General features: G+C 44.5%; 1 long non-coding RNA gene across 1 annotated transcript; it reads left to right on the top strand.

Annotated features, from left to right (window-relative positions):
• The first annotated feature begins 32,827 nt into the window (after nt 1-32,827).
• Nucleotides 32,828-64,665, top strand: LOC117800997. The gene is made up of 3 exons (XR_004623275.1): nt 32,828-32,952; nt 41,072-41,158; nt 64,193-64,665. It is a non-coding gene; the product is annotated as an uncharacterized LOC117800997 (long non-coding RNA).
• The last annotated feature ends 7,424 nt before the right edge of the window (nt 64,666-72,089 follow it).

Below are 72,089 nucleotides of genomic sequence, written 5' to 3'. Positions count from 1 at the left end.
AAAGCAATACAAGCACACCTCAAGAAACAAGAAAAATTTCAAACATCCTCACCTTACACCTAAAAGAGCTAGAAAAAGAACAAATGAAGTCTAAAGCCAGCCGAAGGAAGGAAATAATAAAGACTAGAGCAGAAATAAATTATATAGAAACTTAAAAAAAAAGATCAGTGAAACAAGCAGCTTTTTCTTTAAAAATTTTTAATAAAATTCATTAACCAATAGAAGAGTTATCAAAAAGAAAAGAGAAGGACCCAAATAAATAAAATCACAAATGAGGGAGGAGAAATAACCACCAACACCACAGAAATGCAAACGATTATAAGAGAACATTATGAAAAACTATATGCCAACAACTTGGAAAACCTAAAAGAAACAGAAAAATTCCTAGAAACATAAAATAGCAAAACCAAAAAAGAAAGAAATCGAAAACTTGAACAGATAACCAGCAAAAAAATTAAATCAGTAATCAAAAATTTCCCAACAAAGTCCAGGACCAGACAGCTTCCCAGGGGAATTCTAAGACATTTAAAGAAGAGTTGATATCCATTCTTCTTAAACTATTCCAAAAAAAAACAGAAGAGGAAGGAAAACTTCCAAATTCATTCTATGAGGCCAGCATTACCCTGATACTAAAACCAGATAAAGACCACACTATAAAAAGAGAGAGAGAGAGAACTATAGGCCTATATCCCTAATTAACACAGATCAAACTTCTCAGTAAAAAACTAGCAAGGTGAATCCAACGATACATCAAATAAATCATTCACCACGATCCAGTGGGAGTTATTCCTGGGTTGCAAAGATGGTTCACTATTAACAAAATCAACGTGACACACCACATTATTAAAAGGAAGGATAAGAACCACATGATCATTTCAATAGATGCAGAGTACAGCAACCATTCATGATGAAAACCGTCAAAGAGTAAGTTGAGAGGGAACCTCCCTCCACATAATAACGACCATAGATGAAAAACTCAGAACATCATCCTTAATGGGGAAAAACGGAACTTTTCCTCTACGGTCTGGAACCAGACAGGGATGTCCACTCCACCACTCTCATTCAACACAGTACTGAAAGTGCCAGCCACAGCAGTCAGACAACAAAAAGAAACAAAAGGCATCCGGATCAGCTGGGAAGATGTCAAACTTTCACTATTTGATGATGACATGATATTCTGTACAGAAAACCTGAAAACCTCCATCAAAAAACTGTAAAACTGATAAACTCAGTAAAATCACAGGATGGAAAAATCAACTTGCAGGAATCTGTCGCATTTCTATGCAACAAGGATGAGGCAGCAGAAATAGAAATTAAGGAATCAATCTTATTTATAGTGGCACTAAAAACAATAAGATACCTAGGATGAAGCCTAACAAAAGAGGTGAATGAGCTATACTGTAAATACTATAAAACATTGATGAAAGAAATTGAAGAGAGCACAAACAAAATGGAAAGACATTTCATGCTCATGGATTGGAAGAACAAATATTGTTGAAAAGGCTATAGTACTCAAAGCAGTCTACACATTTCATGCAATCCCCATCAACATAGCAATAGCACTTTTCACGGAGCTAGAACAAATAATCCTAAAAAACTGAAAATAGCCAAAGCAGTGTTAGAAAAGAAAATCAAAGCTGGAGACATCACAATTCCAGACTTCAAGTTATAACACAGAGCTCTAGTGATCAAAAGAATATGGTACAGGCAGACACACACACACACACACACACACACACAAAGACACACAGGTCAATAGAACAGAATAGAAAACCAAGATATGAACCCACAACTCTATGGTCAATTAATCTTCAACAAAGCAGGAAAGAATATCTGATGGGGAAAAGACAGTTTCTTCAACAAATGGTGTTGGTCAGCTACATGCAGCTACAAATGTAGCTGGTCAGCTACATGCAGAATGAAACTGGACCACTTTCTTACATCATACAGAAAAATAAACTCAAAATGGATGAAAGACCTAAATCTGAGACCTGAAACCATAAAAATCCTAGAGGAGAAGACAAACAGTAACCTCTCTGATATTGGCCGTAGGAACTTCTTTCTAGATATGTCTCCTGAGGCAAGGGAAACAGAAGCAAAAATAAACCACTAGGACTTCATCAAAATAAAAAGCTTCTGCACAGAAAGCAAACGACAACAAAACTAAAAGGCAACCTGCAGAACGGAAGAAGATATTTGTAAATGACATATCTGATAAAGGGTTAGTATCAAAATACATGAAGAACTTATACAACGCAACACCCAAAACACAAACTACCCAATTGAAAAATGGACAGAAGACACGAATGGACATTTTCTCTAAGAAGACATCCAGATGGCCAACAGACACATGAAAAGATGCGCATCACTCATCATCAGGGAAATAGAAATCAAAACCACAATGATACCCCCTCACACCTGTCAGGATGGCTAAAATTAACAACAGAGGAAACAACAGATGTTGGGGAGGATGTGGAGAAAAAGGAACCCTCTTACACTGTTGGTGGGAATGCAAGGTGGTTGTAGCCACTCTGGAAAACAGTATGGAGACTCCTCAAAAAGTTAAAAATAGAGCTACCCTATGACTCAGCAACTGCACAACTAGGTATTTGCACAAAAAGTACAAAAATGCTAATTCAAAGGGATACATGCACATGAAGTTTACAACAGTATTACCTACAATAGCTAAACTATGGAAACACTACACGTGTCTATCGACTGATGAATGGATAAAGATGGGGTGTATATGTATATATATACACTGGAATATTACTCAGCCATCAAAGGGAATGAAACATTGTCATTTACAACAACATAGAGGAAGCTAGAAAGAATTATGCTAACTGAAATCAGTCAGAAGAAGACAAACCATATGATTTCACTCATATGTGCAATTTAAGAAAAAAAACCAAATGACTAAAGGAAAAGAGAACTTAAACTAATATTACACTATATGCTAACTATACTGGAACTAAAAATAACACTTAAAAAACAATCCGTAGTATTCATGAAAATGGATGTGAAGACAGAGATAAAAACAGAAAGACCAATTGAATATCTGTTTAAAATCCCTCTTTGCATAAGCTTGGCGTAGGAATGCCAGGTCTATTCCTACCCCACCAGAAGTCGGTGGTTTTATTCTCTGGAGAAGTCTCTGAGCTGCAGGATACCAGGCACATACCCTATCCCAAACCCTAACCCTGGCCCTAACCCTACCCTGAACCTAGATCTGATGAGAGGGGGAGGAAGAAGTAGAAAAGGTGGATATATACAATGGAATACTCCTCAGCACAAAAAGGAAAGACATCTTTCAATTTGCAGCAGCCTGAACGGAACTAGAGGGTACAGTGTTAAGCGAAATAGTCAGAGAAAGAGAAATACCACATGATTTCATTCATATGTGGAATTTAAGACACAAAACAAACCAGTGAAGGGGGCAAAATGAGAGAGGCAAACCAAGAAACACACTATAGAGAACAAACTAATAAACACCAGAGGGGAGGGGGAGGGGGTGGGGAATGGGGGAAACAGGTGATGTGGATGAAGGGCAGGCACCTGTCGGTGATGAGCACAGGTGATGCATGGAAGTGTTGAATCACTATATTGGACACCTGAAACTAATATTACACTGCATGTTCACTAACTGGAATGAAAACAAACCTTTAAAAAGAAGAAATGCTAGTATTCATGAGAACGGGTGTGCACATCAAGATAAAAACAGAAAGGACAATTAAATATTCACATGAAGAGTATTTAGAGTCACAAATCCCCTCCTTGATCGCCGTAGTAGACGGCTGCCTCGTCTATTCTCACCCAGCGGTAGTCTGGGGTTTTATTGTCTACGGAGGTCTCTGAATTGTTGGACGCCAAGCACATAACCTAACCCAAAACCTAACTCTATCACTTAAAACTAACCGTCTGGAGAGGACTGTACCCAGGATGCCAGGCATATCCACTCACCCAACTCTGACTGTAACACAGACCCGAACCCTAACCCTAAACCCTAAGACTAACCCTAAACTTAACCCAAGCCTAACACTAGACCTAACATTAACCATAAACCGAACACTAACCTCTAACCCATAACACCTAACCCTCTCCCTAACCCTACCCCCACCCTAATCTGTAACCCTAACCCTAACACTAACCCTAACCAGTAACCCTAACCCTACCAGATGTGTCCTAATCCAGGTTACCTGTCCCCCTCCCTCTCCTCTCTCTGCCAAGACCATTGAAAAGCTCCTGCTCTGCCTTCAGGTGGAATATTCTACAAGGAAGGAGCCATTACGATGGTGTTTTGTACCCCAAGAGCCCACTCCTCTTACCCCTTCTCCCCCTACCCCTTCTCCCCAGCATCTGCCTGTTCCAGGTCCCCGGGGTCTCCACTGCATGTCTGCATTTTGTAGCTTATCTTGGACTGGGGCCCTCCTGGTCTGTGGAGTTTCCACCCAACCACTTTATGGCCAACACGTTGGAGGGAAGCCATTCCTAACATCTCTTTATGACACGGCAGCTTTAAACTGGTGACCTTGGGCTCCATTTCGGTCCTGCTTCCTGACAGCATTTGGCGCTTTTCCAGCAATAAGGCTCCCAGGTGTGTCTTACAGAGAGTACTCCAGTCAGCCCTCCCAGTCCTGTCCTGGGGAGGGAGTCCCAATCCCTCCATTCTGCATTCTGGGGGAATGTCCTCGTTCGTGGAGGTGAAGGATTGGATTTAGCCAATCCTGCTCCCTGATCCAGCCTCTCCTGACACCTTCCCTGGTCCAAGCCCTTGGCTTCCCTGGCCCATGCGCCCTCTGTGTGTGTACCCCACTCCATGTCGGCACATTCGGGGCTGCCGTGGCCCTCTGGGCCATACGGTCTGGCCCTAGCCCCCTGCACCGTCTCCAGTGTGAAGGGGGCCAGCCCTGGAAAATCACCCTGAGGCAGAGGGTGCAAACTGGTGATGTGAAAAATGACAGAAATGTCATTGGCCGGGAGGCAGGAAGCGCTGAAAGGGGAGCTCTCCTGCGTTCAGCGGGCTCATCCTCTAGAACCAGCAGGGGAAAGGGAGGTAATTATTTCCACCAGGAAGGTCACTTTTCACACAGGAATTTATCTTCTGCCTTTAAGAAAAGACGGGAAGAGAGGCACCTGGGTGGCTCAGTCGGTGAAGCATCTGACTCTTGATCTCAGCTCAGGTCTTGATCTCAGGGTCATGGGTTCAAGCCCCACATTGGTCTCCACGCTGCAGGCTGACAGGGCCTGCATCTGGCCTTGCTCTCCGTTTGAGTCCTGGTTTCTCCACAGGACCAGGTCCCCCGGGTGTCCCTTGCTGGAGGACACTCCCGCCAGCCAGCCCGGGGCCTCCTCAGTGGGGAGTCAGGAAGCAGGAGCTCTGTCTTCAGGGGGCATATTCTCCTTTGGGCAACTTCGGGTTTATGATTAGGCATATGCCTTGTCCCGGAGTCTACGCTGCTGGTCTGGCTGCTCAGGACCCTTGAATTGTCGGAGAACCCAGCAAGCCTGAGCCCCTGGGTAGGGATGTGCACCCGCGTGCGCAGTGTGGGCCTTTTCCGCAGGCCTTGGGTGTCCGCGCTTCAGACCTCCCATGTCACAGCCCCACCTAGCCACCTGGATACTGTCCCCCCGACAACATTATCTGATAGTGGGGAAAAGTCTGCCCCTGTTTTGAAGTGCTGGCGATGGGGCCCAGGCGCACTCGAGGAACCGGGCTCCCCGGTGTCTCTCATTCTCCGTGGCTTGGTCCTTCCTAGCGAAGCTTCAGAGTTTCCTCGATACCTGTCTTCGGGAGGAACGGGAGACTTCATGTTGCGCAGATGCCTGGTTCCCGCCGTAGCCCAGCATAGCGCCACTGCCTCCCCCCTGCACCGGGTCCTGGCCCGGCACCAGCTTGTAGGCTACCCCCCCCTGTTCCAAGGACCTGGGCGGGATGGGCATGCGCAGCTTGCTTTCCCACACCCGGGCGGGGGGAGCGGCAGGTGCAGCGGCCTCTCTACAACCGGGTCTCCCAGATGTCTCTTATTTAAAGGAAACCCCGTCTAGCCCCGCCTTGCCCCACCTTTGCAAGACTTTGGAGTCCCCCCCTAATCTATCTTGAGGGGCAATAGGCACCGTTGATTAGGTTAGGGCTTAGAATCATTCCGACTCTGTGGTTTCCCCCAGAAACCCACACTAGTGCCCTGGACGCTGAGGTCTCATGAACTGTTCCAGATCCCAGGCAACCCCAAGGCGCCTCTGCAATCTGCACCCCTTCAACAAGCTTTGGGCAGCCAGGGCGCTCCACAGCCTAACCACCTGGCCGTTCTCCTGGGGGGACAGGACCCCTGAAACGTGGTCCGATACTGTGGCTGCTGGGGACCCAGGCCTCTCTGGGAACCAGGCTCCCAGGAGTCTCTCATTCCATGTCTCCCAGGTCCCTCCAGCAAGGCTTCCAAGTTCCCAGGATATATGGCTTCAGAGTCATTAGAGCCTCTGTGCAGGGCTGAGCTTGGGCACTGGCGGTGTCCTCAGAAGGTGACCTTCCTCCAGCCTGCATACTGGAGGCTCCTGGAAGCTGCTCAGGAGACCCTGAGCCTAAGCCTCCCAGCTCAGCTGCACCCAGAAACTGTGACACCACAAATGTTTCTTGTTTTCAGCTGCTGAGTATTGGGGTCATTTTATTTTAAGGGTTTTATTTACTTACTTAGAGAGAGGGGGGAGCACAGAGGGAGAGCACAGAAGGAAAGGAAGAGGGAGAAGCAGACTCCCTGCTGAGCAGGGAGCCCGATCTGGGACTCGATCCCAGGACCCTGAGATCATGACCTGAGCCCAAGGCACCTGTCAATCCCTATATCACCTACCTGCTGATTCACCAGGTGGATATTCAACGTGCCAGAGAGACATTTCTCTGTAATATTCGTCGTGGGCACCCCCCCAAAAAAAATGAGGCTCCCAAAGAGTTCTTGGGATAGCTCTTTGGGGATAAATTTCTTTGATTTGCAGATTCCATGCCACTCTTCCAGCAGGCCACGACCACATCAGCTGGACTCAGCAGGAAGGGAGCCCACAGCAGAGCCAACCCTGCCCACCAGCAATCTAGACGGGTCAACAGTCCCAAATCCCCTCTTGGGCCCACTTGTCAGTTCACGCCGCCAGCCGTGCTCAGTAACGCTCCAGTCCGGTCCATCCGACCAGCTCCTCTTTGACCCTTGGAGAAGGGCCGACATCTCCTCCTGGGAGGCAGACGTGCCTTCTACAAACACATGGCTGTTGAAGAGTATGCGGAGCTCACGTACCCAGCTCTGTTAGCTTTCAAGATCCAGTGTTGGGAAGGGAATAACTGACTTCCACGTCCAGCAGGCCCTGGATTCTTGCTCCGCCAGAAGTCCCTAATTAAATTAATTAGATAGCAAAACGTCTTTTGAATCAATAAAGTAAATTCAGATGGTTTCCTGATTCTCCATGTGCTGGGTCATTATCACCACACTTTGTGGTGTGTAAAGTAGGTAAGTTAAAGTTAATTTTACTATTTTTTCTGTCTAATGATGGAGTCACCTAACGTTACCCCTTCGAGTGCAAATTCAGGAAGTCCGCCGGGATTGGGGAAGGTCTCCGGCAGAGGTGCACTGGCCACGCGGACCCACCCTTCGCGTCTTTGCCAGGATGAGCAGCTGGCCGGGAGCTGGTTGGGTCATTTTCATCTTTGCAGGCATCTTGATGGGGATGCCCTTCAGTTATCCCTGTGAAAGTGTCTGTCCTCTGCCACACTGCAGTGCTCCCCAACCACACAATATAAACGTTACTTTTTTTTTTTAAGATTTTATTTATTTATTTATTTGACAGAGAGAGAGACAGCCAGCGAGAGAGGGAACACAAGCAAGGGGGAGTGGGAGAGGAAGAAGCAAGCTCGTAGCAGAGGAGCCTGATGTGGGGCTCGATCCCATAACGCCGGGATCACGCCCTGAGCCGAAGGCAGACGCTTAACCGCTGTGCCACCCAGGCACCCCCGATATAACCGTTTCTTATCCCTACAGCTAAATGAAGCCGATGACACCAGTCTTATTCTCAGGGTATTTATGCAGCTGTGCTGAGTGTTGGCAAACATGGTAGTCAGCTTTTGAAGCAAAAGAGGGGGGGAGTGGTGAATGCCCTACAGAGAAAAACTCTTCCTTGTATAGTTTCATTGACATTGGGGACAAGGGCAGAGGGACATGGTTCTGTCGACATGAGTTTAATTGGGCGGTATTGATACCAAGAAAAAGAATGTGAAGGGCCCCCCAACAAATCACCCGAAAGGAGTTAGATGTTACTTTACTGGCATACTGACTGTCGTCTTCCCCTACTCAAGTTTACCAGCTGCATAAACCAGGGAGCCGTGGTTGACACAAAAATTCTATTTGGAATTGACTGAATTTCTGTAGAAAACATGTTCCAAGATACATATTTCATGATGGTCTTTGGTTGTCTTGGGAAAAAAATTAGTTTCTCTGACCGGCCCCAAGAATGTGTTGATGGTGGAGAGCTTCATCTTCGAATTGTAAGAAAGGTAGCTCTTGAAACTTTATTGGTTTTATTAATGCTAATTTATTAATTAATGCTGATTTTAGTCAATGGCTTGAAATACCAGTTCTCCCTCATTGGCTACTATGATGGTTAGTTTTATGTGTCAACCTAGCTGGGGTCTAGGACCCACCTATTTAATCAGGCGTAATCCAGCTGCTGGAGTAAAGGTGTTTTGTAGATGTGGTTAACACAGACAATCACTTGACTGTTCAGTGAAGGAGAGTGCTCTCAATAACGGAGATGGGCTTCATCCAGACAGTTGAAAGGACTTAAGAGAAAAAACTGAGGTTTCTCAAAGAGGAAAGAATCCTGTGTCATGACCGCAGCACCAAACCCCACCTGAGTCTCTGGGATGATGTCCCGCCCTACGGATTTTCACATACCAGCCCCACATTCCATAAGCCAATCCTTTGACTCTTTTCCTCTGGAGAATCCTGATACAGCTGCTATCCAGCATGTTTTTAAGAAGTTACTACTTCTCACAAAAAAAAATGGAAAGATATACCATACTCATAGATTGGAAGAATTAATATTGTTAAAATGTGGACACTACCCAAAGCCATCTGGAGACTCAGTGCAGTCCCTATCAAGATACCAATAGTAGTTTTCACAGAACTGATCAAAAATCCTGAACTTCGTATGGAACCACAAGAGACCCTGAATAGCCAAAGCAATCTTGACAAAGAACAAAGCTGAAGGCATCACAATCCCAGAGCTCAGGATAGACTGCAAAGCTGTTGTCATCAAGGCAGTGTGACCTTGGCACAGAAACACATTCTTCTGTAGCTCGAGGAGCTTCTCCGTACTTGCTGGACAGGATGCTGCCCAATTCTTGAATCACTCAATAAAGTCAATGTGATCTTTTAAATCACTCAGTTGAATGTGTGTTGTTCAGCCCTGGAAAGGTTGGGAGGGAAGGTAGAAAAGTCAAACCCAGATTTGAAGGAGCTTCGTGCCTGTGGAAGGAGGGGACCCGAGGGAAGGGGGGGGACAGGACCGATGAGTCTTCTCCGCTCTGCCTGTTTCCAGTAGTAATCGGAAACCCAGAAGGAAGAGCACTGCATACAGAATTCTGGAAAGAAGATTCCAGTACCGACTCTGGAAAGTTCTCTGATTTTGGAAAAGTCACTGAAGATCCCTGGGGTTGGTTTTCTAATCTACAAAATGAGGAGTTTGGACTAAATTAGCTTTTCTTGAATTGTGTTCTTCATTCATTCGTTCATTCATTCATTCATAAACTTTATTTTCAAGAAGATTTGAAAAGCTTAATTTTTTGGAGCAGTTCACTGTAAACAAAATGAGAAAGGTTTCTTTGCTGCAGGACTTTATAGAGTATTTAAGACGCTAACGTGCGTTGTTTTGCTCATGAAATCACATGTGCATGTCAAGCAGCAGCAGTCTGAGGAGCTCACTTTGAGAAACGCTACAGCAGATAATTCTAATGTTCATATTCGATCATGCCGGAATGGTACCAAGAAAATTGGGCATGTGTCAGGTATACGAACTACAGGCTAAACGGGGAAGCATTTTTTATCTTCAGCGGCAACTGCTGTAGACTTTTCCCTCTTCATGGCATCACCTTCTTGCTATCAGCCCAGCTGGAAGCATCTGTACATCAGCGGCACCCTTGACTCAGCTGGGAGTCCATCCATCACTGGAACCCACCCATTCACCCTTCATGTTATCTCTGAAACTCATTTCCACGGTGGTAACCCTGCTTCCAGGCTTTGCTGGTGGACCTGGTTCTTGATTCTTGCTGTGCCAGTGGAAATGCCGAAAGTCTCTCTAACTAGTGAGGGCATCTCTCAGCTCGTGTATTCTTTCCCTTATGCTGGAAGCTTTTCTTCCAAACCATGACTTTCATCAGGCCATCCCCCTTCTCAAAAATCTTCAAAGGTCCCACATGGTTACAGAATAAAATCTGAGATCCTTCAACGTCATTCGTGGTCTAGTCCTAACTTATCCTGCCTTTCTTCTCTCTGGGAGCCAAGCTCCCAGCTCCTCAAAATATGTTATTTCATCATTTTCATCTCTGTTCATATAATTTTCTCTCTTTGGGATCCCCACCTCCTATCTTTTGTTATTAAAACATTTGTCTCCAACAAAGCATTTGTGTCATTCAAGACCCACCTGTTCTTGGACATTCCCTTGGGCTGGTATTCAGATGGTCACCTTGCCTCCTCAGGACTTGGTTAGAACTTCCCCGATCTACAATGCCTCCTGCCGGTGTTAGAGTGACTTGTAAACTCATGTACTCATGCTTTGGGTAATGGGTTTAATTGAGTGGGGGTACCAGTGAATGACTGCCCGGGACTGAAAAGCTGAGCTGCGAGTTGATCACACCTGAATCTATGGGTTTATTCACTCGTTCAACAACTAGTTCTTGTGTTCCAGGCAATGGGGACTATAAACACGGGTAATCCCTGGGCCTCCCTGCACAGTTCCAGGTGCTTCCAGAGGGGTCCCCGTGAGCAGCCCGTCTCAGATCCCCCGAGTCCGTCCTGAGCAGCCAGAGCAGCGAGAGCAGCGCGTCCCAGCTGTGATCACTCCTTTGGCCCCAGTGGTAAGATTCTCTCATTTGAGATCCTTAGTGTTCCTTAAAACCTGATGTTAAAAAACACCCATCCTTTAATCAAACCTCCAAAGCCCCATTTCCAGATTTATCGTACTATGGCTCTGGAGCAAACCCACACAAAACACTTGGTAGACCCAGGACACTCACTGGAGTGTCACTTACTGGAACCTCCGTGACGTCCCCACAGCCGAAGGCTGGCAGGTGCAGCAGGAAAATAAATGAGCTTTGATGATGATTTCAACGGATGGTAATTTCTCGCTTCCACGGATACTCCACAAACACAGCTGTCAGAAGCACATTGCGTAAATCAGATGCTAATTAAATTAAATCCCTGCTAGAATTAAGGCAGCAGAGTATTTTGTCTTGTTTTCCTGCGTGCTGGGCTCTCGATGGTGACAGATGGAGCACCGTCACCTCAGGTACGTGGGGCAACAGCTGCAGGGACGCCAGACAACTGCTCTCACAGTTAAATTGTCATCAGTAACAGAAAAATCGATGGCATTTTTGGCAACACTGGTAATGTGGAAAATGTGAATAATCTAGTGGAAACAGAGCTAGACCAGGAGAGAAGAAACTGAATTTTGAGGTGAGTTTTGGCAAAAATCACTTTTCAGCTCCAGCTCTGGGGCACTGCCTCCTCCCCCGCCGACCTCCCGCCTCTCCTTCCTCCTTTTCATCTCCTGAGTATGTACGAAGTATCAGCTACAGCCAGCCAATGTCTTGGGACCTGGAGACTCAAAAATCCTCTCAATGCTCCTGATCTCCTTGGAGGACCAGGAGGAGGTGGCACTGTCCGATCTCGGCACCTTCCAGGACTTCATCTTCTGACGTCCCAATGTGAACTGTCCTGCAGCCGGCATCCAGGTGGGAAGTCTGTCAGTCCTCTGTCCCACCTCCTGCTGAAGGGCACACAGGACACATCCCTGCACCTGCCCTCAGTTTTTAATCTAGTTAAAAATAAAAGCACATGGGGCTTCTGGGTGGCTCAGTCGGTGAAGCACCTGCCTTTGGCTCAAGTCATGATCTCAGGGTCCTGGGATCGAGTCCTTGCATCAGGCTCTCTGCTCAGTGGGGCATCTGCTTCTCCCTGTCTCTCTGCCCCTCCCCCTGCTTGTGCTCTCTCTCAAATAAATAAATAAAATCTTGAAAAAAAATAAAGGGAAGGAAGGAAGAAAGGCAGAGTGGAGAACATGGCTGGAACGTGGTTTTGGACCTAAGTGGAGTCCAGGGCATGAGAAGCCTGCAGATAATGTGCTGAGTGTCCTACATCTGTCACATGTATATGTGTCCTTCACTCAGCAGGCGGGACGGGCATCGCTGTCAGAACACAGTCAGGACACTGTAAAGTACTCAAGTCCAATCCCAACCCAAGGTAACTATCCTGTAACTAAACAATAGGTTGTAAAGTTTATCCTCCAAAATTTAATCCCCCCCAAAATTATCCACAACTGAATAGAAAGGGTTATTGAGGAACTAAAAATAAGGAAAAGAACACAAGGGAAACAGCGACGACCCCTATGGCATAGAGGACAGAAGGGAGAGTTTGGAATTATTCACACTTAGAAATTCCTCCGAAGGGGCACCTGGGTGGCACAGCGGTTGGGCGTGTGCCTTCGGCTCAGGGCGTGATCCCGACGTTATGGGATCGAGCCCCACGTCAGGCTTCTCCTCTATGAGCCTGCTACTCCCTCTCCCACTCCCCCTGCTTGTGTTCTCTCTCTCGCTGGCTGTCTCTATCTCTGTCAAATAAATAAATAAAAACTTTTAAAAAAAATTTAAAAAAAAAAGAAATTCCTCAGAAAATTAACCCTAGAATGACTATATGATATAGCAATTCAACTTCTTCTTTTTTTTTTTAACTTTTTATTTATTTGACAGAGAGAGAGATAGCCAGTGAGGGAGGGAACACAAGCAGGGGCAGTGGGAGAGGAAGAAGCAGGCTTCCCGCAGAGCAGGGAGCCCGATGCGGGCTTGATCCCAGAACCCTGGGATCACACCCTGAGCCGAAGGCAGACGCTTAATGACTGAGCCACCCAGGTGCCCCAGCCATTCAACTTCTGGATATACATCGAAAAGATCTGAAAGTAGGGTCTCAAAGATACTTGTGCACCCGTGTTCACAATAGCACTACGCACAGTAGCCGAAAGACGGAAGCCCCCCAAGGGTCCATGGATGGCGAGTGGGTAAACAAATTATGGACCATATACACAATGGGATAATTTCAGCCTTAAATAGAAAGGGAACTCTGGCACCGGCTTCATCGTGCACGAACCCTCAGGATATCATGCTAAAGGAAATAAGTTAGTTACCAAAGGACAAATACGGTACGATGCCACTTCTATAAATACCTAGAGTGGTCAAACTCATGGATACACGGTAAAATGGTGGCAGTCCGGGCCTGGGAGGACAGAGAAATAGGGAGTTGCTGTTAATGGTGATAAAGCTTCAGTTCTGCAAGAGCAAAGGAGTTCTGGAAATCAGTTGTGCCAACAATGCAAATGCTGTGAACAATATTGAACCATACACTCAAAATGGTTAAATGGTAAATTCCACATGATGCGTTTTTTACCGATTAAAGAAAAACCAGAAGTTTGGACGAGGCGCCCTGCCTAGTTGAAACTCAGAGCCTGGGTGGTGGCATCCTGAGCCCCAGGGTAGCCCTGGGAGCTGGGCCTCCCGGACGGACGCAGTCCCGCTGGTGCTGGCATCTCTGAGGGGGCTGCGATGGGGCTGGTGCATGCTGGGAACACTGCAAACTGGAATCCAAGGCTGGAACTGGGACTGAAGCCACCCAGGGGGTTGTCTAGACTCCCAGGGCAATGCTGGCAGGGTGCAGAGGGGAAAGGCAGATCCCATCTCCCTTCTGGGCGTCCAGTCTCCTGCTGGTGTGGCCTCTTGGCAGAGCCCAACTTTGAACCACCTAGAGAACAGAGAAGCAGTTTGTAGAGTCCAGGTCCTGCAGCAAAAGCTGAGTGCCATGGGGCAGCTTTGAGGATGAGACGTGCTGGCATGGGGCCGCACAATGTCCGTGAGCAAGGAGGTGACATCCTCCGAATTCCTGGAAGCTAGCTCTGGTGTCAGTGTGAGGAGCATGCAATCAGGAGAGACTCGGGAGGCCATCCCGTCTGTCTGGGAAAGACTCCATGGGAGTCCAGCCTCGGCCCTCCTCCAGTTCCGACACCCAGGTTTCTGAATCCTGAATCCTACTCCCTACCTGATCCTTAGTTCTAGTAAATGGACCCTGTTGCTGCTCCGGACTTTTTAGGCTGCCCAAGGAGTGGGGACAGCTCAGAACCGTGGACCTGACAGTTTGCCTGTGCCCCCTAATATGACCTGCTTTAAATACTGTATAAGAGGAAAACATTTTCTTCTACCCATCTTAGGCTCTTGGCTGGGGCTCCATAATGAACACAGGTGAGCAAGAGAGAAACAGACATTTATTAATAGGAACATGTGTGTCTCAGACAGACATGGGAGAAGCTCAGGCTTACACCGTCTCTGTAACAGAGGACAGTGAAATCATGGAGAGACGACAGGACAAAGGAAAGCATTTCAGGCTACTGAGGTCAGGGAACAGCAGGAAGGAGAGAACACAGGAGGCCAGTAATGGGAGATCAGGGCCATTCAATAAGATTTGTCCCTAGATTCCTCTGGAGCCAACTCTGGACTGATCAGAGAGTAAAGTTGCCTCTTGGGGGAGCCTGGGGGGCTCAGTGGGTTGACCATCCGACTCTTGGGTTTGGCTCTGGTCATAATCTCAGGGTCCTGGTATCAAGCCCCACGACGAGCTCCACGCTCAGCATGGAGTCTGCTCGAGATTCTCCCTCTCCCTCTGCCCTTCCATACCTGCTTGCACACATTCTCTCTCTCTAAAAAATAAATAAATCTTAAAAAAATAAATAAAATAAAATAAGAAAATAATGTTGCCTCTGGTGATTTCCTTTTGTCCTTCCTGACAGAGGGGGAGGAGGAACACCTGAAACTTTGTGTCCTGCCTTTAGATTTTCTGAAAAATCAGGGAGCTTCCCCCGTCTCTGCTTCTCCTTGATCCCTTCTGGCAACGTGGCATATTTTGGGGTGACATATTCTGGTTTCCTTCCGTGTCCTCATGTTCCAGAAAACTGCTGAAACCTTCCGCTATTTGTCTGGACCCCGAGCTAACTACTTTGTGCCATCCCCAAGTGCTGGGGCTGCAGGGAGGAGGAAGACCCTCACTCGAGGAAGCCAGAGTCCAAGAGAAGAGACAGAAACTGTCAATCAATCATTGCAATGCAGGCATTTTTAAGGCTGGAGACATGGTAGCTCATTGAGGCCTCGGGACAAGGCTGTCGGGAAACTCCTGTGACAGCAAACCCCGACACAGTCACATGGCAGGCATGGAGCTCTGCAGTCTGGGGCTCTCGGGGGAGAAGGGTCAGAAAGGTCGCTGGGAGCACCCCAGTGCAGACGGTCGAGGCATGCTTCCCCCTGAGGGGGAGGCTGTGCAGGTACCCGTGGGTGGCTGCCCTGCTCCCCATGCGCCTCTGAGAGCCCAGAGGATCCCAGCTCACCAGGAGCCCAGGCCCCATCAGCCTCAACTCCACGGCATCCGGCATCCGTCTCGGTCACAGGGTGAAATAAGACAGAGACAAGTGCTTGGTAAAGTACGGAGGGCCCTGCGGACCTTATCTGTCAGTCACTGTCACCAGCAGCACCTGTCGGCACTCACTGACTGTCCTTCCTCACAGGGCTGAGTGCTGTTTGCGAATCGGTCACTAGGTGTCGCTGTGAGTCAAGGTAGCTTTTACTCATTCTCTCCAGCCGCTCCAGAATGCCCTATTTTCTGTAGATACGGAGATTGTTTTCTCTATGTAATTTTGAGAATTACCCTTTGTGTTTCTCCTAAGTTACAGAAAGAAGGGAGACTACGTGTCCTCAGGCTTCACTTCCATTTTTCCTCCTTTCGTGCCCTTGATTCCGACCATCACCTACCCCATTGCCATCCGTTCACTCCCATCCCTGCCTGTTCCACCCACCCAGCAACTATTTACTGGGCATTATGGACACCCTGGGACTGGGCCAGGGGCTGCAGATACCAGAGTGAATAAGACAGAGCTCATTCTGTGACCACGGACCCCCATTTCCAGCTGTGTGCTGGGGAAGGGACTGAGAAAACACTGAGCGCCCAGAGGCGGTACCCTGAAGCCCACCTGCAGCTCACGCTCACTGCTCACCTCTTGATGAACACAGCTGTCTCAAGTCATCAAGCTCACAAACCTCACCTGCTCAGACCTCTCTGCCTTCTTTTCGCCTCTTGCCACCCAAAGGCCACATCCACGCCTTGAACGGTCTTGCTGTTCACCTCCTTCCCGAAAGCCACCCCTGGCATTCGGGTCCTCAGTACCCCTCGCCCGAACTGTGGTGGGGGACCCCGGACTGGCTTTCCTGCCTCTGTGTCCTCTTACCTCCTACAAATCCTCTACACTGATGATAGAGCCATTGTCTGGAAGAGCACCTCTCATCGTGTGACCCCACCGCCATTCTTTACCCTAAAATATTTAAGCCTCTCCCTTGCGTCAAAAGCTCTTCTCTACCATCAGACTCCAACGTACATAATCTGTATCTTACCCCCAAATTAGCAAAACATGGGTAAAGAAATATTTCAATGCCAGGATTGGCTGAGGCACATGGGGACGAGATGGACAAAACCAGGAGAAGCAGGTGTAATAGGCCACACCCTGAATTCACAGGCTGAAGCCCTGACCCGTGGCACCTGAGGAGAGAATGGGATTTGGACATACCTGTAAACAGGTAACTACGGTTATGCGAGGTCATACGGGCGCCCTAACTCAGTAGGACTGGTACCTTCTAAGAAGAGGGAGCCCCACCAGGGAGGCGCTCACAGGGAGAAAAGGCCACACGAGGCTGTCGCAAACTGGGGGCCTCCTCGGGAGGAACCGATGCGGCCACCTCGAGCTTGGGCTCCCAGTCTCCAGACCTGTGAGGAAGGAAGGGTCTGTTGTGTAAACCACTCGGCCTGCAGCATTCGATTATGTTTGATATAGCAAACTAAGACAATAAGTAAATACAAAACGTCTTCGGAGGAAGGGCGCGGTCTGGATACCGGGATGCGAAGGGAGCAGTTAACTCCTCTCTTGTAAGCCCAGTGGTACGTGATCCCTTGTTCTCCTAAATACGTCTAGTGTCTCCCAGTGTCCATGGCTTTGCCCTGTTTCCTGCACTTGTATACCTTCCTGCCCCCCCACAGCCAAAATTCACCCACCCTTCAAGGCCAAGGACAACTTCCCCACAGAGTCTTCTCCTATGTTCTGAACTTGATTTCATTTGTCTGTCCTTTCTGCTCCTGTACCATTTGGGGTGCCTTCCTTATAGTCCTCATCCTCCACAGGTTTACTTATGAATCTTCGTATTTTGACTTCCCCATTCTTCCCAATTATAAGCGCTTCGATAGAAGGAAATGTCCTTCACTTATTTTTATATCCCTTATGGCACCTGTTACTGGGACTTACACACAGTCGATGCTCAGTAAATATTTATTTAATTTGAACAAGGGGGAAATTCTGCTAGAATGAAGGAAACTATTCGTTTTTGCCTGAAATTTTAATGAGAATATAATTGTTTGTCCTTTTCTGTAAAACAAAGACAGAGACAACGGGGTTATTTTCTATTCTCTTGGTATCCTGGAATTTGGCCACCTTCTTGGTAACAAAGGCTCATCAGAGTCTCAGTCTCCTCTCCTGATATCGGAGAACAAAGTACTGGGCAAAGGTCTTTACCGCCATAGCTTAGCCATCAAAGCCATGAGGTTTTAAATTTAAAGCAGCAAGACTCTAGATTTAAAGGGGATAATCGGGAAAAGCTGACTATCCAACTTCATAAGTTGTCAAATGTCCGTGTATGTGACTGTAGCTGGCGTTTGGACTGGGCGGGCACATTTGGAGCCCGCGTGCAGCACGCTGCTCGGCGAGCGAACCCCTGGGATCTGGGACCAGTCAGCACTGAGGAGTGAGCCTGAAAGTGTAACTTGTAGACAATGAGCACTGTTACCCAGAAGCTTAATTCTGCCTGTTTTCCAACCTCTAAAAGTACGGCCTCTGCTTCCAAAGATGATTTTTCTGTCCCTTTCCTTGAACTTTCCTAAGATCGGGCTGTGCCTCCAAACTTAAGGGAGCCCAGAGACTGGCTTCAGAATTCCCCTGCTCACTCTCCATCACAAACAAGGAATTTCACCTGTAAATTTTCTCCTCTTCTTTCCTGTTAGTGAAAGCTTTATTTTAAAACCGTCATTAAAATATCTGCACAGAACTTCAGGAACTGGCGCATGAGGAATCCTGGCATTAGACAGGAATGAAGGCTTCATTGCTCTGTTGCGCTCTGAGCACAACTGCCTTCATGTAAACTGACGTGAGGGGTGCAATGGGGGCTGGAGAGGTCCATCAGCCTTCTTCAGGCTACCCCAGATCAGGAAAATCCATGGCCAGCATTTGTCACGTTCATGAAGGCTTGCTTTGGAAACAGCTCCAGCAAAAGTCCCCTACCCTCTTCCAGCCAGGTCACTGCCAGCGCTTCTCTCCCATGCACAATCTGGAGCAGCCCCGGGGTCCTTGATCCCTCGGGCGCTGACAGCTGCTCCCTCATCCTGCCTCAGACGCTCTGACGAGACGCGTGTGCTGGGCTGGGCTGTGCCCTCCGTCCACTTCCCGACTTGTGTCCCAGAGCTGTGCTCCTGCGTCCTTCCTCTGGCCATACCCTGAGCCCACAAATGTGCCTTGGTGCTCGGCCTCTCTTCATGTTCTCCAGCAAGAACACACGCATGCTCAGAAATGTCGAATAACAAAAATACTGCTTTGTTTTAAGATGTTGGAACATTTCTTTCTACTTACTGTTCTCTTTCCACCCACTCAGCTTTTACTCAGGAATTTTCTGATTCAAAGGGACTGAAAGAGCAGTTTGGGAGTTTACAATAGATGATATCAAGAAGGCATTGAAATGGGTTTTTAAAGTACTATGTTCCTTAGACTTAGTTTTCCATATACAAATGAAAAATGTCTGCATAAAGTGCTCAAATGCACTGAAACTATCACTGTCAAATTAACGCACAGTCATAATCCTTGGTAATTATAACCATGCCGCTAAATTCTCTATGTCTCAAGATTTGTTCTAATCGAGAACAATTGTTTCGACAACGCAGGTCATTGCATATTTGAGCTCAGAAATTTGGGACTGGTGACACCACAAGTATTTCACAAATACTGTTTGACTTTCTTATCCTGGTCATGTTTCCTCCTTCTTCAGCTTTAGATAAAGAAGTACTATGCCGGAGGTGTGAGCATAGAGGAGGAAGTATCAACTCTTCAAGACATTTTTCAAAAGAAAGAATAATTCAAATGATGTTTTGGCAATAGAGAAGTGGAACCTCAGGCAAAAACATGTGGTCTGGCTGGCATTCCTGAATATTTCACTCTGCAGACCGTGAAACCAGCCTAAGGCGAGGAGAAGGGTTGGGTTGGCTCCAATGTGTGTTTCTGAAGCCCAGGCTCACAAAACTTGCCCCCCAACGGACTGAGCTGTGTGGAACCATTCATTCATTGCAAAGACTTTATAAACATAAGCTGTATTTGTGTCTAAATATTGGGTCCACGTTGTCTATATAGTTAATGTTTTCTAAGATAAGACCCAAACCAAAAAATTGTCCATGAGCGTACTGAAATTGTCCACAAAACTGTGTGTGTGCAAAGACGTGCGTGTGAGCGTGCTTTGTCTTAGGGGAATAGATGCATATCCTTCATCATGTTCTCAAAAGGGGTCATGAGTGAAATAAGGTTAAGAATCACTGACCTTTGGGTGAGGTCCAGAAAAAACAAAACAAAACAAAGTAAAACAAACCCCAAGGGCCTCTGAGCAAAGCCTAGCTCGTACAAAGACAGCAGAAGGTGGGTGGAGGGAACAGCGCAATGAAGGTACGGAAGCCTTCAACTGGTGAATGTCTGTCCCGGATTGGAGAGAGCTGTCAGTCCCCACAAGGCAGGGTTTGTATATTGTAAATGCTTGGAGCTCGATTTGCCAAAATCGATTTTTTTGAGTCAGGGTCACACAAATGGTTCAGGTCAAGACTGTCCTTCCTAGGCAGGGTACCTGGGGGGGTGCTCAGTCGGTGAAGCATCTACCTTCAGCTCAGGTCATGATCCCGGGGTCCTGGGATTGAACCCTGGGTGGGCGTCCTTGCTCAGCGGGGAGCCTGCTTCTCCCTCTGCCGCTTTCCTGCCTGTGGTCTCTCTGTCAAATAAATGAATAAATAATCTTTAAAAAAACAAAAAAAGACTGTCTTCCCTAGCCCTTTGGGGGGGGGGGCCCGGGGGCGTGGTCTGGCTGAATTCCGAGCTTTGACCTTCACGCAGGATGGGATAAGGTGCTGATCGTTCAGATTGATCATTTCAGGAGTTTTCGGTTTATTGAAGGGAGTGGGGCAGAGACAGAGGGGGTGCAGGCAGAGACAGAGGGGGCGCCCACAGAGGGCACGTGGTTTCGGGGGCTGCACATGGGAAGGGGGGAATGGGCCTGGGGCCACAGCACTGGCCAGTAAACTGAGGCCCTCCCGCTCCAGGACAGCAGTTCACTGTGATTGCTTCCGGTAGTTAATTCTTGAAAGCCTCCCCCCAACCCCGTTTTTTAAGGACTATTTTTCAGGGAAATAAAAATCTGTGCTTAAGACCTCTCCAGCTACTCTCAGCTGACACCTCGATGATTCGATGATTCGTTAACACTGAACAAGGGCTGGGAGCAGGGAGGAAGTAGTGGGGGCTGTTGATCTCAGAACTCTCGTTCCAGCAGCATTAAAAGTTATTTTGGCCTAAATGTCAAAGGAGCAATGACCGTAGTTTTTAACTAAAAGTTTCCTGAAGGGAATCGGACAGGTCTGTGTTCTTGGATACGTAATGGGATGGGTTATCTGAGATTCTAGTGAACTTTAGCCGAGGGCTCCCGTTCTGTCTGTGGGGTGACACCCTTCCCGACCTACAGTCGGATCTGCTGGCTGGACGCCACATGTACGGTGACACACGAAGCTTCCCCCCCTCGAAAACTGCACAAAATGACTGCTTTAAAACTTGGGGTAATATTATACTGTTACCTGGGCACTTTTGTTTTAAGATTTCCATTTTTAAAAACCTCTATCTGATTTATTTTCAAATATACTACATTTCGAGGAACACTGTGGGTCAGAGGACACTCTCAGAAGCACAGGGCTGGCCGCTCTCGGGCGCCGGTGGTGAGGCCTGAGGGCCTGGCCCTCCGGAAGCTGACCTTTCTCTGCACAGAAAGAATGTTTTCTGGCTCTGTAAACAGATCTCTTTGGGAGCTTGGGAAGGAAAAAGCAGGAAAGTTTATCTTTCTCTTTCTTCTGTGTGTAAACCAGAAGAGAAAGGTGAAATTGGCCAAAGCATTTCTTTATTTTTGTTAATGAAAAAAAACAAACATCATGACTAAATGATTTTATGGGGTTTTTTAAAAGATTGTATTTATTTATTTGGCAGAAAGAGAGAGAGAGCACAGGCAGGGGGAGCTGCAGGCAGAGTGAGAAGCAGGCTCCCCGCTGAGCCAGGACTCAATCCCAGGACCCCGGGATCATGACCTGAGCCGAAGGCAGATGCTTCACCGATGGAGCCGCCCAGGCGTCCTGATTTTACTATTTACTATTTAAAGTTCAGTTGTTTATTTTTCTCTATTTATTTTCTCTATTTATTTATTTCTACTATTTACTATTTAAAGTTCAGTTGTTTATTTTTCTCTATTTATTTTCTCTATTTATTCTGATATTTTAGATCAGCTGTAGCAGTGAGAATTCACATCCAGTACCATGCTGAGCTTGGTGGGCGTTGTTGCCCAGGAGACCGCACATCGCCATCAGCGTGAGCCCCCACTCTCCTAGCCCCAGATGCTGGCTAGCGCCAGGTCTCTGCAGCAGCTTGCCTACTGCGGGATGCTGCGGGGAAACCCACGCTTCTGTCCCTTGGCGCCTGGCGTGCTGCTTCTGAGCTCCGCTCTCCTGTAGCTCATCTAAGTATCTCAATCCTTTTTGTTCTTTTCTTTTAAAAAGCGTTTCATGGAACTGCAGCCGATGCATGCTGTGATGCTAGCATGAGGCACACAGCACGGGGAGGCGACAAGTGTGTGCCTTACGCTGCAGTCACAGGGCTGTGGCTGCCACACTTCACTGTGACAACACCATTGCCTGTGTTCCCCACACTGTGCCTTTCCTCCCGGGACTTATTCATCCCATTCCTGGAGCCTGCACCACTCTCTCGCCTCTACACGTCCCTCCCCGCCCTCCCCTCTGCAACCACCAGTCTGTCCTCTGCATTCAGGGCTCTGTTTCTGCTCTTTGTTTTAGGTTCCACACAGGAGTGAAATCCTAGATATTTGTCCTTCTCTGATTGACTATGTCACTTAATATAATACCCTCTAGCTCCATCCACATCGTTGCAAATGGCAAGATTTCATTCCTAATTTGATGGCTGAGTAATAGTCCATTATCAGTCTATACCACATCTTTATCCATTCCTCTACCGATGGACATTTACGTTGCTTCCATACCGTGATGACTGTAGATAATGCTGCAATAAACGCCGGGCTGCACAGAGCTTTCTGAATTGAGGTTTTTGTTTTCTTTGGGTAAAGACCCAATAGTAGAATTACTGGGTTATATGGTATTTCTATTTTCACCTTTTTGAGGACCCTCCGTATTCTTCCCCGCAGAGCTGTACTGAGTCACATTCCCAGCGGAGCACAAGGGCTCCTCTTCCTCCACATCCTCGTCAACACTCCGTATTTCTTAAGCCTGAATGATTTTAATATTTTAAACATACACTTGTTCTTTAAAGATAGGTAGGAATGGGGACACCTGGGTGGCTCAGTGGGTGAAGCATGTACCTTCAGCTCGGGTCATACGTTCTCTCTCTCTTCAAATAAATAAAAATCTTTAAAGAAATAAGTAGGAATGGTTTTCCTCACAGGCTCATTCTTTCACCTCTGCTTTCCCAAATGATCCACGTCAGACTTGCATGTGACATAGTCAAGTCTGAGAAGGAGAAACTTCTTGGATGACAAGAGGTATTGTCCGTGCTACGTACGCTGTGTGTCAAGGAAAAGCTGGTAGTGTTTTCACTGCTTGACCTTTTTCACTTTACATGTTACCGACATACACGCAGCGACTGTGGATGTGGGGCCGCTCGGACAGCTAGCTCACTGCTCACCTCTCTGTTGACCGCTCCATCTTCGGGCTCGGCTGGCAGCTCCTTCGCTCTGTCCCTGTGGCACCCGCCTTTCTTCACCCACCACTTCATCATTCTTCCTCTGTATTTGACTTTTTTTTAGCAAGAGGCATGGATTACATTTGCATTTTTTGGACCTTCCGGTTGGAAGAACGACCCCTTGTATGAAACCCTAGTGCGGTTGAGGCTTCCCTTCTGTGAACTCTCACAAAACTCATTACCTTGAGAGAGAGTAGTGTGTCACCGTGCATGTGGCGTCCAGCCAGCAGATCCGACCAGCTTTTGGTCCGTCATATGTATTTACACATCTTTTTAGTATAGAAATTTTAAAAAGTAGTACAATGAAACGACAACATTGGAGTCCAGTTTGAGTCTATTATTTGCATCCAACCGACTATATGAACACAGGGCACGAACTCCTCTAGCTTCTCTCGGAGGTCGTGGAGTCAGAAGTCACCGGGCCCAAAGTCTCAGCTCCTCTCACCCGGCAACGGTGATGCGGGAGGCCCCGAGTGACGGGCCAGTCCCTCTGCCCGTTCCAAGTCGCTGTTATGTGATTAGTTCATTTACTTGCACATTTCTTGAACACATGCCAGGCACTGAAGTCATAGATTTTAGTATGTTTCCTGCCTTCCAGGGAGCGTGAATTCCTATGAGGAGAGACAAGTAACAACCACATGAGGTGGACTACACATGGTTATTGGCCCTTCAGAGACGTGACGGCTTCCATTGGCCTCAAGGACCAGAGCTGTTTCCTTTGTTTGGAGGGTGCTGGGGAACTACACAGAGAGAGTCACAGCTGGGGGGGCCCGGAAGGTGGATGGCGCGTGTCATGGAGGAAAAGGCAGAAGAACATTCCACGTACAGAGAAAAGCACATGCAAAGACCCTCAATAAGAAAAGACAGGGAAGACAGCGGCATTCATGGTCCAGTTCACAGAACCTTCTCGCAAGAACGTAGGCTTTGTCGGAGGGGTGAGGAGACATGTAATCATGGGGAGAAGTGGAGGATGAGTCTGGAAAGACAGCTGGAGGTTCTGAGTAGGAAAACCCGTATCTGCTAAAGAATTGCATTTTATCCCCAAAACAGCATGAAGCCAACTAGTGTTTGCAAGTGTAGCAAGAATGACCAGCACTTACATTTCGGGTCAACGTGCAAGTGTCGTCCTAACTACTTCACCCACTTTAACTTACTTCGATCTGGTACCAGTTTTACCAGGTAGGTACTGTTATCGTCCCCATTTTAAGATGATGAAGCCAATGCACAGAGAGATTGACCAAGTTACCTGAGGCCACACAGCTAGTAAGTGACAAAGCTGGTATTTGAACTAAGTAAGGGAGACTTGGGAAAAACCCCGAGAGCAATGTGTAGCGTGGCCCGAGAGAGTGGCCCAATGTCCATTCTGGGGGCCACGACAGCAATCCAAAAAAGGAGTTTATACGGAGGCAGTGGCTGGGATGGAAAAGGGTATCAGAGTCAACCTGTCTCTCATCTGCTTGTTACGGGATCCACAGCGGTCTGAGTTCTGTGGGATGAATTCATCATAGTTTGGAGCTCTGATAAAGAATGTGCATGGGACAGCATTACCGTGCTCACTGCGTGTGAGGCCCAGGCAGCTCTGCCCCACGTTCAGGGTACCACTCGCTTTGTTTCTATTACAAACCAATTTTCTTTTGGGAATACAGTTGAGCATTTAAAATGGGGCATGGTGTTTCCTCAGTGCACGAGTATTCCCAGAGAGATGTTCTTTTATATTTTCTGAGCAAATGAAACTAAGCTGCTCAGGGTCTGGCTAGGGCTCCCTGTCAGTAAGTGGCCCATGTTTTGGCAGACTTTCGGTGGGCAGTGGGCCAAATGCTAATGATTTCAGTAAATAATTTTAACCTACACACTCTCTCCTTGTTTTAGAACCTCCAGGGACTAACGACCGTGTGGATGAGGACTGATTGTTTCCGACTGTGTTCTCCATGCACCCCCCGCCCCTTCTGCACAAACTCCCTCCGGGAGGCGGGAGGGGGGACATGGGCAGGGGTTGCCCTACTCTGATGAGGCAAACCAAGGCAGCTTCCTGAATCCGTGATGACAAAGTTGGGGTTAGATGTCACGCTTGCAGTCACTGGTCTTAATTTACTTAGCTGCTGAGTAGAGAGGATATCTGTGCCTTATTCATTCAGCAAACCTTGATGGAGCACCATCACTGGCTGGGTTCTGTGCCGGGTGCTTGGAATTGGAACCAAATAAAACACAGTCTGTGACTTCAGGTTCTAGCTTCCTCACCTGTCAAGCTCCGTGCAGGAATAAGAAACCACAGCAGTCACCCTAAAGAAGAGAATCTGTGTAGGGAATTGGTTACCTGGGTGACAGACATTTGGAAAGCCAAGGGAGGCAGGGAGCACCCTGTCTGCGGGGCTGGGAAATGAGGGAACACTGCAGGACTCCTCCTTCCAGGGACCTGATGAGGCTGGGGGCTGGTCCCCACAGCCATTCCCAAGGCAAAGGGTCATCCCAGGTGCCACCACAGAAATAGGAAGCAATGTCTCGCTCATGACCCCACGGGCGAACTCCCAGGGGCAGTGGGCAAAAGGGAGGAGTTCACAGGGCTGGGGGAGGGGGCGCAGAAATGCAAACAAATCCGTCATTCTGGAAAGAGTCCAGTCTGAGCTTGAGCCAGAACTGAGACACCTGTGAGCACGCTGCAGGCTTCAGAACCAGACACCCAGAAATTGATTTTTATACTCCTGCCTCAGGGCCTTTGCTCAGGCTGCTCTATCTTCGAACACTTCTCCCCAGACATGCCCTCTTTTCACTTTTTTCAAGCCTCTCTCCAGTGTCACATCTTTGATGATTGTAATTGAAACCCATCCCCCCCCACCATCCCTGTCCTTCATCATGCCCTATTTCTTCCTAAAACATTTATCACGGTGTAAGAAAAACATTTATTAAGTTATAATAAATGAACATTTTTCATCATGTGAATAAATAAATATGTTAAATTGTAGCATAGCTTATCTTTGCCCTCCCCCTTTAGAATGCAAACTGCTCAGGGGTGGGAATTGTGTCTTGTTTACTGATGGGCCTCACGGGGTTGATGCTGTCTGGATACTTGTTGAATGAATAAATGACTGAGTGTGTGCTTAGTTGATAAAAAGGTTGCCGGCAAAAGGCTAATAAGACTAAAAAAAAAGGACGGATAAGGAAAGCACTGTGCCTGTCTAGATATTATCGGTCACTCCTCCATGCAGAGATGAGCCGCAGGTGTTTACAGACAACACTCCCAAGATGTCTCAGGCGACAAAGCCAAAGCGAGACTAGGGCCAGGGAGAGGACAACTGCAGAGGCCTCCAGGTGGAGGCCCCAGGGCTGGGGGCTTGGGCGACCCATGCATGTCCCCAGCCTGGGGAGACAGAGACAACGCACTCAGGTTGGGCTGGGTGACTCCCCGTCTCACACACTGCATGTGGTGGGTCTTTGTTGGAGCGAACAGTAAAGAGGGAGCAGAGAGAGAGGTCAGCATTGTAAATGTCGTCTCCATGTCCCCTTTTCCAGAAATTCCTCCAACATTCTTTGGGCTATACTCCTCTAATACGAAAATTCTACTTGACTGGCATGAGGAAAAAAAAGAATAAAAGACATAGAACATGACTCAAGGAAAAAAAAATACTACAGAAAAGTACTTCAAAAGTAAGTACCATGAAGCAACCAGTCTGGCTCAAAAGCACTTGCCCACCGAGTTCTCAGGTAAAATCCTAGACTCCCGAACTCAACCTCCACAGATAAGTTACTGCCTTACAAGCACGTGGAAATCACATCTGTCTCTGGGATTCAGGCTTCCACACTTTTCATTGAGTTCTTAACAATCCCCTCCACAGATCTGTGGTCTTGCTTCTGTTTTTTATTATGCAATGTTAAGGAAATTGTGCAAGGGTGGATCGTTGTGATAGTCCAATGCTCTGTACATACTTTTGTAGAGGAAAAAAGTGCATTGCTGTATTTAAGGAATCTTGCTTATGTGCAATAGGGTTGCTAGATTTTGCAAATAAAATTAGAGAATGCTCAGTTTAATTTGAAATTTACACAAACAAACAATAAATACTTTCTTACGGTAAGTTTGTCCCATGCAATCTTTGGGACACACTTATGATGCAGGCAGGCCAGGTCCGAGGACCCAGAGGGGGCCCTGCAGAACCAGCTAGGAGCATCCTTGGTATCACACAGGCTAGAAATTAAACGCAAGCCAAGAGGAAGTGAGAACAGAGTCTACGGAATAACGTAAGTGATAGAGTAGAACAGGCAGGCGTCTGGGAGACTCAGAAAGGAAGAGTTTCCCCATCGATTGGGGAATCCAGGGTGGGGTCCGAAGGAAGGCGAGTGACAGGTGAACAGGTGTTATTCCATGAATCGCGGAAAGTCGGGGGTACTGATGCCAGTATCAACCAAGGTTTGACTCTATTGTTCCGGAACATGCTCGGGTCCAGTTCTTCTGAGATGTTACCAGCTTTGGACGAAACTCAGAGGACAATGAACTTTCTTGCTTCCCTCTTGGAGCAGGAGCAGAATTTCTTGGGTCGCTCAGATGCAATAGAACACGAGTAGATGGAGCCTAACCGAGAAACGGCAGAGACGGAACTTTCTAAGACGGAGCGCCTTCCACTCCCTACTTCACTTACACTAAAAATAACATGAAATTCAAATTTAACTGGGCAACCTGCATTTTATCTGGGGACTCTATGTGCAGGGTATATTTCTGGGCGGTGAGTATTTGTAATGTGGAGAAGGTCTGTCTCAGGACAAAAATACAGAGGAATCACAACTAACTTTCTATGCTTCTGCCATGCCTACTCAAGGCAGATGGAACTGACCTGTACGTTATCACTCGATCTTAAAAGTTTTTAAGAGAGTGCCGAAGGAAGTGACTCCTTTACTAACTAATCAGGAGACTCTTGCACAGAAGGCATATTCCTCTTTTTTGTTCTTTTTAATGTCAGATCTATGTCCACCGTGGGGCTCAAACGTGCCTCATCCACTGAGCCAGCCAGGCGCCCTGTCACGCTCCCGTTTAAGGCACTCATCCGTTGTTTTTACAGGGAAAGCTTTGCCTTGAACTGCCCAGCCTGTAGCTAATTTCTTCTTAGGAAGTAAGTTTGTATCATTGAGACTCAGAGCTGAAAAGTCATTTTGTTATTTACCTAGTGGTAAGATTTTCAAGTCAAGAGTAGAGCTGCGTGTCTACTTCTGTTACCGAACTGTGGAGTGAACCCTTTATTCACGAGGAAAGGCTTGCTTTACCAGCCCTGCTGGGATGAAGCCGGTGAAGCTTTCACTGGCACGAGCATTTCTGCTTAGCTGTGAAGCCATGGGGAGGAAAACACAGCGAGGTTTGTGTTCCAATCACATGTGTGGAATGCTTGTAGCGTTTGCAGAAAGATAAGCAAGGATCGGCGTTTACAGTTATCAGCTTGTATTAAAAGTCCTTCAGGAAAGGACCTACCCAAGCTTTCCAGTGAATGAGTATCATACCAAGTTTCCCTGTGTTTTACAGGTGGGATTTCCATTGGTGTCAGTCTTAAAGAGGTCTGAAGTAGAAATATCTGATTATTATACAAGGTGTCCCTGTGGAAATCACAGGTTTCTTTTGAATTCCATAGGAGACGAGGTGAATGAGGCCATATTTTATTTCTATTTATAAATGTTTACTTGCAGAGGATATGAACTTGTGTTGAACATATTTTTATGGGTATAAAACCTATAAACCTAGACTAAAATTAGATTTAGGGGACCTGGGGAATGGAGAGTTACTGTTTCATGGTTCTGAAGTTTCAGTTTGGGAAGATGAGAAAGCTCTAGAGATGGATGGGGATGGTGGATACATAACATTATGCATTTGAACATGGCTGGAATGGTAAATTTTATGTTTTATGTATTTGACCACAAGAAAAAAAGTTAGACCAAACTATCAAAGGTTATGTTTTTTAAATATTCCAATCAAATTGAAACATTTCTGGGGCAGATCCCCCAGGCTACACATTTGGAAAGACAACACCACCTTAAATGTCATGAGTCAACTTTCACTTTAAACGGTATTATTGAATCACGGAAGATTGAGATCCTCATAAAAAAATACCTCCCCTTTAGAACCCTGCAGCCCACTTGAAATTATTCATTGGAGAGCACTGGCTGACCTTATCCATCAATACATAATCTTTAATTAACATGACTTCACAGTAAGCAGTTTGTATTCCAAGGAGCATGCTGTTCTGATTGCCTCCAACTACAGACTAGTTTATTTTGCAACAAATTAATAGTGACTGTTTGCAAAGGGACGAAGGCACAGCTGCGGACCTAACTGCTGCTAAGGATGGTGATGCTGGTTGATCTCGATGAACAAATACAGATGAGAAAAACACCCACGTATGAAGGAGAGAGAATATGTATAGAAAGTGTAAATACACTTTTTAAACTAACCTTACTAGCTCTGTTAATTTACCCATTTATCTGTCTGAGCCAGTTGGTGGGTACAGAGGACATTTTTCCTTAAAACGTTCTCTCCTGGTTCCCTCCCTGCTGGATGTGTTTCCCACCGTCACTCACAAGTCCGGCCGGTGCCAGAGCCCACGAGGCGGGTGGCTCGGGAAGCTCAGCAGCACACTTGGGATGGTTGAAACTGTTTGACTCTGGGAAAACCACTACGTCCAAGTGGACTTCTGTTCTCCCCTGTGCGTAATAATGACTTTGGAATACATGGTTTCCCAGCTCCCTCCCATGCACCCTGTGGTTACTGCGGCAGTTTTCCTGAAAGGACCAGGCAGCAGCGCAGGTGTGCAAATCTTCCTCCTGTCATTGGATGGGAGGACAAGCTGGCTCCGGAGCTCTGGTGAGAAGAGATGGGTGCTGCAGGGTGAGCAGGCGACCTGTATCTTGTGAGTTGCTATCTTGTTGCTTCATTGCTGGGAATAGAAACCTACTAAAACTAACCCTAGGAAAATAGGGACTTTGTTGGAAGGACACAGAATCTTATTTTTAAAAAGATTTTTGAAATTTATTTTTTGGGGGGGGAGCTGCAAAGGGAGAATCTCCAGCAGACTCTGCACTGAGCGGAGAGCCTGACACCGGGCTCCATCTCAGGACCCTGAGACCATGACCTGAGCCGAAATCAAGAGTCGGATGCTTAACAGACTGCGCCCCCCCCATGCACCCCAGAAGGACACAGAATTTTAATACAATTGAGGACAGAAAGTGTAGCTGGACCTCACCAAGGGACTGGAAATGAAAACCTCGCAGGTGGGGACTAAGATGAACATCTCTCAGGTAATCCTATCTTCTCTCTTCCCTTCAGTTTCCTCCCTTTTGCTCTACCCGCCTCAGACATCTTGCTTATGCCTAACCTGATTCTAGGTCCACGTGACATTTCTATCTCAACATGAGACACCAATTGGAGTTCCAGTTATGACCAAAATCCTCGCAGGAGACTCAAGATATTGGAGTTTGTGATGGTTCTACTGCAGTTTGCTGTGGGGGTAAGTATGGACCATTTGGCTCAGTGCCCATTCAGGAGGGGCTCTGAGAGCACATAGTCTTAAGCAAGGGTGTGCTGTGGGTGTTTGCAAGAGTAGAAGCCTTCTCTGGCTAGTCAAGCAACAAAATGTTTGGAAGTACACAGGGGTACCTCCTGCAATCAAAGGAGATGTGGCAGGTCCTGGGTCCTTGGCAAAGGGTGTTAAAAGATCTTTTCTTTAGGGCACTGTCATTTATGTGATGGCTCTAAGGGCTATCCTCTGTGTTTTCCAATGTCATATTTTAAATTCCTGGGGGTGGGGGAAGACTCTAAATGGCCTGGTTTAGGATGTGTCCGTTTCTGGATTAATCTGTTTCACAGGGCATGATAGTAGGACCAACTTGCCCACTTTCCCCAGCACTATCCCAGTTTAAGCACCCAAATTCCAGTGTTCTGGGATCCCCCTCAATCCTGGGCAACCCAGGATGTTTGGTCACCCTAGAATACGGTCACTTGTATATGGATATATGGCTCTATAAGGGATTGCCCTGTGTATTAGGGCCATTCCTACAACCAACCAACGAACCAACCCATTGTGGTGACCTATACCAAAACATTTCATGGAATGCCTGTTACATTCTACTTCTTGGTGCCCCCACCCCCAAAATCTTTTCATTCCTTCAAAGTTATACTTCTCTACCAGATGATGGTGTTGTTTCATATGCCACCACAAATGGACTGCTTGCCTCCCCAAGGTCGGGAAACCCCAAACAGTGCCCTTCTACTCCAACCAGACGGGATGTTGTGGCCTCCAGGTAGAGACTTTCTCCATGACCTCCATTCTTTCTGTTCTTCTGTAACAGTCCGATCTGTGCATGTCACAACATACCCTGCTGCATGCAAAAGGAAAAGAAAAATTGCTGTCATGCTTTTTCTTTCTAAAAAGGAAAAGGGGGGGGGCTTGCTGTGCAAGAAGGCATTTATTAAACACTAGTAGCAAGCAAGAAAATAACTAAATAGAGCCAACAATACTCATTACTGTAGCCGGTAATGAATTTCCTCCTCAGCCCATTCTGTGCTTCCCTGTGGCTTCAGCAGGCATCTCGCTCGGTGGGGGTAGCTTGCCCAATGGGGTGACCTGACGGGTGAGAGCCCTGTGGTCCTGCCTTACAGGACTACAGTCCTTGACTGCCCGTTTTTGCATCTGGGTTTCGCAGTTTTGGAAACGCACCCTCGAGGGGGAAATGTTCTGTCCACAATCTTTTGTATTTTTCTTTGATGACCAGGTCCATGACGCTAGTGAACTCCTGACTTCGTCTATTACCCTAGCGAACCGCCCTTCCCTGCGGCAAGGAGTCCGAAGTCCAAGTTCCTTGGTTCCTTAGTACAAGGAACCGTGGTCCGGCTTGCCTCGGGAATCGGCACTCGCCCCTGGCTCCGTGATCTTCGACCTTGCAGCGGCGGCTGCGCCCCCAGCTCCCCGGTGCAGCCCCCGGGCTCCCGATGCGCCCCCAGCTCCCCGGAGCAGCCCCGGGTCCCGCGATGCGCCCCCAGCTCCACGGTGCAGTCCCCCGTCCCCCGGCTCCCCCGCGCTGCCGGGCTGTCTCGGGCGCCCCTCTCCCTGGCATGCACTCTCGCCTCGTCCGGCCGTCAGCTAGCAGCCATCGCTGGCGCAGATCACCTCCCGCCCCCGGCCCGGCGCCCCCTCCGCAGCACAGCCCCGCTCCCGGCCAGCACTGTGCCCAGCCCGCGGAAGTGTATGTGACCTCCCGCCAGGCTGAGGTGCTCGGCCGGCGCACAAGGCGCGTGGGCCGACCCGGCCTCCGCCGCGGGAGACAGCGCCTGGGGAAGGGAGGCCGCGGGGAAATCCATGCGGCCCTCCGCCCTCGCCCCCTTCCAGCCCCGAGATTGGGACGGGACTTCCGGTCCCGCTCTCAGACGCCTTCCGGCGCGAGGCGGAAGCCGGCTCCGGGTCCGCATTGGGGCCGGCGCGTCCCGGGGCGCCCGTCTCCTCAGTGGGCGCGTCTTGGCCCCGCCGCCGCCGCCGCCGCGCCGCGGGACGGGGAGACCGGGTAGGGATGCGGCGGTCGGGGCACCCAGCGGGGGCGGAGGGCGAGCCGGGGTCCCGGGCTTGAGGGAGGCGAGCACGGTCGGGGGCCGCCGGCGCGGGTAGCCCCGAGGGCACGTGAGGGGTGCGGGTGGCGGGGGCAGGGGGCGCGGGTGACCCCGGGCAGAGGGTGCGTTCCGGAAGGCGGGGGCCCGGACGAGGTGGGCCGCGGGGCGGCGCAGGGGGCTGGCGGGGAGGGTCAGCCGTGGTCCGGGGGTCGCGGAGGGTCGGGAAGGTGGCCAGCCTCCCGCTGCTGGACGCCGAGCTCGTAGGGCCCCCTTACCGGGTGGTGCTGGCACCCGGGGCGTGTGTGTGTGTGTGTGCTCACCCTGTGCGGGTCTCGGGAGTAGAGCTCGCATTCCTGGGGAAACGTGGACTGTTCTCTGCCCGGGCCACTTGTGCCGCTCTCTTTGTCAGACCCGTAAGGTCACGTATGATTTGTAGTCGTCTGCCCCCGCGGTGGGGCCGGGACCCCCACCCCCCGACTGCGCCGGCCAGGCGCCCCTGAGACCCCGAGCGGGCAGCAGTCCGGGTTGTCTCATCGCCTCCGTCGTGCGGTGAGCTCCTGAATGCCTCACAGCTGCAGTGGGACTCACTCGGGCTCTGCTTAACCGACACGTTTCTACCAAGAGTTAGCCTCTTGCTTCAGTTCTTGGTTTAACTAGAAAGCGAAGCTTTACCGAAGCCTGCATCCAATTTCGACGAATTCCTAAGAATTTACTTAGATTTTATTTCTGCTACGTTGCCATTGACAGCGTGTTAACAGATATTAATGACCCAAGATCTGTTGTTATATATACACATTCAGTTTTCTTTAGTGTCCAGTGAAGCGTGTGGGCTTGTTAGAGCATTACCGGAGGTAATCATTATTAATTTCAGTTATTGTCTGCGTTGTATATATGTTTTATTGGCTGCAATTAATGTGCGCTTCCCCATCTACATCGTGTAGTGTCTCTCGTAAGTGTAAGTACAGAGTCTCCTGGCTGCGAGCAGCGGGTACGCAGACTGGGCAGGGTAGCTAGGGACAGCCATCACATTGTGGTTGGTGGAGGGTGATGTCTGATGAGCCCTTGCTTGTTGCAGGTGTTTGCTATTTTAAGTGTTTAACTTTTTTATTTTTCAAATTACTGTTGTGGTGCAGGTAATTTTTGGATCTGATTTGGTGGTCTCGCTTGCACCAATTATTACATAAACTAGAATGTTTTATATTTATTGGTGCCTTAGTGTCTTGCTAGCTTATAAATTCCTCCCACAGCCCCAGTTTTTGGAGTATACTTGACAAATAAAAATTGTATCTCTGTAAGGTCTACAGTGTGATATACATTGTGAAATGATCGACACAGTCAAGCTGATGACAGATCATCACCTCACGTACTTTATCATCTTTTTTTTTTTTTTTTGGTGTGGTGAGAACAGTTATAATCTACTCTCCTCCAGATTTCAAATTATAATATTAGTAACACGTATAAACTCCTGATGCACTTGTAAGTCTGTGCTTGAGTTACATAGTTGTGATTTCCTTATATTTAGGGACACAAGGGATATTTACAAGTGGAAAGCCTGAATAATTTCTCAAATTAGAAAATGAAAAGATGACACTGATTTTTATAGTTATTGAATTAACCACTGTGTACATTTCTATATATATCTTAATCTCATTTCTTTAAATTAGACAATATTATTTTTCTGATAAGGCATGTCCTGAATTTTCCATAAAATCTTGGTTTAAAAAATGTATTCTTCCCCCTTTCCCTTGGCTTTTGGGAGATAAAGCACTTGAGAAAGTATGCAGATCTTTAGACTTTAGTTTGGGTAGAGGAAATGCTTGTTTTTGAAACACAAGAGCTCGCCTTCTGTGGCAGGTTTCTAGTTATATGTCTGAATGCTATATTTGAAATTTGATTGCTCTGTGTTCTGGATAATCTTTGGAATTTTTGTTCTTTGTCCTAATTGAGTAAATTTTTCAGCTTTTATAGATAAAATCTATGTGTTATTCTGTAGGATTTAGATACATTCTACAGTTTAACCAATAGTGGAAATTGTTTATGAGGGTGCAGCAAATTACTAGTTATTCTTATGGATTTATGATTTCTTTTTGTTTCTGCTATGGGAAAATACGAATCTGTGCTTTTCAGGAACTACTAAACAGTGATAGCCCAAACTCTGTTTTTGTTTACACCTATTTACACAGTCTGTGTTGGTAATATATGAAGTAGTTTGCTATATTGAGTTTTTTGGTTCGGTGTTCTCTGATTGTTAGTTTTATAATTAAATAGTCCATTCTCAGTTATCTGTACCGCCTAGTTAGAAAGGCATTCCCTGCCATTTGATGGAATCAGGGGAATTTGTTACTGCTGAGGAATACTGCTTCTGGACAGGGAGAGTCCAAGGAGAATGTTAATTTTCTGCTGTCTTACCACCCAGCTGCCTTCTCTGTAATGGCCGTCAGCCAGGTTGACCAAGGCATGACCACCCCTTCTTTTAGTAGGACTTATGTCCTTTTTCTTCTGCTGAGTTAGACCTTTCCTCTCAGTGACTAAGGTGACCTGGCCTCAGCGTGACTTGGGATCAGAGCGGCCCAAAGGCCTGCAGTCCTATTGCTGTAGCCTTGTTCATTCTCCCAAGTCAGATCCCATAAATCTTGGCAAATTTTCCACCGTCCAGACACTTCGTTATGGCTGTGAACCATTTGTTTACATTATTATTGTTTAAAAAATAGTTTTAATTCTAAATCATAATGGGTCGGATTGTATAAATGGACTGTACTTAGTTTTGCTTAGAGTGCGGCATCACATTATACATGAGCTTTCCTATTAAAATGATGCAGTTGGAGATACTACAGAAAATACACTGATTGCCATTAGTCTTTGCTCTTACTACTTTTCTTTGTTGGTTTGCTTTAATTTTAGATCCTCATGAAAAGAAAAACTGTCAAATAAAAGATGTGGGGGAGGCAGCCATTACTGGTAACGTGTTAAGAGGTGGTGGTGGGAGCTGTCTCTGGTGGGTGGGAGTACCTTAGCCCTGACATTGTTTAGAATTGCCAGTGCTTGGTGATAAGAAAGAGCAGAAAGACAGTTGGCTTCATTGTGGTCGAGTACCCTACAGACCGTGCACTCCTTTATTTGCCTGCAGGGGGCAGAAAGAGAAATCTCTGCTACTTCTCCCACCTTCATGAGAATGACCTGGGAGAGGCTCTTGAAGTCAAAAGTTTACATGGTAATTAGGAATCATGGAAAGGCTTGAGGGAAGGGTTGAAATGTGAATAAAAAAATAAATATTGAGGGGCGCCTGGGTGGCGCAGTCGTTAAGCGTCTGCCTTCAGCTCAGGGTGTGATCCCGGTGTTCTGGGATCGAGCCCCACATCAGGGCTCCTCTGCTATGAGCCTGCTTCTTCCTCCCACTCCCCCTGCTTGTGTTCCCTCTCTCGCTGCCTGTCTCTCTCTGTCAAATAAATAAATAAAATCTTTAAAAAAAATAAATATTGAGGTTTATTTTAGCTTTGGTGTTTATTTTCAATATTGAGAAGAAGAAAGCGTGGAGACTGATGAGAAGACCAGGGAGTATATGTGAGTGAACTTGCCTTAATTAAAGCGGAGGACAGAGGGCTGACCCTAGGAAGTGATGCGTTACCAAGTTCTAGACTTTACCACGAGAGCTAAGGACTATGTAGATAAGGACTATCAGAGTCAACACCTAATATTTTAAACTTTAAGTGGTGACTCTTTCACAGTGATTGAATAGAGTTGCAAAAATGAAAATAGTACAAGGAACCACCTGTATGCATTTTATTTGGATTCACCTATTAACATTTTACCCATTTGCTTTATCATTTAATAACAAGAATGCTTTTTTTTTGTTTAAAGTAATCTCTATACCCAACATGGCCCTTGAACTCAGGACCCCGAGATCAGGAGTCACATGCTTTTCTGACCCAGCCAGCCGGGTGCCCCAGGTAGAATGCTCACATGAAATATATTCCCAAATAGACCTGCTAACTTTATTTTTCTTTCCTAACAAACAGTTAATTGATTGGCTCTAATTCACGCAGTGCTAGTGCTAGAAAGTACGTTGGTAGACAATCTGATCTGACTCACCGAAGGGTGGTGAATGTTGACCAGTCCAAGACCAGTGCACTTTGATTTCCAGACCTCTATAGCCTCTTCCAAATTCTTATCATCCTGTCTGGGGTTATAATTCCTATGTGTGTCTGTTGCTTTGTGGCTTATACATTTTCATTTGATCTCAAAAGAAGCATGTAAATATTCTAAGACCTACCTGATCTTGCTTACATTCATTAAGTCTGCCTCTTTTCTTTTTTTTTTTTTTTTTAAGATTTATTTATTTAATTGAGAGGGAGAGAGAGCATGCATGGGGGAAGGAGCAGAGGGAGAGAATCTCCAAGAGACTCCCTGCTGAGCGCAGAGCCTTGATCTCAGGACCCTGAGATCATGACCTGAGGCAAAACCAAGAGGATTTTGGCTCAGTCAAATCAAGGCACTCGACTGACTGAGCCACCCAGGCACCCCAAGTCTGCCTCCTCTTAATCTCTAGTCCTTGGTTATTGAAAACAGCTCAACAGTTAATATCCTTCTTAAGCAAGTTTAACCTGTTTTGTAATAAATGCCTTGTTAACACCTCTGATAAGACTATTTTTACACCTTTAGGATGTCTGCCTAGAAATATTCTATGTCTTTTGTCCATTCACAGGGCCTTATGTTGGTTGATCTTTCAAGATTCTAGGTTTTTCATAGCCTTTTTAATGTGTGGTGAGCAGAGCTTAGAAGAGTCTGACTAACGTAGGATAATGACTGATCGTTTATGTGAAAATTATTTATGGAGAGCTTCTCTTATCTAGTCACTTGGTTCTTAGGGCAGGACAGGTAGGATCGCTTGTCAGAGATGGAAATCCTGAGCTATAGAAAGGTTTGGTGACTTGCCTGATGTCCTCTGGAACTAGGCTGTGTTGGACCTGGAATGCACCCCCCATTCTTCTAACCCTAAATCCGTATACCCTTTATCCCGATTTACTTGTTCTGCATTTCACTTTTAAGCCCTTCTGTATCACATATTTTTGAACATATTTTAGAATCCCGTTGGCTTTCTTGTTTCTTCTGTCTTTTCTCTGAACTTGGTGGGAGGGGAGGAGGCACTGACTCTACTTCATCTTTGTCTTCTTCACTTGACGTAGTAGCATTGCAGGATTAGAGTGGACTGGTAGCGGTCATTTAATCCAATCTTCCACGTAATTTGGATCCTCTCATAACTCTTCCCTTCCCGGAGTCTTTATGGCCCTTGCAGGAAAACTTAGAGTAACAAGGTGTTCACCTCTTTCTAATCAGCCGTGGTTCATTGTTGGGAGGCTCCAGTTATAAGATTATTTTTTTTACTTAAAACAGATCCAGATTACCTATTGTGGTTTTTATCTATTCGTTTTAGTTATACCTTCCAGAGCAACATGGAAGATCTATGTTCTCTTTGCAATGTAAAATTTTGTCACGTATTTAAGGATAACTGTCTCTTCTCAAGTTAAATATTGCCACTACCTAGATCTCTCACCATCCTGATCATACTATTCTGGCTGCACTAGGTTGGCAGTATCTTGAAAATATGGCTTCCATAATTGTCTACACTATTTTAGACATCTGATCAAGGCAGCAAGGGGGAGAACCGTTACTTCCTGTAAGGTTCTATTACTGCACGTTCAATATTATTGAAGTCCAAAATTACATTAACATTTAAGAAGACACATCTTACTCTTATATTAAGCATTTGGTAAGTCAAAGCCCCCCAAATTTTCATGGGAAATCTGTTAGTCTGGTCCCTGTACCTATGCAGATGGTTTTTGAACTGAATCCCAAGACTTGACATTTATTCCTGTTAAATTTGATCCTGCCTGGGTCTCAGAGGTCCAGCATTTCATCCTGTAGTGATCTATTTTGGTCTCAGTTTTCTAACTCACTTATCCTTTTCAGCTTTGTCTCTTAGATTCATAATACTGACTTCTTCAAGCTTGCGTGGAGCCAGGGCTGGCTTTGGATTGATGATAGCTACATAGCTCATGTTCCTCATAGGGCTTAGAGGCAGGTCTTCTGTGGGTAATTTTATGCCAGGTTTTCTGCAGAGAAATGTGACAAGTGATGGTTCTCTGGATGTGGTGCCCTTATTCCCTTGGAGACCCAAGAATTACTTAGAGGCCATCCCAAAGTTTGTGTTGGGTTTTCTGCTCCCTATCACTCACTTTCACATGTGTGTCTCTGAAGAATGGAGAAAACAAATCATTGGAATTGTGCTTCCACATACCTGGCTCTCTCCCAGCCCTCCAGATGGAAGGCTACCACTTAAACCTGGAGTAGTTGAAAACTTGGTTTAAAGAAGTATCTGGGACCTGCCATTTCTTATGTGCATGATTTTGCTTGGAGTTATAGTCTTTGAGCTATATATGAACTCTTATCCATACTCTAAACTTATCCAGACTTAAAAACTGCCATGAACTATAAAAGATTTAAAAGAAAGACTTACAGAGGGAAATGGTAATTAATGTTCTTGGGAACTAGGCTTGCCAATGGCCTCAGTCTATTATTGTAATGGAGATATATCATTATGCATATGGATCATATGTAAATCGACATAGATTGTATTAGAGCTTATTTTCATTTTCAGTCAATGTCAAACCTTTAAATCCCAAACTAGTAATCTCTTATATAGATTCATTTTTTTAAGCTTTAGTTCAAATCTTAGTTTTTTTAAAATCTCCATATTTTTAACATTAAAATGGTTTAAAGCTAAGTCTAGACTTGAGGAACATCTATCAGTTGGTGAGATTAATTCTGTATTTACTAGGGGAGTTAGACATGAAACAATTGAGTTTTCATTGAGTTAGGAGCAGAACTGGAGAGGACGAGGAGGAGCCCTAACCCGAGTTCAGGATACCTGGGTGCTGGAAGTAGCCGTGCTGCTAATGGGCTGTGACTGGTGGCCTCGGAAACGTCCTGTCCTGTGAAAAGTTAAGGGGTCGATCTCATCAGGGTTCTTGTTTCCCCCAGTGTTACCCCAAACGTGACAGGTAAGCCCCTCTCAGCTGCCGCTTCCTGATTCCTGTTGTGGGAAGTCTGTTCCCTGCGGGAAGAGTGGCTGGATTACATGGCCTCCAGGCCCCTTTCAGCTCTGCTATTCCAGGGCTGTGTGCTGCCCACTACCGGAGTTAGCGGTCACATGAGGCTACCTGAAAAGTGCATTTCTTCAGTCACACTAAACCTCCAGGCCGAGGCTCGCATGCCACACGGGGTCACCACATCAGCCAGTGTGGATGGTGGGTATTTCTGCCCTCTCAGTGTTTGGTTGCGTGCTGTTCTGTCGATGCTGTTCTAGGGCCTGCTTTGTGTGAAGTAGGGACAGATCTCAGGAACATAACTTAATGGGGAAAGTGGACTCACTGAGGATAGTCTTTGTGTCTGGCGAGCAAGGGCAGCTGCCTCAGTGACGGCAGGGCTCTTTCACTGACTGTTAATCACTGGCAGTTCCCTTTACCATCAGGTAGAAGTCCTTGCGGAGACAGACAGCGACAGTGAGCTGGGGGACTGAGAGGTCCTCAGCACTAGGCTTTCACGGCCCTTTCTCATGTATTCTATTCAACAGAGGGCAGGACATACAGAAACCGCACCTATATTGTGAGAGCTAGTGTTTATCTGTAAAGTAGCCAGTTAAAGTCACTTTTGAACCCTTGAATGCATTACCTTTGTTTCCAGGGTATGGGCAAGATTGGCGTCTGTGTTAGGGAAATTTGGCCAAAAAGGTGTTTTTAAGGGCGCCTGGGTGGCGCAGTCGTTAAGCGTCTGCCTTCAGTTCAGGGCGTGATCCCGGTGTTGTGGGATTGAGCCCCACATCAGGCTCCTCCGCTGGGAGCCTGCTTCTTACTCTCCCACTCCCCCTGTTTGTGTTCCCTCTCTCACTGGCCGTCTCTCTGTCAAATAAATAAATAAAATCTTAAAAAAAAAAAAAAAGATGTCTTTAGACCATTGTTCTTAACCTGTCGGATCCAACACTCTGTTTTTGTAACAAGTATTTTATAATTCCTCCTTTAGGATCCTGAAATGAATTCATAGATATACTGCACTTACAAACCTGATGGCAAAGAAGTGAACAGAATCTCTTACTATGATGGAAAGGAGGTACAAAAGTGAAATCACTTAAAAATGTATTTTTAATATGTATGAGCTCTACACGTTCCAGATGGTCATTGTTTTGCAGCCGTGTCTAGAATCACTGACCAAGACAGTCACACGTGCAGACCTGGGCAGCTCAGTTGTACTTAAATACCCTGAGTGCAGGTGCTGTCATTGAGATCATTACCCGAAATGATGAGCAACTTGGTCAGAGTCAGACAACAGTTAGGTATGGTCTTGCCTTGGCTTTCAGAGCAGTTACATTTTGGGAAAATTTAGTGATTATTAAAAGTGTGAACAAGATAATTTGTGTTTTTCTGGCTCAGATGATTTAAACAGGTTTTCTGTCCATATGTGTTTCTGGTGGGACATTCAACACTCAGGCAGGACGCAGCATGACCTAGTGGTGCAGCAGTGAGCCGTGCCCAGGGCTGCTGCACATCCTGCACTCCTGGCTTCCGTCCACCTGGTGCAATCAGTGTCCCTCAGCCATTCTCGAAACCAGACTTTGACAACACCCCTTAGGTTTTATTTTTATTTTTTTTAAAGATTTTATTTATTTATTTGACAGAGATAGAGACAGCCAGCGAGAGAGGGAACACAAGCAGGGGGAGTGGGAGAGGAAGAAGCAGGCTCATAGCAGAGGAGCCTGATGTGGGGCTCGATCCCATAACGCCGGGATCACGCCCTGAGCCGAAGGCAGACGCTTAACCACTGTGCCACCCAGATGCCCCGCCCCTTAGGTTTTAAAATTAAACCGTATTATGTTTCAGCCTTATAAAGAGGAAGCCAGTTTCTTTTCAGAGTGTGTATGTAGAACTCTTTTTAGATTAGGGATAACAAATATGTGCTAACATCACAATTATGATTTATTAGTGATGGTTGTCTTGAACATTGTATTAAAATTTTGAAGCACAGTCCAACCTCGGTACTAAAGAATATTGTGATTTATTAGTTCTGTCTGCCATAGGTAGAAGGGGGAATGGCTGCATAGGACACCTATCATGTACTCCCATCACTGATACAGTTCAGTGCATCTTGACCCACTGGGTGCCAACACCTCCACCTCAGGGGATTTGGAAATCTGTGGGAAAGTTTTTGGTTGTCACAGTGACGGGTGTATGTGTGTGTAGTTAGCATTTAGTGTTTGGGAACCAGGGATGCAAATGACCCACAGCGCTTTGGGCAGTGCTACACAATAGGAAAATATCCCATCCCAAAATCTTGATGTGATTTCTCATGGAGAAACATTGTCTCGCTTGGAGAAGAGTCTGATTATGGGAACTGTTCTGAGCAGGACAGTCACTGGGACTTAAACAGAGACCAGATATCTATTTGTCATGGATGTTATTATAGGTATTTTGGCATTGGGTGGGATATTGTACCATATGATCTCCAGGGGCTTTTCCAGCTGGGTGATTTTCTGAGTATACGGCGGGGTCAGCAAACTACACCCCCCACGCTAGCTAACTATGGCCTGTGTTAGTAAATAAAGTTGTGTCGGAACACAGCTATGCTTCTCCATTTATGGATTGTCATTGGCTGCTTTGGAGTGACAGTAACAGAGGTGTGAGCAGTGGCCTGCAAGGCCTAAACACTGCTGGCATCTTTACAGAATAAGTTTCTAGTTGTCATGTATCATAATGTTTTTTGAATGGCACTAAATGTATGAACTGATGTCACTAAGTGTGTGATTCGTAGATCCTTAGTAGTTGTGTTTGTGTGTGGTGATTTGTCTATGTCACTGTAGCACCGAAGATTCACCAACTGATGGATCAACAGTAAAAACGAGAGCTGGAGAATTCTCAGCTTGATTTTGTAAATGTCACCAAGTAGGGCCGGTCTCCATCTGTTCTGTATGGTTCCTCAGTTTTTGAGTTTGGGCTGATGGTTGACTTTCCCCATAGTGATATTACACTAACTGGTAGTGAGGAAATACTTTCAAAGCCATGACAGTGAGAAAAAAATGGAATCTCACACTCTTCTGAAATCAGTTTTGGAGCTTAAAAATTCCATGTAGGGACTATCACTGTTTTCTGGTAAAGAAAGGCACAGGGACGTAGCAGTGTTGCTGGTTTGTTGGCATTGAGCGGGAAGTACTAACTTAACAAAGTAAACTTCTGAGCACTTACTTGAAATACTTTCGCATTTAAAAAATACTTTAATATTTTAAAGAGGTTACAAGAAACAGACATCTGTTAACCCTTATTCAAAAAAGAAAAAAAAAATGCCAGTCTGAGTCTTTCAGTATGTTGGTGTCTTGGTCAGGGCTCCCCAGAGAAGCAGAGCCAGTATTTGTGTGTGTGTGTGTGTGTGTGTGTGTGTGTGTGTTTCAAAGGAGATTTATTTTAAGGAATTGGCTCGTAAAGTTGTGGGGATTAGCAAGTCCAGAATTCGTAGGGCAGGCTGACAGGCTGGAATGTCAGGCAGGAGTTGATGTTGCCAGTCTAGAAGCAGAGTTCCTTCTCTGGGAAACCTCAGTTTTTGTTCTTAAGCCTACGGCTAATTAGGTGAGTCCCACCCACTCAGTTGAGGGTAATCTCCTTTATTTAAAGTCAACTTCTTGTAGATATTAACCACATCTACAAGATACCTTCTGTGCAACACCTAGGTTAATGTTTGATTAATTAACTGAGTCCTGTAGCCCAACCAGGTTCACCCATGAGACCAACTATCACAGTATTTAAAACAAGTTTGGTATATTAAAATATTGCCTAGTGAGTACAGATTAGAATGTCTATATTCGTAGACCAGTAGTCTGTAAGGGATTACCTGGGTCTTCATTCATGTGTCAAATAAAGAATAGAAAATGGATGTCCCTGGGGCGCCTGGGTGGCACAGCGGTTAAGCGTCTGCCTTGGGCTCAGGGCGTGATCCGGGCGATGTGGGATCGAGCCCCACATCAGGCTCCCCTGCTGGGAGCCTGCTTCTTCCTCTCCCACTCCCCCTGCTTGTGTTCCCTCTCTCGCTGGCTGTCTCTATCTCTGTCAAGTAAATAAATAAAAAATCTTTTAAAACAACAACAACAACAAAAAAAAAACGGATGTCCCTCATGGAGAAACACTGCCTAGCTTGGAGAAGAGTCTAATTATGAGAACTGTCCTGAGCAAGACAGTCACTGGGACTTAAACAGAGACCGGATATGTATTTGTCATGGATGTTATTATTGGTATTAAATCAACCTTGTCACCCTTTGAAATGTAAAAGTTCTCTTTTTTATGGTTTTTATATGTTGTGTATTAATTTTTTAAATTTAGGGTGCCTTGAATAATTAAAATAATTTTATAACAATTTTTTTTTGTTTTTTATAAGTTAATGCTATAGCTAGCCTTTTTGCATAAAAAATTCTTAGAGGTGGGAATTAGTTTTGAGCTTATTTAGTCAAATTCTCCTCATTTGTGGTTGAGAAAGCAGTCCCAGGAAGGTGGAGTGATTTGTCCAGGTAACACAGTGACGAATAAAAGAACCATCATTAGAAGCCGGATCTGATCTAATCCAGTACTGTTCTGCTACAAGAGTGATTACAGGGAAGTGAAGCTAGTAAAGGGGTTTTCTGAGAGAGGGTGATTTTGAGTACCTACTTAAGGGATTGCGTATGAATTGATAGTTAGGAGAATGGAGGTGATGTTCAGGCCACTCGGTGACGCTGGGGGGAGGGTGGGCAGAGAGAAGTGGGTGTGTCCCACATTGTGTACAGGTGGACAGCATATCCACTGAGGGCCACAGCGACGTGGGATACCCACAGGGCCTGGAGAAATTTCACAAGTAAGTACGGGCTAGCCATCATATGATTCCCAGGGGATATTCCAGAAGACCTAAAGTTGGGAGAACGTGTGGTTCGGAAGAGGTTGCTGGGAGAGCTTTCTTTCGTGAGGAGGTTAGTAGAGAAACATGGAGCTGTTGCGACCCAAGTGCTCTCCAAGCAGCACAGACCTGGAGTTTGGAAATCCCCCAAGAGGGGATTGTAAGGATTCCATGGGGCATAGAGAAAACATTCTAGGATGTCAGTGGGTCCTTTAGAAGGTTGCAGGGTTTTGGGCATCATCTGAGTTTACTTCCTTACCTGCAAAATAATCATATTAATACCCACTGCACATAGTCGTTAGAGGGAGTAAAGGAGACAATGTAATGTGCTTGTTAGCATAATGCCCTGCTTGTAGTACTCAAAAATGATAGCATTTATATACTGTATCCTGGCAGCTGGCTGCAGAAGCTATCACTAGAGTGAGGACCTTTGTCTTTCTCCCCTTCTTTTAAGTTCACTCATTGCATCTACTTTATGCCCACCCACAGCTGTTGAGCATGGTTTCTTATTTCAGGTTTAGTATTTCCAGGCGGGTACATATCTCTGACTGTATAGGCTTCTTCAGCTCTGATCAACAGGCCTGGTCTTTTTGAATAAGCAATGCGCTTTTTTGGGGGGGAGGGGTGTGTTTCAATTGCAAATTTCATCTCATCAAATTGAAATGATGTACTTAACTACGGCATTATTTCCAATTAATTTTATTACTTTTTTTTGCACTTTGGACTATAACTAGGAAGATACAGTTGGAAAGGGGAGTGAAGGTGTGGGATTTTGAAGCAACTCCTCTCGTTCCTCTTCAAAGGGTTATTTCCTTCAGGTTTTGAGTAAAAAACAAAATGAAGTATTTCAGTGGAGGCCAGCTCCAAAGAGAACTGACTTAAAAAGACATTTTCTCTGATAATTGCATCTTAAGATATAAAAGCACTTATGGATGTAGCCTCCATAGTAGTCAAATGACAGAATTTTTCAGTGTATGGGGTCAAATCTGAGATGACTGGATATGAGGCATAGAGTATCTGCTTCAGCTTTACGGTGTGATTGTTTCTGAACCAGACCCAGGAGCCATTTCGCTCCTGTTCAGAACAGAGTAACCTGGAGTGTTTAGTTTCATTCTAAGGAGCCTTGCTGGTACTCGAACATCTGTTGAGTAGGGTTCTCTCTGGAACCCTTAGGGCTGGACAAGAGCATCTCTGCACAGGTCTGTATGCTGGGTTTAAATTTAAATTGAGAAATTTGTGCATTTCTACATTTCCAAGCAAAAGGAGTTCAGAAAATCTTGAAAGAGGCCTTCAGGGCAAAGAAGTAAATGTGAATGTTTCTTTTGAGTGACCTCTAACTGCTTTTTTAAAAAAAGTGATGCGATTAAATGAACATTAATCTTTGAATGATGATTTTTCTATAGTTTGATTATAACGTAGAACAGTTTTGTATTTGCAGACCCCAGCGTTTTACATTACGTGGTATCCTGTTTCATAGTCCTAGAGTTGATAAATATTGGTAATCTGCAGTAGCATTTGATTTTCAGGGAAATAGGCCGGGCATTAATGCCCCTAAGAAGCCAGAGGAGGGGCTTTGTTGACTATTAGCATTTGTTCCTGGGCCGCCAGTACACCCTCGCCGGTACACAGTCTCTTCTTTCCCCTGCTCTGCTGTGTCCTCCATTAGGTAATCGTGCTTTCTCATCTCACAGGTGCCACGTGCCTTAGAATCACCCATTTCTCTCTCTTTTGTACCTTAACCTCTCCCCCCAGTGAAATCTCCCATTTCCCTCATAACTGATAGCTGATCCATAATTATTTGGTTATTTTAATTCAGAGGAAGCGTGGATGACCGATAGACCTACTCCTAAGGTACATTATTTAAATTGTATATGTATTTTATTTTATTTTATTTATTTATTTTTTTAAAGATTTTATTTATTCATTTGACAGAGAGAGAGACAGCCAGCGAGAGAGGGAACACAAGCAGGGGGAGTGGGAGAGGAAGAAGCAGGCTCCTAGCAGAGACGCCTGATGTGGGGCTCGATCCCATAACGCCGGGATCACGCCCTGAGCCGAAGGCAGACGCTTAACTGCTGTGCCACCCAGGCGCCTCTGTATATGTATTTTAAAGTGAAATTCATAAAGCCAAACAAAAGCCTGTTAGTCCAAAGTGTTAGTATGTGGTTTAATATATAGAGATTGCTTGTTTACTTCATCTCTTCAAACTTCCTTTTTTGGACTCCCGGTTTCCAGGAGAACATATTTCTTCCCTAGAGGAGTTGAGAAGAGGAGAAAGGATAATGGGGAGAGACAGGACCTTTTTCTACTTGACAAATCGGTATAGCTGCTTTTTGACTTTCTTCCTTCTTTAGGTCCTTCCTCTGTAATCTCACTACATTCTTTTTGTTTTTTGGTTTTTTTTATGTTTGTTCGAATACTCTTCTATAAAATATAACCCACTTCTTAATTGCGGGTTCCTGCCTTCCACCTTGCCATAAGGTAAATGCCCCTAATTTATGGTGTCAAGTTACTGGTTCTCCCGTGAGGCTTATGATTTCACTTTGTCTTTTTAGAACAGTAATAATCAGTTCTGTTGACATGATGAATTTTTTCCGCCAAAGAGTACAAGTCACCACTAAATGTGTTCCTCCTGTTGAAAATGTCTCTAATAACACTGGCTTCTATTTATTGATCATATACTGTATGCCTGGCACTGCACTGGGCACTTAATACACTTTGGATTCAGCCCTTGCAGCAGCCTTATTTAAGGTAGATATTTGTATTTCTTTTCTAGGTGAGGAAACCAAAGTTTGGAGAGACTAAATAATTTGTCTAAATTTATAACACTTATAAATGGTGGAGCTAATTCTAAAGCCTGTCTGCTTTTGATGTACACTGTTTTCCTCTTTGTTTCAAAAGAGCCTTAAATTTGGCGCCTACCCTCAGGTACTTTCTAGAGAGTGTGAGCAGCATGTTGATTCTAGAATTCTTTTTAACATCCACACACTTCACAGTAGTGTTTGTGATCCATTTGTTGTACTTTAAACGTCTGTGAAATGCAGTCAGGCTGTTAAGGATAAATGTTTCTTTCAAGGATGGAACCATAATGTAGCTTCTAGCACAAAGTAGTAAATGCTTACAAAATATTTGCTGCAGGGATAAAAACAATGACACAAAGAGAGGTGGCCGTTAACGTTAACGTAGAGGGCTGTTCACAGAAGAATGAATTTCTTTTGGAATGTGAAGCAGGAACTTTCTCAAATTACAGCGGGCTGCAGGGCAGGGCTGGAATCCAAGCTTTGACGAGCATCGCCCAAACTCTTTTTTGTTGTTCTGCTTTACAACTACAAGTTATTGCCAGCTGAAGAGAATAATGGGGGGTAATGATGGAATGCATTTCCATTTGCTGCAAAGAGAATTTTAGACACTTTCATTCTTTTAAAACCAAGATAAAAAGCTGCTTTGAAATGAAGAGTAAATTAGTGGCTACCGAGTAAGTGGTTATTAGATTCCTGCTCAAGGAGTTGGCTCTGGTGATATTGATGGTGGTAGCTGCCAGTTCACATTTCAGTCTCAAATAGTTTCTGCCCCGGGGAGTGGTGTAAGAATTCATTCTTTCTTAAGAGTCTTTTCTTTTCATCCCTGAGTTGTAGGTTTTGGATATAGGTGTTACTTTCCCTGAGACTGCTTAGGTTTTCTTAGGCTGTCAAGGTCAAATGCAAACCACACTTTTAGAATTATCTGCTGTGGGTGCTCGTCCCCATGGAACCTGAGAGAGCTCAGCTGTTGTGATTGGCCTCCTGTCGCTGATGCCGTCCCCCTGCTGCTAAGGCTGTGAGGTGGGCATATTGAATGGCTGTGGCCACAGAATAGTTGGTGGTTCTTGATTCTTTTTGACTTTATTATGGTTTTATATGGTTGCCTCTCAAGACCACTGCAGCATATATTATAGAAAAATTTCATTAGTCCCTTAATGCTGTAACCTGATTATTAGTAATCAGATCTCTGGGCTCAAGTGAGCAGGTTAGTGGCCACTGTTATGCCTTAATAATTTTTAATGATTTAATTTGTGGCTCTTTGGCATTGGATCTGGTTATTGTGTTTGCCAAATGCTGTATAATGGGCGTTAGGATTATCTACTATCAGGGAATAACTAAAATATATTTAGTCACTGCTTAAGGTGCTTTTTGGCACTTCTGGTAATGTGGTATTATAAAATAGTATTAGAAATAGGATAATAATTCCATAGCTAGCTCACATTATTAAATATTTACCGTGTGTTGATTATTGTGCTAAGGGCTTTTACTCTGTCATATCGAATTTAATCTTTACTGCAGTCCTATTAAGTAAGGGCTGTCTTGCCAGCCTCACAGATGGAGACCTGTGTGGAAGCTAAATAGCTTGCCTGCGTTATACCGTCATCAGGGCTGGGATCTGAATCCGGGCATCCTGACCTCAGGGCCACAGCCCTTAACTACTCCGCTGGACAGCAAGCCCTGATGCCTTCTGTTTTATACACCGTCAGCTCTGTTTATGCTTTCTACTCCTGGAAGTCCACGACGCCCTCTCAGAGTCTGTGTATACATACAGGCTTTTCCATTTCTAGTCAAATAGAACTTTTCATCTTTAATTTTAGTGGCTGCCAGTTGGTTTCTTTCAAAACAGTTTCAGCTTTTAGCATTTTTTTTTTCCAGGTAAGAGGACCGTGTCACCTTGTTGACTATTTGACATGTTGTTTTAAGGTTGGGGGTAGCCAAACCTTTGTACTGGAACAAAAAGTTAAGACATTCGTACTGTATTTGGGGTTATATTGTAGTTTGGGGGGCAGATTTGTCATTTGAAGTTTCTTAGGTATGGAAATTAATTTCTGTTCTCTAAAATGTACTGATGGGGAGGTTCTGGAAGCCTTCTGTGTAGAAGAGAAAAAATCCACTCAGAATTTAAAATCTGCCAGGGACAGTTTAAAGCAGGGTTGGGGTGAGGGCACAGATAATCCATATGTGGGTTGTTGAACTAAGGGTTTTTAACATTATTTTCTCCTTAGAGTCAACCTTTATAACACTATTGTTGGGAAACACTTGACACTAAGCTTTTACTGAACATTCTGATTTTTGGAGCATAGTTTCTAAATTCACAAAATAATCTTTATACAAGATATTTATATTATAAATAATATAAGATATTTATACAACAAGAGCATGAGCTGGGGGGAGGGGCAGAGGGAGAATCAGACTCCCCACTGATCGGGGAGCCCCATGTGGGGCTCGATCCCAGGACCCTGAGATCATGACCTGAGCTGAAGGCAGCCGCTTATCCAACTGAACCACCCAGGCGCCCAAGATCAATCTCTTCCTGATACGAACTATTTTTATTAGTATTATAGGTTCTGGGACTTGATTTTTTTTTTTTTTAAGATTTTAGTTATTTGCGAGAGAAAAAGAGAGAGACAGCGTGCGCACAAGCACGGGGAGCAGTAGGCAGAGGGAGAAGCAGGCTCCCCACTGAGCAAGGAGCCCAATGCAGAACTCACTCCCAGGACCCTAGGATCACGACCTGAGCCGAAGGCCAACGCTTAACCGACTGAGCTACCCAAGCCTCCCTGGACTTGATCTTAAATGGAGAAATAACACAGTGTTTAGATTTACCCATATGCATTTATCTTTTTTTTCCTTCCTTCTGACCATTCTTTCGTATATATTGACAAGAAGATGAATTGTTCTTAATTTATTTCCCCTTTATTATTTATTTATTTTAAAAAATATTTTATTTATTTATTTGACAGAGAGACAGCCAGCAAGAGGGGGAGTACAAGCAGGAGGAGTGGGAGAGGGAGAAGCTGGCTCCCAGCAGAGGGGCCTGATGAGAGGCTCAATCCCAGAGACCTGGGATCATGCCCCGAGCCAAAGGCAGATGCTTAACGACTGAGCCACCCAGGTGCCCCTTATCTCCCCTTTAAAGCTTTCTGTGGGAGAGGCTGTGCTCTGGCTCTGCACCTTGCGTAGGCCCCCCAGTTTTGCCTCCTGTTATCCTATTTCCTATAGCTTCTCTCCCCACTTCAAGTTCTAGCCACCAGGACCGTGCACATGCCACTAGGACATGCTGGTTTCAGAACTAACTCATCTCTAGATTTGTGCTTTCTTACCATTTCTGCCTTAGAACATTTCTCATGCTTTATAGCTAGCTCTGCTGTACTTTTAAAAAATAATTTGAAAGTATATAATACAGCATTTTTAGGGGCTCTCCAGCCGTCGGGTTTACATTGCCAGAGAAATCCACATTGTTGTGCTAGATCGTAGTGTTTTGCATTGAACCTGGGGGTGGGGGGAGGACTTACATACCCATTCTTACTAACTGGCAAAACTCTTTCATTGAGAGTCATAAGAAATAACTTGTTTCAACCAGCCAGGTGCCCCAGAAATAACTTGTTTGAAAGAGAATGATGAGGTTGAGGACATGCTACCCCAAAATATGGCACTTTGGCGTGTTGAATATTTTAAGCTGAAGGAATTTGAGAAATGGCAGGTGTAGGAAGGACTTTTTCTAACCTTCCCCTGAAGCAGGTCATAAGACCCGCACACGAGAGGTGCCCTTCCTAAACCCAGAGGAAAGGATCATCCTTATCTCTGAGGATGGAGTGATGCCAAGAGGAATTTGAGTGAATAGTCCTTGCTAAGTTTCCCCATTTTACCACTTTATCTCATCACATTTTTCCATGTCTCTGTTCCTTGTCATACCTAGTATAAAAACATTTCTTTGGTCTTAATTTCCTTTTGAAGGCTCCTCTGTCATATAAAATTTATGTTAAATAAATTAGTATGCTTTTCTCTTGTTACTCTGTCTTCTGTTACAGAGACCCAGCCAAAATTTAGAAGGGGAGAGAGAAAAGATATTTTCTGCCCCTGCAGTTTCTGGTGACCATGAGGGCATGGCTGGGGGGCACCCCACTCACTCCGGAGTCTGCAGATGGGATCTTGGGAAAACTGATAAAAGTCCAGGAATGGTAAGACTTCTTGCCACAGTCAGCTCCCCCAGATCTCTATCTGTAGTACCCAGTCTACACTAAAGACAGCAGGGGAAACATTTGTCTTTATCCCTTCCTTTCCAAATTCAGATTAGCAGGAGAAAAAACAGTTGTAAAAATCAGATCTTTGAATTGTGACTCTCATGAATTTGGTTTTGGGTAACCAATTCATTATGGACCCTTTCCTTCCCAGGGACAGCTGTTGTTCTGCCCCATCTCCTGTCTGTCTCCTCGTGTGTCCTGAAAGCTTGGCATGGCTTTAGCCCTGCCAGGGCATGCAGGTTTTTGGACTTGTGTGTGTAGTTGGCCAGCTGCAGGTTGGGGTTTCCAGGGATGTGGCACCCCATTTGTGGCTAATGTTCTACCCACTATTGCCACCTCTCAAGGGTGTTGTCTTAGTCTTTCTTTTGGCTGTCTTTGGGGGTGACTCTGGATCTTGAGAGGCCTCTTTGCAAAAGCCCAGTTGTGTCCATGTTTGAGCCATAAAAGGCTCATCAGTTTAGAGTCACTTGAAAAAGGTCTACCTTTGGTTAAAAATAAGGGGGGGTGGAATTCAGTATTGCCAGGAATATTTATTGTTTGTTCTGAAACCTGATGAGATATTTTAAAAGATTTTTTTTTTTTTAAGAGAGAGAGCATAGGCAGGGAGAGGGAGAGAGAATCGTAAGCAGTCTCCACGCTCAGTGCAGAGCTTGATCTCATGACCCTGAGATCATGAACTGAGCCAAAATTAAGAGTCAGACGTTTTACCAGCTGTGCCACCCAGGTGCCCCTGGGAAAAATTTTTAAATATTTGCAAGGCAGCAACTTATTCCCATTGTCCACTTCATATAGCACAGTAGTGATCATCAGGATTGGAAGATTAAAATCAATAGTATTACCAAAGCTGGAGGGGAGATGATAACTCCAGGACAGAGAGAATATGATGTGATTGGTGTATCTTGTAGTCTAGATGACTCCAATTTAGTTTAAGAAGGTTATTATCTTTGTCAAGGATACAAATGTAACCCAGGTAAAATGAAAGAATAAGTGACCCTTTCAAAATTTGAAATTATCTTTTGTTCAGTGAAGCTGCTTCTGACGACTGATATGTGCTTTTTGAGTTACTGTCTGCAATTTAACAGAACATGGTGTCCTGCACTCTCAGAAATCTATAAAAGGGCATAATATAAATTTAGTCTAAAAAGAAATACTGAAACCCAGGTCATTATGTCTGCGAAGTCTTCTCTAATCTCGTTCTGCGATAATCTCTTCTGAATCACTACAGCTTACACTCAACAAGTACAGGATGTGGGATCATAGAAGAGAGGGATGAGAATTTATGGCTGTTTATAAATTCTAGCCAGCATCAGATATAGCTGTGTACACATCATGGGCATTTGGCATATATTTGTTAAATAAATTTAAGAATACCTTTTTTGTCCAAAAATAAACTTACTGCCCCCAAAATAACAGCCACGTATTTCACACATCATTGCCTGATTCCTAATTTCACATGTGTATGCGTATATACATATAAGCACCAAACTGAGTAATAGTTAAAATGGAGAGGTAGCTCTTATTGGATGATGATGCCGACATTCAACGTTAAAACAACCCAGTTTTTGAGAAAATCATCGGAGAAGCATTTCACATTAGCACAATCGAAGGCCAACATATAAAAGGTTCTATACAAATAATATGTATACATATCCTGCAGAAGAAAAAAAGGACCCGCAAACAATTTTTAGAGGAGACATATGTTGAGAACTTTGCAGGAATATAAATCCAAAAGATCATCAGGTCCATGTGCCGCCATAACAACCTTTGTGGGTTCTTCGCAAACTTAGATGCTGTTCTTTAGAGATTAGGCTCCTTCCCCATTACCCCTAAAATCAGAGGACAAAGAGCAGAGCTTACAATCTCAGATGTTGACTTGTCATCTATAAAAGATAGCTACAAAATGCTGTACACACTATTGGGTAATGGCCTGCTAGCCTTAGCACAGAGCTAACTCTGCTGGTGGCAGGGACCATTTGGAGAAGACACCTAGACAGTACTGTAGAAATCTGTGCGTTGAGACTCACTTTAAAGAACGTGAAGAAAGGGGAGAAAGGTTTTCAATGTACATATTCAGTGTACATACACAATCTTCATTGCAGTGGCCTGGCCCCCAGAATAAAAAAATAAAACCTGCTTGCAAAGAGTCCTTTGAAACAGCTGATTGATTTCATGGTCAGGTTCCATAGTTTGTAAGGCTTGAAGGTATGATAAACACCAAATCACGTGACCCACTTGAGGAAAAGGCACGGAAAAATCTGTCTGGAGTTGATACTAACTGTGCAAATGAATGCACTTAGTCATTACTAACATCACCACTTAAAAGCAAGCAACTGTTTCCCTTCAAATTCTCATCTTTTCTCTTAGCACAAATTGAAAACCACTGCCAACAACATTGAATTAACACTGCCTGCTACAGAAATAATAACTTGATAAAACGTTAACCATAACCCGTTAAAAAATATATGGGTTAAGCATCTTTCTCATTAAAATTGTATTTAACAGTGTTTAGTGAGCCAAGGAAAACACATATCTTATGTAGGTAACCACATTATAAAATTATATGAAATAAAGAAGAATATAGGAAACACTGCTCTAAAATTATTTTCTACTTCTAGATGCCCTCCTAATATTTTTGCTAAATAAGGAGAATAGGTGAAAAATAGAACAGACGCATTTTTGATAATGCATGATTTTTTTCACTTAAAAACATGAATTTAAACAGATACAAGGAAAATTCATCTAATTTCTTTTAATAAAAAAAACTGTGTGTGTGTGTTTTTTTTTTTAAGATTTTATTTATTTGTGAGAGAGAAAGAGAGCACAAGCAAGGGGAACATCAGGCAGAGGGAGAAGCAGGCTCCCTGATGAGCTGGGAGCCCGATGTGGGACTCAATCCCAGGACCCTGGGATCATGACCTGAGCTGAAGGCAGATGCTTAACTGACTGAGCCACCCAGGTGTCCCCCCCAAAAACTGTTCTTGAGCCTAAAATATGAAGAGAACTGATGAGGTACAGTTATCATCTCTTTGAAGATTACTGAGGCCCTTGAAGAAGGTAAATCCTCAAAACTTGGCAGAATTCCAATACAAATAAGTTTTGACATGTTCATGGTAATTTCAGTCTTAATATTATAAATATTCTTAGAGTATTTGCTCCTACCTGAGCTTTGCACATGGCAATCGATGCTCAGATAAGTAATTCTTGGCTCCTGTTCATCTCAGAATAAGATTCAATATAAAGCAATACTTAATACCCCATTAAAAGATCTGTTTTCAGAGTTTTCTCTTTCTCCCTCAAGAGGACAGTCAGTATAAGCCTCCAGAAAGGGGAGTATTTAAAAGTTTTTTTTTTTTTTGGAAGTCATCTGGTGCTTTATTATGGGGAAGAAGGAAATCAATTTCCCTTCTACCTTTCTAAGTTCTCTATAACAAAAGACAAATTAATGACAAATTTATGTAATACAAATTTTATGTGATACAAGAAGCTTCAGAAGGAAATGAAGACCAAAGAAATGGTTAAAACCTGATTTTTATCCTAGGTTTCATCAAAGGTGTAGAGAAAATGAAAAATACAGTAGGACAAAAAGGAGTATGAGCTGAAAGTAGTAAACAGAGGAAAACAGAGTCTTTTTGGTGTCCCTCCATCTATAGAGAGAAGTATGCTCCTTCAGATCCTGCAAGGGTACCTCTCATTCGAGGGTCTTATGACCGACTTCAGGGGAAGTTCAGATAGGCCTTCCTGCATGTGCCATTTCTTAAATTCCTTCAGTTTATAATATTCACCATGCTAAGGTGCTGTATTCTGGGGTAGCACGTCCTGAACCCTGTCATTCCCCCATGTGAAACTTTCCCAAGAAGTCTCATAGTCCAAACCCCGAGTTGGTAGACTGTCCCATAACCCACCGAACCTGTCTCAGTCCTGGGAAGAGGTAGTCCTGTCAAATAGTTGTGTCTCATTTCAGGAAGGTGGTAGTATAGGTGGGAGTAGGTACCCACCTACATTAGGTCTCTCTATGGTATGAGCAGTCAGGCATTGAAGAAGGGACATTTTTCTAGAGACAAAAGAAAAAGATTAATGTTTAGAACAAACTCTAAACTCTGTTTTTGAGTACAGAAGACAGTCAGTTAAGATTTCTAGGTGTTGGGTTCAAAGCATCTTTGAGACGGTGGAGTGAGGATAGGCAGTGACAATCTGACAGATTTTCCTGGTTTGCAGTTTGAATGTCTCTGTGGGGTCACCACGTGTTCCAGTGAACTTCCTGAGTGGCCCACACGGCTATAGGCAGGAAGGTTGCTCACACGTGATCTGTTGTGGCGATTTCTCAGATGTTCAAATCAAGTCAGCTATCCTCAGCTTGCAGGGTTTCAAGAAGAGGATGGTATTGGTTCTCAGTGCTTCCAAGGCAGAAGGGCGGGAGAAAAATTGGAAATGTTAATTTGGAGAGTTACAGCCAGATATTGGAGGAAGCCAGACGAATTCAGGATCCAGTCCAATTTATAAGGTAGATAACAAAACCTTAAGCTCAACAAACAAGAGTAGAAATTAAGACCCCCAAGGTGGATACAATTAGCTGCTGAAACATTATTTTTCTCTCTGTAGTCACTCCCATGTCTATCAAAGATAAAGTTTGCAAAATAAGCCTGGTCTCAGTAACTTTGGCCTGATTATTTACACAAGAGCAGCAAGAACAGGGATTGACCAGATAGACTCAAATTTTTAAGTTTGCCTTCCTAGAACTTTTAAGGAGGACTCTCAAATCAGATTTAAAAGCTTCTTATGGCTAGGAAGCCAAGCCAGGAACTTGTCACTAGATTTTGTCCTCAGTACCTATAGATTTGGCTGAATTCCTCTCTTCCTGAGATTCCCCAAATATTTTAAGTTTCCTGGGTCTCCTAGGAAGTGACATTTCTTACTCACCTATAAGGCTGGGAAACATGTGAGCCAATTACCAGGCCAGTTTTTTCCCAAGAGAATTTTATTAGCAGTGGCTCCATAAAGACCATTTTTATTTCTTAAAACTGTCTGGTCATATCTAATTGTGTACATCATTCTCAAGTATGACAGTTGAGTCAAAGCCTTGGTAATATAACCAGTGTTTTTGATTAGTTCTTATTACAAGGAAAACAGATTTTTATTGGACTTAGGCCAATAACTATTTTGCCGTGAAAACAAAAATAGTAAGAGGTTCTGAGCTCTGGAAGGACCAGGGAGGGAGAAAAACTAATTGTTTCAGCTCTTTTCACAAAAGTATACTTTACCAGGTTGCTGTAAATTAAAGACAGTTTAAGAGGAGACCCAGATATTAAAGAATGAGCAATGTTTCAAACAAAAAGTTGTTAAAAAAATTTATAACCCTCCTCATCGGTTCATTCAGTTCTCGCGTAATTACTTCTTGTTCTGGTTGATCTTTGATTAGCAGTTTTATGACCCCATCAACTTCATTAGTTTGGAAAATTAGTCCACTGGCATGGTCTCAAAGTTACTCAAGTGATGGCATCTTTGGGCATTCTCTACCTGTAGCTGATTGCAAAAACACTTTCAGAGAAGGATCAGGAGTAAAAACAAGTCTTTTGTCTGTGAATGACAAAAGACTATAAAATGGCCATGGATAAAAATCTGGTGAGAGGTCATTCTAATGTAACTGACAAGGAACTTTATTTCAGTGACAGACGATACTTTAACATAATAACCAGAATTATGACTGATAACATGATGCTGAACACATCATGAACATCAAGAGTACTGACAAATTTCTATGAACTTCATACAGTTCTGAAATACTTACATTAATAGTATATGTCCATACAAATACAATGGAAAGAAAGTTTATCATCACTTATTTGACAACACTTCGCATGCAGTTTATTTGAATGAACCTAATTAGCTTAACATCTCTCACAAAGTGAGAGACAAATCCTTTGAGATTTTCCAGGGACCCTCTTTAAAATATCAAAGTTAGTTTAGGTCAAAAAGATTTTATTTTGAATTTGATATTGGAAAGCTTATCAAAAATGGCAAAAAATTTGCTTGATTAGATAGTATCATAGATCATTATAATACTTCATTATCTATTTAACCAAAGTGACAGAAAAGTTCTTAAAGGGAGACAGAAGGTAACATAGTTGTGAACAAACCCTCAGCTCTTTTAATACTGAGAAGGTTTGGTTTTAAGTAATCAAAAACCTGATAAAGACAACATGAAGCCCAGGAAATCATTCTGATAACACACAAAACTTAGGTTCCCCAGGAAGATTACTTAAAAGATAAAGAAAAATCTTGTTTCAATTTCTTAATAAAAGCAGACCAATAATCCAAGAAAATCTGTCATTCTGGTTTTACACCAGTATACTTCTGATATTAAGGTTTTTTTTTTTTTTTTTTTTTTTTTTACGATTTATTTATTTAAGAGGGGGAGAGAGAATGTGTGCATGCGGAGGGGCAGAGGGAGAGGGAGAAAGAGAATCTTAAGCAGACTCCCTTCTGAGTGTGGAGCCTGATGTGGGGCCCAATCCCACAACCCTGAAATCATGATCTGAGCCGAAATCAAGAGTCGTATGCTTCACTGACTGAGCCACCCAGGCGCCCCCACCTTTTTTTTTTTTTTTCCAACTTACAAAAACACTATTTAATATTAGCAGCTTGAACACACACTAAATAAATAAACACAAAATAAATAAAACATCTACTCAGTTTTTGTCCTGCTCTCTTCCTTTTTCTCATTCCGGAACAGCCAATCATATCCTGTATTAGGACAAATTACTTTCAACAAAATCATATCCTTCACACTTTGTATACTTTTCCTTATCACAAACACATCTTATTTTCCTTGCATACTTTGTATACTTTTCTTCTTCTTGTATATTATTTCTAGTAGTTTCATTTACATAGTCGATAAGAATTTTTAATCTTGAGTAACCTTAATTTTCAGTGAAAACTAGGGAGCAGGCAACTATGAACTATCTGCCACGTACTAACTGTTTGTAGTGTATTAGTGAATTATGAATACAGTACTTCACAACTTCTGGAGGTATGTGCCTCCCCTAAGTACAACTTTTCAGTGTGGCAAAGGACATGTTTGCTAACAGACCTAAATATCTTTTGTCTCTCTATAAAATTTAAGAAGTAAAAAGTACATAAACTTTTGTTCAACAATTAATGTTTTTTTACTTTATGTTATTTGGAAATGGTCAAGATATTCAATGACTATCCATCATTTAACTTAGTATAGCTAAGTTTTTTCCAAAAAAATTTTGGAAACTCTTTTTAAGTAGACATATTATGAAACATAATGATTGTTTTTAAAAAGCTCATTTGTAAACTTTTATCCCACTTACATTAATTCACTTATTCTTAACGGTTATCCCTGAATTGCTCATGAAAATTTTGCGAGACATTAAGATTAGCCATTATTTTAAATTGTTTTTCATGTGGACAAATCAAGCAAGTATGAAAAATACTTGATTCTCCCCTCTTCTTCTTCTTTTGTTACTGTTTTCCTTGACATACACCAAGCAATTTATTTTTATTGCCATTCCACTGTTGTATCAAGCTAGCTGCTTCAGGATTGTAGGAAACATGGTAAGACCTGTGAATTCCAAGAACATGGGTCCATTGTTGCGTTTCTTCTGTGCTGAAGTGAGTTCCTTGATCAGAAGCAATGCTGTGTGAAAGACCATGATGGTGGATGAGGTATTTTATAAGTCCACAGATGGTAGTTTTGGCAGAAGCATTGTGTTTAAGGAAGGCAGATCAATATCCAGGGTGTTTATTCCAGTAAGGACACAATGCTGCTCTTCCATGATGGAAGAGGCCATGTGTGATCTGCTTGCCACCAGGTAGCTGACTGGTCATCCTGGGGAATGGTGCCATATTAGGGGCTCAGTTTTATTCTCTTCTGCTGGCAAGATTGGACGTTCAGTGATGACCATAGCCAGGTCAGCCTTGGTGAGTGGAAGTGCACGTTGCTGAGCCCGTGCATAGCCTCCATCCCTGCCGCTGTGACCACCTTGTTCATGAGCTTGCAGGGTGATATGGGGGTGGCTGGTGAAAGAGGCTAATTGATATCCACAGGATGGATCGTCTTATCCACTTGATTGTTAAAATCCTCCTCGGCTGAAGTTACCCTTGGTGAGTATTCACATGGAACACAGAGATCTTCATACGTTTTGCCTATTTGGAGAGGTCTGTCCACATTCGTCTTTCCAGATTTCTTTGTTCCCAGTTTTCTGATTATCTTTCTCCCATGTCCCTGACCATCCAGCCAAACCATTGGCTACAGCCCATGAATTGTTACAATGAACAGTGTCTGGCCATTTCTCCTTCCAGTCATAGTACACAGCCAGATGCACTGCCTTAAGTTCTGTCCACTGAGAGGATTTCCCTTCACCGCTGTCCTTGAGGGCTGTCCCAGGGAGGAGGTGTAGTGCTGGAGCTGCGCCCGTTCTGGTGGTGTCCCCTGCTTGTCAGCCAGACCCGCCTGGAAGCCAGTGCTGAGTCTCCATCTGTCAGCCCCGTAGGGAGGTCCCGTTGAAGCCGGAGGTGCAGGCTGGGACAGAGAACGCAGCGTAGCAGGAGGCAGGGCTGCAGGCATTTGGGCCACTTCATGTGTCTCTTGTGCTTTCAGGCTTGCTTGGGCCTGACCACATCTGTACCACTTACGTTTGATAATGGAGTGTGGCTGTGCATGCCAGCTGGATGGCTTGGTGGGTCACATTACACTCCGTTCATGATGGGCAGCTCAGGTCTCATGGTAGTTTGGGGCCCACAGTCAAGCATTGAATTTGTTCTAAGGCCCGGTAACAGGCCAAGAGCGTGCCTTAAAAGGAGAGTAATTGTCTGAGGGTGATGGCCGGGCCTTACTCCAAAATCCTGAAGGCCTGAGTGACAAACCTATAGGGGACTGCCAGATGCTTCCAACACATTCGCATCTGCCACTGACACTTCAGACGCCATGGGGATCCGCTGCATCACGTGACTCAAGGGGCACAGCCCCAGTCAAACTAGCAGCTTTTCAGATCACTGGGTAAATGGGCTGGAGTCACACACCCAAATGAGGAGTATGTTGCCTTCCAAATCCAAATCCAGGTGTTGTGCCTCTTTCTTTGGTTCTAGGAGGGACCAGATACAACAACTGACCCTTCACCTCAGAGGGGAGAGGTGGTCAACATCCTTGACATGTCTTATCGGTAAGGCTAGAGTAGTTCCTACTTTACTTCAGTAGGGCCCAGTCAGCACAATGCCTTCGGTATAATGGACCATTGAAAGATCTTGTGCAATGGAAAGGCGATCCAGGTCTCTGGGAACTAAGTTACAGCTGAGAGTGAGGACTTATTGCAGACCTTGGCAGCTGAAGGCAACCTGCGGGCCTTCTGGACAGGTTTGTAGAAAAGGGTATTTGCTAGATCAGTCGCTGCCTTCCAGGTGCCAGCAGGATGCATTAGCTTACACAGTGGGTTGCAGTGGGATCACATCTAGCACAGCAGCTGTAATTGGAGTTCCCACTTGGTTAAACTTCGGATGGCCCATCATTCTCCAGGATCCATCAGTCTTCTGCACAGGTCCAGTAGGATTTTCATGGGAATGTGCTAGGCATCCCCACCCCCGCGGCTCTCAGCAACTTGATGGTAGCAGTAAGCTCTGCAGTCCCTGTAGGGATGTGGTATTGCTTCTGTTTTACTGTTTTCCTAGGTTTGGACAGTTCTGCTTTCTGCTTGGCCTTTCCTCATTACACAGGTCAGGGAACCCGTGTGTGGATTCTGCCAGCTGCTAAGTATGTGTGTCCCAATTATGCATTTTGGCACTGGGGCAATAACTGCAGGATGGGTTTGGGGATCCACAGGACCCGTGTGAGATAGGTCTGAGCCAAAGCTCCATCGATCATCTGACCTCTGTATAAGCCCCTACTCTGACTGGAGGGCCACATGATGTTTTGGATTTCCTGGAGTCTGTCACTTCAGAGCCAGTGTTCATTAGTCCTTGAAAGGCCTGATTATTTCCATTTCCCCAGTGCACAGCCTATGAAAAGCCTATGTAGGTGCCTTTGGGGGGAATGCTGGGAGAACAATTACCTGTATTCATTTTCAGTAGTGTGCCAGGGTCCTTCCTCAAGGGGATGGGACCTCCCCTTCTTTCAAGGAGCTCTGGATCTGGGAGCAGGCAGCTGGGTAGCTCATTCGGTTCAGCCTCTGACTCTTAATACCGGCTCAGGTCTTGATCTCAGGGTCATGAGTTTAAGCCCCGTGTTGGGCTCCATGGTGGGCACAGCCTGCTTTAAAAAAGCAGGGTGGGGCTCTAGCGCTATAAACTGGCTCAAGTCTGGGAATTGACTGAGGGACCATGGCTGTGTTTGTATGTTTGAGTTAGACTTTTGTTCACTTGACCTAGATTTTTTCTGCTTCTACGAATCAGGTAGGAATTTAGTAGACTTCGTATCTACATTGCTTCTGGCGTCACCATGGTTAACCAGCCAGTGCCATAGGTCTGTATGAGTCCCGCTATTCTGATGGCTGATTTGGCTGCTGTCCATTACAGTAACTACACCCACCTTGCCTTTGGCTGTTGACTGCCGTCACTTGGCAGCTGCCACCCTGGGATCCAATTACTCCCATTGCGTTCAGGTTTTCCAGTTGAATTGGTTGGAGCTCCCAGTTTAAGGTCTGGCTTACAGAGGAGAGCACTTAATGGAGCTCTTCAAGGATGTTGGGACACCTCCCTCACAAATTTATTTCTCAAAGTATGGGTGAAAATTATATCTTCTCGATCCTCCCCTGTTGGGTGAGCAGGTCCTTAAATGACAATCCACTCTAACAGTCCAATCTCCCTGAGGCTTTGAATCCCTTCCTCTGCATTAAACCAAGGGAGCTTGGGCATTTCCCTTCTACTCACAGCACAGCATCTTTTGATCTACCTTTCAGCCAACCAACCAACGAACCAACCAATCGTTAGAGCTTTTGCTAACTCCCTCAGTGGCAACATTTAATGCAGAATTTCTTCTTTGTGAGCCCATATCAATAAATTCAGCTCGATCCAACTTGATCTTTCTTCTGCTATTATCCACAGCCTTAACTATCCATTCCCATACATGTTCCTTGGATTTCTGCTTGTATAAATTAGAAAACCCAAGCAGTTCTTTTGAAATGTAGCACACTTCCTCATGAGTCACACCAAGCCCTGGTGGGACTTGAGTCTAGTTATAGGTCTAGAAACATAGAGGGGTGGGAGAGATGGGTCCTGAGGACAGTCAGCATCATCTTGCATGACTGCTGCCACTGGGGAGATCATTACTGTTAAACCCCTCAGATGGAAGTGGACAGTCAGTACTACTGTGAGTGGGGCGACCACTGCTTCTGGACACAGAGGTGTTTGGTTAGAACCAATCTGGTTGTGCTATATTTAGCAAGAAATTTTTTAAAAGATTTTATTTATTTGAGAGAGATCAAGTGAGAGAGCATGAGTGGGGGTGGGGGAAGAGGCAGGGAACGGGGGAAGTGGGCTTCCTGCTCAGCTTGATCCCAGAGGGCTCAATCCCAGGACCCTGAAATCGTGACTTGCACTGAAGACAGACGCTTCACTGACTGAGCCACCCAGGGGCCCCTAGCAAGAAATTTTAAAATATGTGTATTCCTTTTGTCACTGAGCATGATTTAGTAGAAATAATATAGGATCTAGAGATAAAATATGCAGTTTAATCCTGGCTTAATTATTATTAGCTATGGGACCTTTGGCAGATAGCTCTGAATCTCAATTTCCTCATTTAAGAAGTAGGGACGAGAATACCTACCTGTGACAAAGACTGGTAACTATACCCCAGTAATCATTTTTCTTCTTCTTTTGAGAGACAACTTCCCAGTCCCACCCCAGTGTCAGCTAACCCATGACTCTCCAGGTCTAAGTGCATTCCCTAACAAGACGCACCTGAACGCAGCCCTGTGACTAAGTTTGGGACCCTGGAAAGGAAAGGAAAAGTTGTGGGCAACTTTTGGGTCCTCTTCTTAAAGACAGTTATTCGCCCTGGATGTCCTCATTTCCTGTTTCTCTTTGGCTGGGAAATGACAAGAATTGAAGCAGCAGCCTTGGATCCAGAGGTAGACACCAAGTGATGAAGACGACTCACTCACCTTTGAACTGTTATGTGAGAGAGAAATAAACTTCTGTCTTACTCAAGCCCTTGTATTTCTGTTTCTTTGTTACAGCTGTTACAGCTTGTTGCATTCTGCCTGGTGGCCTAAACAGAACACTACCTTAAAGATTTGTGGGTGGCCTACCGAACATCAGAAGATATTTGTAAATCGTATATCTGATATAAGGGGCTAAAATCCAAATATACAAAGTACTCATACAACTCAGTGGCAAAAAATATTGTGATTAATGAATGGGCAGAGGATCTGTACAGACCTTTTTCCAGAGAAGACATACAGTTGGCCAGCAGGTGCATGAAAAGCTGCTCAACATCACCAGTTATCAGGGAAATGCAAACCAAAGCCACAGTGAGATGTCACCTCATGCCTGTTAGAATGGCCATCATCAAAAAGACAAGAGATAACAAGTTGGTGAAGTTATGGAGAAAAAGGAACCTTCGTGCACTGTCAGTGGGAAGGTAAATTTTTCCCCATGCTTCTACACATGTTTTATTTTTTAATTTTTTGGGGGTGGGGGGAATGCAAATTCGTACAGCCACTGTGGAAAACAGTGTGGAGGTTCCTCAAGAAAATTGAAAATACAGCTACTATATAATCCAGCAATTCTACTTCTGAGTATCTCAAGAAAATGAAAGCACTAATTCAAAAGGTATCTGTACCCCCATGTTCATTGCAGCATTATTTATACTAGCCAATTTGTGGAAGCAAACTAAGTGTCCATCGATGGATGACTAGATAAAACATGATAATATATGTGTGTGTGTGTGTGTGTGTGTATATATATGTGTATATATATATATACACACACAACATATATAAATATGTAAATGTGTGTGTGTATATATATATACACATATATATATACACACACACAACATATATAAATATGTAAATATAATACTCAGCCGTAGAAATGAAATCTTGCCATTTGCGACAATACTGATAGATGTTGAGGGCTTTGTGCTAAGTGAAATAAGTCAAACATAAAAGGGTAAATACCATATGATCTCACATGTGGAATCTAAAAAATGAAAAACTGAGATTGTGGATATAGGGAAGAGATTGGCGGTTGCCCGAGGCCGGGGTTGCAGGTGGGCAAAATGTGTGAAGGGGGTCAAAAGGTACAAATTTCCAGTTATAAAATAAGTAAGTTGTGGGGATGTTATGTACAGCATGGTGATTATAGTTAATGATACTGTATTGCATATTTGAAAGTAGAGGAATGGATCTTGAAACTTCTCATAAGAAAAAGTTTGTAACTTATGGTATCGGATGCTAATTGGACTTAATTCTTGTGGTCATTTTGCAGTATATACAAATATGAAATCTCATTGTGTTGTACACTTGACACTAGTATCAGGTGTACCTCAATAGAAAAATAGATGTGAAGACTAGAGATTATGAACTTCCTGGTTTGGCATATGACACATAGGAAGTGCTCTGTTGGGTTAACTATTCTTGTTAAATTGTTACTTTCTACCCCTTGTGGGTGGGCACAATTCTAAGTGGAAAGGTCATGAAAATAGTTTCTATTATTAGTGGATTTAAGAATATTAAAAACAAGGATAATTTCAGTTAAAAAACATATGTAAAATAGGTAATAACAGCCTGTTAACAAAACTTTTGTAGTGTTGTGCATAATAGTAACCAAAGACACACTTTATCTAGAATGAAACAATAAGACGTGTGCAAGAGGACCCATATGAGAAAAACTTTTGATTTAATTTAGACATAAAAGAATGTAAAAATGTATGGAAAGATAATTCTTGTTATTTAATATTATAAACGGTTCTTTCTCACAAAGGTTTACAGGTTTGATTACTGTTAAAAAGTCAAACTGTGTGGTCAAGCCTCTAAAGAGAGGTGTGGGTCAGTAGCCCCAGAGGCACCTGGTTTGAATTCTTTTAGTGATTTCTTCTGGTATTTACCTCTGTATTTTTTTTTTTTTTTAAAGATTTTATTTATTTATTTGACAGAGATAGAGACAGCCAGCGAGAGAGGGAACACAAGCAGGGGGAGTGGGAGAGGAAGCAGCAGGCTCACAGCAGAAGAGCCTGACGTGGGGCTCGATCCCACAACGCCGGGACCACGCCCTGAGCCAAAGGCAGACGCTCAACCGCTGTGCCACCCAGGCGCCCCTACCTCTGTATTTTTAAACATTATTTATGATGCCATTTCTTCATTTGTCACTTATCTGTTGACTTTTTAGTGAGGCAGTTGAATATTGACCTCTTTTATACCTCACTTGTCAGTTCTCTCCCTCTCCCCCTCAACATTGTTCCACCATAACAGGTACACGATTTTTGGTTGGCCAGTGATTTCATTATTATAATTCAGTATTATAATGGAGTCACAGTGTTTGCAGTTATACTCACTTTTTCCCATAACTTGTTTTTCTTGGAGTTTATGGGACATTTTCTTGTATTATCTTTTTGATTATTTATTCTGCTCCCTTTTCTCTTTTCTAGAATTTCTAGAGTCTAGTATTGGATCTCCTGGATTTTGGTCTTCTAATTTTCTTTTTTCCTTCTTTCTCTCTTTCTAGTGTCTGGGACTTTTCCTCTACTTTATCTACCAGTCTTAGTATTATATATGTATTTAAGTTTCTGCATTTTGGCATATGACACATAGGAAGTGCTCTGTTGGGTTAGCTATTCTTGTTAAATTGTTACTTTCTACCCCTTGTGGGTGGGCACAATGCTAAGTAGAAAGGTCATGAAAATAGTTTTAATTTTAAAATCCCCAAAGCTTTTTCTTTTTGTGTAAACATTCCTTTGGATATGCCCTGTTACTGTTTTATGGACACACTTTCATCACATCTCTCTGAAGATGTTAATTTCAGTTTTAAAAAAGCCAATTTCTTTGTGTACTGTATTATTTCTTTTCCGTTTGTTTTTCTATTTGATTTCTATCTTTCATATAGAAAAATTCCTCATATGAGGAGAATATGAGAAGTCTTAGTGGAAGCTGTGTGCGTGGGTTTCATTCCAGGGCTGTTCGTTGAAGACCAGATTTATTTTATTGACACGTCCCTGGCTCTTAACACTGGTAGCCTTTTCTGATTTTCTTCCCAAAGAGGAATCCTGTCTCCTGCCCAGGGGGTGTAAGACTGGCCACCAGGTTCTGGCAGTTGAGTAGGGGAGAGAGCTGGGGAAGTGGGGAGCTCACTGCTTGGTATATAAACTTGCCTCTGTCTTCTTTGCTTCCCTGCAGTGTCTCATCCTTGCACTCTGCGCCTGCAGCCTCTGAGTCTGGAGTCTGTCAGAGTCCGTTTCTTCCCCAGAGAGTAACTGCTTTCCTCCTCCTGGATCAAGAGTTAGTTAGAGAATTGGAGAGAAAGTGTGACTGACACCCAGCTGTCTCATGCCGAGTTCTGTCCTCCTGATTCTAGCCCCAGCCACCACTATGCCCACATTCCTGAACCTTATCTAGGATTCTTGGTTGTGAATTACCTTATCCTTGGCATCCTTTTTACTACACACAGTTAGGTTTCAATTTTCTCTGTTCTGCTACTCCAGAAATTACTCACCCCTCTGCTTTCCGGCTTCCAAAATTTGATTAACTTCTTTTGTCTATAATTGCTTCTAGTCTTTATGCTTAAGTGTTTCATACTTTAAAAAAAAAAGACTTTACAGCCATTTTAGTGGAGTTTTGGGAGTAAGTGGGAATAAATCTTTTAACTAGAAGACTTTCAATTTTTTAAAATAGTAAAGTTTAAACAAAATAGCATGAAAATAAAGACTGTTAAGATGAGGTAGTTTGGTGCTCAGTGGACTTCTCCAGAGGCAAACCTCATTCACAAATGTCCTGTTTTCCCTTTGGCTCCATCATCTTTACCCTTTTCTGTACAATTTGTGTTAGCATATGCAGGGCGTCTGATTTGGGAATGTTCCTGGCTCCTAGGGAATTACAATCTTAGCATTCCTGAAAGTCTCCCATGTCAGGCATACCCTTGTTTTGCTTCCTCAGCCATTTCTGAAAGACATCCTAATAATTTCTAGCTCAAAACTTGTATTCAATCTAAATGAGTGGAAATTTTAGTGCTAGATCAGCTAGAACTTTACCTTTTACCATGTGTATCAGACAGAATGCTTCTAGTTGCAAATAAAAGAAAACCTAACTAGCCAGATAAAACAGCAGGGATGTATTCTGTTTACCTAACTGGAAAGTTTGGAGATAGCTCAGTCTTAAGTGCTATTTGATCAAGACTCTTGTTCTCTTTGTCTGCAGTTCTCTCAGCTCTGCTCTGATCTACATGTTGACTTTGTGTTTAGGCTGGCTCCCTGCATGGTTACAAAATGGCTGCCCCGGCTCCAGGTTGAGAGAGGTTGTTTCCCAGAAGTTACCAGAAAGCCTCTCCAGACCTCAGGGTGGGGTTGGGGGCAGGAATTAAGCTGATTTACCTTGCATCTGGGTTTCACACCCCATTTCTAGAATGAGGATGGTTCTAGTCCCCCGAAACATACAGGTTATGTGAAGCAGGAATAACACTCAAAAAAACCAACGTAGGGGACATGGATGTTGGGAAGGTAACCACAGTATCCACCCACTACCTGTGCTTATTTTTAATGTCTCTGCTTTGATCACTAAGTACCATAATCATCATATTTTATATCATTATGCTTTTTATAAATTGTTCTTCCCTAATTCTTCAAATTCTGTTTTACCTATTAACAAACCATTATTGTCTTTTTCCTCGAAGCTTTTCCTTACAGTTTGTTTCTCTAATCTGTACTTGAACCTACTGTGCTGCTTTTTTTTTTCCCAGTGCTTATAGAGTTCTTTCTTTTTACCCTCAAAGTTCACCTGTCCTCTCTGGTATTGTCTTTTCTTTTTTTTTTTTTTTCTCCTCAAAGTTTTATAGTGACTTCTTTTTAATAATTCTAAACATACTTACTTTATAATTTCTATCTGTACTATTATTTGAAGTGTTTTGTTGTCTAATTGTTGTCTTTTGTTTCTGTTCTTTCCCTCATGGTAGATTATTTCTTCCTGTGCTTTGCAGCTTTGGGCCGAGAGCTCATCGTCAGTAAGGCTTTAATTGTTGGAATTCTGCAGGCCCAGAGTAGTTACACATTTGTTTCTACTACGTGTCCCATGGCTAGTGTTGGCCTGAGATCACTCTTTTTATAAATTTCTGAGCCTTGGATTTCTTGGATCATGCAGGTACTATAAATTTGAACTTCAGGTCTTTGTGAACACTGGCATATAACTCAAATTCTCAGTGTAACTTTTGGGGAATTTTTTTTTTTTTTTATCCACTTAGAACCCAGGCCAAGGTATAGCTAAGGAAATTGGTTTTATGAGGGCGCTTTATTCCAGTTCCCTGTCTCTCAGGGTTAAGTCCTCATTTCCAGCTACTTGATAGGTGTTAAAATTCGAGCTTCTTGGTTATTGAAATTGGTCAGTCTCTCCCCAGCAACCACAATCAGTTCATGCTGACTGCTCTGGTCTCCCACTCCTGCCTGGTTTTGGCCTCTCAGCACTTAATTTCTTACTGTGTGTTTAAGGAATGTTTATTTTATTTCATCCAGCATTTTGGAATGTTTAAGTTTGTCTTAGGTCTGGTTCTCCTGGGAATAGAGATTTGAGGCAGAGATTTGCATGCAGGGGTTTTTTTTTTTTTTTTTTGACAGTTCTTTTGGCAACAACACCTGTAGGGAAATGAGGGCTTGTGAATTGAGATTGGGCAGAGGGAGAAGCTAAGAACAGTGTGGTTGCCACCGATCCTGGAGTCAGCCCCTTGGGCAGCCCTGGACCTTGGGATTATCACATATCCAGGCACTGGGGCCAGGACTTTGTGCCTCAAGGAACCCAGCTCTCCAGCAGTGTTTCTGGTGGCCAGCCTGGCTTTACAAGGACAGCTAGCACTGACCTTCTCAGCAATACGGGGAGCCTTCTCGCAGGGGCGATCCTCCTTGATTTGGGAGATGCAGTGTCCCCTGGGCCCTGCTGGAGCATAGCTGGCCAGCGGCTTTTCCAGTCTGACCTGGTGCACGCCGTCAAGCATGCCCACTTCTCTGAGCCTTTCCTTTCCTTACTTCACCGTCTGCCACAGCAGTTCTGGCATTTCTTCTGCACCATCTTCGTAGTGTCATAATGTCATTTCCAGGGTCCTTGTCCAGGTTACATCCTGTGTCATGGGAGAGCGCTCCCAGCTGGATGAGCTCTCCTTTACCCAACTTTAGGTCCCATCGTCTTGAGCCAGCATTTTCAGGGTACAGTCCTGCACTTACTCTCTGGCTCTGCTGTGCACATTGGCTGAGCCAGTCCTGCAGCTCCTGCAGCATATGGTTTTTTCCCTCCTGAGCGGGTTCAGTGCTTCCTGAGCATTGGTCTTTGTGATTGGCTTGTGGGCCAGGAGGAGAAGTATACATCGATCCTGGAGGACACAGGTTGTCTTGTAAGGTAGGAACCTCTGTGTCATCTTCAGCAAGGATCAGATGGTTCCTCCAAGTCTGGGAATTCAGGATTTGCAGCATCCACATGTCCTCATGTTATGTGTTGGGGTTCCATTTCTTCCCAGTCAGAATCTGGACCTTGGTGCAGCTGACTTGAGGGGGCTGAAAATGCAATCGGGAGCTCAACTCATTTGTGTTTTGTCCTGGGCCTAAACCTCCGTTGTTTGGTCGTCAGAGAAGAGAAGGTGTGTTATATGCCGCCAGGGAGGTCCTTTGACTTTGCTACTTCACCTTCGGTTGGTGATTCCTCACCCTCAGCTTTTGCTATCTCTGCTCATGGCGTCAGCAGCACCAAGCAAGAGCCGTCTGGTTCCATATACCTTGTAATTACTGCTTTCCCCTCGCCTCTCAGGGCCTGAGATCCTTCTGCCCATGCATGCCCCTTCTGGTTTTCATCCCAGAGCATTACTGGGAAAGTTCTAGCAGCTGGACTACAGCACGCTGGGGCTGATAGTACCACATCTCCCCCTAGTGATGGAGGGCTTGGGGTGAGAGCGATTCCCGGAGCGAGATACGGCTGGGAGCCAACAGCAGCTAACGTTCCTGGCAGCTGTGGGATTGAGTCCTTAGGGGCAAGATCCAAGCCGTGGAACCCCGGCATCCACTACAGAAGGGTTTTAGGTATCCTGGTGTGCCGTATTGCCAGAAAGAAAAGCTAGCCGAAGCATGTAGGACATAAATTCTTCCATGGGCTCTTTTCTAATAGGTAACAGGTTTAGATACCATTTCTTGGAGTCATTCAATCCTCATTTTAGCCAGAAATTCCGTTTTCAAGGAAGTGTATAAATCATCTTTTCACTGAAATGAAAGATGATTTTGAGATAAACCCAGGAATTATTGATTTATTACTTTATACACTTTTTGGTGATGGTGATATAATTTCCATTTTTAGGAAGTATCGTAGGGTGTCATATTGCCAGCTCATTTAAAAAAAACAAAACAAAACTTAAAGAGCCAAGTCCTGCAGCTTAAACTACTGACATTCATGAAAAACAAGTCAGAACACATGCTCAATGCTAATACATAACTCTAATTTTTGAAGTTTTATTGAGATATATTTTACATAGCAGAACAGTTCACACATTGTAAGTGTGCAGTTCAGTGATTTTTAGTATATCTACAGATGGTTGTGCAACCATCACATCTACTAGTAGAAAAATGTGAATGCCCCTACAGGAAACTCCATGTCCACAAGCAGTCCCTGCTCCTCGCCCTTCTCTCCCTGCCTCAGCACCAGGCAGCCACTAATCTTTCTTCATGGATTTGCCTATTCTGGACATCCCACAGAAATGGAGTCATACAGTATGAGACCTTTTGTGACTGGTTTCTTTCAATCAAAGCTAATATACTTTTATTCAACTTATATTAAGATTAGTAATAATTCTCTTTATTTTATAATAAGGGAGAGTCAAGACGTTGCAGAACAAAGCTGAGACTTCCAAAACTGTCTCCACTTGATGTCTCTAGGGCTCTCATCAGCTGGGGCTTGG

The sequence above is a fragment of the Ailuropoda melanoleuca genome, chromosome 2, assembly GCF_002007445.2.
Source record: "Ailuropoda melanoleuca isolate Jingjing chromosome 2, ASM200744v2, whole genome shotgun sequence".
In the NCBI taxonomy this organism is placed as follows: Eukaryota; Metazoa; Chordata; class Mammalia; order Carnivora; family Ursidae; genus Ailuropoda; species Ailuropoda melanoleuca.
This window is presented reverse-complemented; position numbering and strand designations above follow the sequence as displayed.